The 72,089-nt window shown below is 44.4% G+C and overlaps 1 protein-coding gene and 1 long non-coding RNA gene across 3 annotated transcripts; one reads left to right on the plus strand and one right to left on the minus strand.

Annotated features, from left to right (window-relative positions):
- Positions 1-5,109: 5,109 nt before the first annotated feature.
- LOC139568791 (protein jagged-1b-like) lies at positions 5,110-38,953 on the minus strand. Of its 2 annotated transcripts, none has more exons than XM_071390877.1 (26): positions 38,631-38,953; positions 37,885-38,202; positions 32,116-32,173; positions 29,642-29,899; positions 28,779-28,839; positions 27,395-27,525; positions 26,957-27,076; positions 24,923-25,036; positions 22,851-22,964; positions 20,803-20,916; positions 20,085-20,131; positions 19,373-19,546; positions 18,521-18,671; positions 17,477-17,641; positions 16,280-16,393; positions 15,075-15,188; positions 14,741-14,854; positions 14,524-14,640; positions 12,662-12,689; positions 12,194-12,279; positions 9,935-10,048; positions 9,428-9,537; positions 9,038-9,271; positions 8,695-8,826; positions 8,355-8,505; positions 5,110-8,065 (listed from the first exon to the last, which is right to left on the minus strand). In XM_071390877.1, exons 1-26 carry the CDS (start codon positions 38,700-38,702, stop codon positions 7,521-7,523), a joined length of 3,756 nt encoding a protein of 1,251 aa, XP_071246978.1. In that variant the 5' UTR covers positions 38,703-38,953; the 3' UTR covers positions 5,110-7,520. The 2 variants fall into 2 exon arrangements, with proteins under 2 accessions (XP_071246978.1, XP_071246977.1); XM_071390876.1 differs by having other exon boundaries at positions 5,110-8,068.
- Positions 23,116-24,480, plus strand: LOC139568792 (uncharacterized). Its single transcript, XR_011673663.1, has 2 exons — positions 23,116-23,589; positions 24,073-24,480. It is a non-coding gene; the product is annotated as an uncharacterized lncRNA (long non-coding RNA).
- Positions 38,954-72,089: the final 33,136 nt, after the last annotated feature.

Raw genomic sequence — 72,089 nt, forward strand, 5'->3', positions numbered from 1 at the left:
AGTGTGGTGCCAGGACAACAACCTCTCCCTCAACGTCATCAAATGAGATGATCGTGGACTACGGAAAAATGAGGGACGAGCATGATGCCTCCATTCTCATCGACGGGGCTGTAGTTGTGCAGGTTGAGACCTTTAAGTTCCTTGGTGTCCACATCACCAACAAACTATCATGGTCCAAACACACCAAGACAGTCGTGAAGAGGGCATGACAACCCCTATTCCCCCTCAGGAGGCATGGGTCCTCAGATCCTCAAAAAGTTCTACAGCTGAACCATCGAGAGCATCCTAACTGGTTGCATCACTGCCTGTTATAGCAACTGCTTGGCCTCCGACGGCAAGGCGCTACAGAGGCTAGTGCGCATGGCTCAGCTTGGGGCCAAGCTTCCTGCCATCCAGGACCTCTATATCAGGCGGTGTCAGAGGAAGGCCCTAAACATTGTCAAAGACTGCAGCCACCATAGTCATAGACTGTTCTCTCTGCTACCGCACGGCAAACGGTACTGGAGCGCCAAATCTAGGTCCAAAATGCTTCTGAACAGCTTCTACCACCAAGCCATAAGACTGCTGAACAGCTAAGCGGACTATTTTCATTGACGCCCCTCCACCTTTTTTTACGCTGCTGCTACACGCTGTTTATCTATTATCTATGCATAATCACTTTACCCCAACCTACATGTACATATTACCTCGACTAATCTGTGCCCCCGCACATTGAATCAGTGGTACCCCCTGTATATACAACTACCTCTTTACCTACTGTATTTATTTATTTATTTTGCTCCTTTGCACCCCATTATTTCTATCTCTACTTTGCACATTCTTCCACTGCAAACCAACCATTCCAGTGTTTTTACTTGCTATATTGTATTTACTTCGCCACCATGGCCTTTTTTATATTTTTATTTATTTATATATATATTTTGTTTGCCTTCACCTCCCTTATCTCACCTCACTTGCTCACATTGTATATAGACTTATTTTTCACTGTATTATTGACTGTATGTTTGTTTTACTCCATGTGTAACTATGTGTTGTTGTATGTGTCGAACTGCTTTGCTTTATCTTGGCCAGGTCGCAATTGTAAATGAGAACGTGTTCTCAACTTGCCTACCTGGTTAAATAAAGGTGAAATAAATAAGTAAATAAATATAGCATCGTTATTGTTATTTTATTTTACTAATTGCCTCATACCACCCTCATGGAGTCTGTTTCTGACCGTTTGAGCAGACCCATGCACATTTGTGGCCTGCTGGAGGTCATTTTGCAGGGCTCTGGCAGTGCTCCTCCTTGCACAAAGGCGGAGGTAGCGGTCCTGCTGCTGGGTTGTTGCCCTCCTACGGCCTCCTCCACGTCTCCTGATGTACTGGGCTGTCTCCTGGTAGCGCCTCCATGCTCTGGACACTACGCTGACAGACACAGCAAACCTTCTTGCCACAGCTCGCATTGATGTGCCATCCTGGATGAGCTGCACTACCTGAGCCACTTGTGTGGGTTGTAGACTCCGTCTCATGCTACCACTAGAGTGAAAGCACCGCCAGCATTCAAAAGTGACCAAAACATCAGCCAGGAAGCATAGGAACTGAGAAGTGGTCTGTGGTCACCACCTGCAGAACCACTCCTTTATTGGGGGTGTCTTGCTAATTGCCTATAATTTCCACCTTTTGTCTATTCCATTTGCACAACAGCATGTGAAATGTACTGTCAATCAGTGTTGCTTCCTAAGTGGACAGTTTGATTTCACAGAAGTGTGATTGACTTGGAGTTACATTGTGTTGTTTAAGTGTTCCCTTTATTTTTTTGAGCAGTGTATATATACAGTGGGGAGAACAAGTATTTGATACACTGCCGATTTTGCAGGTTTTCCTACTTACAAAGCATGTAGAGGTCTGTCATTTTTATCATAGGTACACTTCAACTGTGAGAGACGGAATCTAAAACAAAAATCCAGAAAATCACATTGTATGATTTTTAAGTAATTAATTTGCATTTTATTGCATGACATAAGTATTTGATCACCTACCAACCAGTAAGAATTCCGGCTCTCACAGACCTGTTAGTTTTTCTTTAAGAAGCCCTCCTGTTCTCCACTCATTACCTGTATTAACTGCACCTGTTTGAACTCGTTACCTGTATAAAAGACACCTGTCCACACACTCAATCAAACAGACTCCAACCTCTCCACAATGGCCAAGACCAGAGAGCTGTGTAAGGACATCAGGGATAAATTGTAGACCTGTACAAGGCTGGGATGGGCTACAGGACAATAGGCAAGCAGCTTGGTGAGAAGGCAACAACTGTTGGCACAATTATTAGAAAATGGAAGAAGTTCAAGTTGACGGTCAATCACCCTCGGTCTGGGGCTCCATGCAAGATCTCACCTCGTGGGGCATCAATGATTATGAGGAATGTGAGGGATCAGCCCAGAACTACACGGCAGGACCTGGTCAATGACCTGAAGAGAGCTGGGACCACAGTCTCAAAGAAAACCATTAGTAACACACTACGCCGTCATGGATTAAAATCCTGCAGCGCACGCAAGGTCCCCCTGCTCAAGCCAGCGCATGTCCAGGCCCGTCTGAAGTTTGCCAATGACCATCTGGATGATCCAGAGGAGGAATGGGAGAAGGTCATGTGGTCTGATGAGACAAAAATAGAGCTTTTTGCTCTAAACTCCACTCGCCGTGTTTGGAGGAATAGAAGGATGAGTACAACCCCAAGAACACCATCCCAACCGTGAAGCATGGAGGTGGAAACATCATTCTTTGGGGATGCTTTTCTGCAAAGGGGACAGGACGACTGCACCGTATTGAGGGGAGGATGGATGGGGCCATGTATCGCGAGATCTTGACCAACAACCTCCTTCCCTCAGTAAGAGCATTGAAGATGGGTCGTGGTTGGGTCTTCCAGCATGACAACGACCCGAAACACACAGCCAGGGCAACTAAGGAGTGGCTCCGTAAGAAGCATCTCAAGGTCCTGGAGTGGCCTAGCCAGTCTCCAGACCTGAACCCAATAGAAAATCTTTGGAGGGAGCCGAAAGTCCGTATTGCCCAGCGACAGCCCCGAAACCTGAAGGATCTGGAGAAGGTCTGTATGGAGGAGTGGGCCAAAATCCCTGCTGCAGTGTGTGCAAACCTGGTCAAGAACTACAGGAAACGTATGATCTCTGTAATTGCAAACTAAGGTTTCTGTACCAAATATTCAGTTCTGCTTTTCTGATGTATCAAATACTTATGTCATGCAATAAAATGCAAATTAATTACTTAAAAATCATACAATGTGATTTTCTGGATTTTTGTTTTAGATTCCTTCTCTCACAGTTGAAGTGTACCTATGAAAAAAATTACAGACCTCTACATGCTTTGTAAGTAGGAAAACCTGCAAAATCGTCAGTGTATCAAATACTTGTTCTCCCCACTGTATATATAAAACACATTTGTCTGTGAAAGATCCATCATAGTAATCAGAGGAATGAAAATAGTTGTCAACTTATAAATAGGCTAATGGTGAATTTCTGATATAAAACCTACTTTACCTTGGTAAATGCAGGGTGTCTCATTTGGCCCCGGGGGACGCATTCAGTCTTCAGTGAGGTCCGGAGGGCTGCATTGAAAATTGGTTATATTTCCTTGTCGAAATCAATCCATATTTATTTTCGATTATACCTGACTGTCTAGCTTTCATTTGTGATTATTAGCGAGCTGGACATAGACAAAAAAAACTGTATGAATATAGGTCCATCATTTATACACAGTTTCGAATCGATTTTTTGAGTTCATTCAAAAGTATATTGAGTTCGCCCCCCGGGGTAACCTAATGTAGCAAGCATAAAAAGACACCTGAGCGGAGTCCCCACATAGATTGAAAATACTAGCTTTGAAATCCGGAAACATCCGCTTTCTTCCGACCTCGCGGAAAGTGCACAGAGTGCAATGTTACAGATCATAACTATGACGTTAATTTGATTCATGTTCATACATGCATAAAGACACACAAACATGCATATGCATAAACAAAGACACACATACACACCTAACCACCCACAAACCTCATCTCCCTTAAAGTGAGACTGGGGAAATAAAAGCATATTTTGCTGAGAAACCAGGAAGAGAGGAATTGGCATTCGTTGGCTAGGAGTCAGCTGAGACCACAGTGGTGGAGTGTGTGTCCAAAACGGTACCCTGTTCCCTATAAAGCGCACTACTTATTAAGTAGACCGAGGCAATAAAAACTTTAGTGCACTATATAAGGACTAGGGTGCCATTTGGGACATAGCTTGATAGTTGGGAACGATGAACTCTGAATTTTTGCATCCCAAAAAGACGACTAAACTCCAACACTCTGATTATACCCCAATAATCACTAGATCCTGAAGACTTTCACTACTTTCAGACTCCGTTTTACATGAGAAGTAGGCTCTCTCTCTCCTCCCAATGACAAAGTTTGTGTAATTTGTATAATTGCAATAAACTTGGTGGTTCGAGCCCTGAATGCCGATTGGCTGACAGCCGTGGTATATCAGACCGTATACCACGGGTACGACAAAACATTTTTATAATAGTAATAAGGCACCTCGGGTTTTTGGTATATGGCCAATGGCTGTATCCAGGCACTCCGCGTTGCTCATAAGAACAGCCCTCAGCCGTGGCATATTGGCAATATACCACAGCCCCTCGTGCATAAAACACACAAATGCTACTTTCCCATTTTTCAACCGCAGCGTAATAAGTAGGGACAAATCAAGTTGAATAAAAATGAAATCTCAGTCAGGGTCAAGTCAGACAGGAGGAACGCTTGCTTGTTTTTTTCCATTTGGAGTGATTCCTCTATAAATGCATTTGTAAGTGTCTCCTGTTTATTTAGGTGAAAGACAGGCTTGTTCCCACGCAGGTTAGGGCTGTGTACAGGCCTTTTAAACTCCCTCACGTTTCTGCTGAGACTGTTAGTGCATGTGTGAGAGGACAGGGATAGTCGAGGCTCAAAGGCTCGTCATTGTTCAACACTCAACAGCAAATGCGGCTCATCCGCCATGTGGTCTAGTCTACAACCGCCGACTTACGCCACCAGACCATTTGCCCCAGAAAGCAATAGAAAACAAAGACTAAGCTCTTTTAGTACAAAATATTTTAATAAATATGACTTTCCAAAACAAAACAAAGACTTGCCAGGAACAACCTCCCCCAAAAAATACTTTAATTCTCAAGTTCTTTACACACTAAAGTGAACTGTACACACTTTCTCTTAAATCATGATTTTCAGGGCAAACAAAAAATAAATAAAATGTTTACAGCCTTGTGGTCTCCGTCCAATCCAGAAAGGCTATGTGTCACATGACAGTTCTACAGTGTTCATATTGGATCTCCTCTCTTCAAGTATCTCAATGGTCGAGTTCGTTTTGCATGGCCCGGTGACCCGAGTTCACTCATTGAAGACCATCCCATTGGTCCTTAAGTGAAATCTCCACCCACCTGGGGCACCGGGCCACGTAAAACAAATTCCACCATTTATTAGAGTTCATTACCATATATGCAAAGTAATCACATACATCGAAACAGTTATTATTTTTTTTATACAAAGGATCTAATTACATTTTTTCCTGTTCTTGACACTTGTTATGCTGTACATTCAAACATCAGGCAACCAAAAAAAAAGAAAAGAAAAGTTCCCTTAAAAGTATTTAATTGGCAAGCAATGTGTCTGCCACATTGCGTTGTTTCAAATGACCCTCCATGTTATTTTGTCCTTTCCCCTGCCATCCCATTTACATTTAAGTACTTACAAAAGAGTCCTGGCAAATATACCATAGAAATGGTTTCAAACAGACATCGTACATTTTTTTTAATTTTTTTTTGGTGTGAACAAAAATGCCCATCTAATTGTTCAAAAATAAACTATTCTTTCAAGAACACTTTTGGCATTTATGAAACAAAGTGAGGTTCAAAAGTATTTGGACAGTGAAACATTTTGTTGTTTTGGTTCTGTACTCCAGCACTTTAGATTTGAAATGATACAATGACTGAAGTTAAATTGTTGACAGTCGGCTTTAATTTGAGGCTATTTTTCATTGATTCGTGTGGATGCCACCATGACAACAGAAAATCACGAATAATGATAAATTATGAGTGAGAAAGTTGAGGCACATCTCACACCCGCCACAAAATACGCTTTTCTCACGTTATTGAGAATGGTGAGAGGTTAGCATGTCTTGGGGTATGATCTTTGTGCCTCCAACTTTCTCACTCATCATTATTCACGATTTGTACGTAATCATGGTAGCATCCACATTAATGTAGAAGTGTTCAGAAACATCCTAACCATATTTACAATAAGTGACTCAAATGACATTGACGTTTAGTTAACCGAAACCACAACCCTGGCATTGCACGCGTCATACACATGGTACATTATTTACCATTCAATTCTATTGGGCAGCAAATCATCTGAAACAACAAACAGAATCGGCATCCAACAAGTGTGTAGAGTCACAACCTTGATGTAGTCATTGCGTGCTAGGAATATGGGATTAAATACTCAACTTAATAACACACATCAGTGAATTTGTCCAAATGCTTTTGGTTCCTTGAAATGGGTAGATCACGCAGAAAAAAGGTCATTTAAAAAAAAAAAAAGAGTTCATACGATATGTACGAAAATACTCTCAAAGTTGACCGTCTGCACTTTAACCTCAGTCATGGTATAATTTCAAATCCAAATTACTGTAGTACAGAGCCAAAACAACAACAAAAATGGTCAATGTCTGTATATATATATATATATATATATTGGACCTGACTGTATATATTGAAACAATATTTTCAAAAACAAGGAAGTTGTAAGCTTACAAAGCTGTCAAAACTTCTAATCTAAACAATGCATATAAATAAAAGGAATGATATTAAGGCTCTTGATTATTAAGTTAATAAATCAAATATACACAATGATTAATAAAAAAAAATTATTTACAGATCTATACATCATTCTACATTTGACACAAATTCTTCATATCGGCAGCAACTGCTGACAGACTCAACCTGCTTGAAACAAAAATAAATAACGTTTTGATTAGTTGCTGTGGTATGGTGATGCGGAAGCGCGTACAAATACAAAACCAGTTACGAGGCTAAACCCACATTAATATTAAATTGTACACTTCGTATGACTACCGGGTAAAAGGCTGTAAAAAGCCTTTGACAGCAGCTTACCGAACAACAGAGATATGTTCTTACACGTACATTTACACAAGTGCCGCCTTGAAGTTAACTGGTTTAAAAAATAAAAAAAATGCAAGCACCCGGAAATCCAGCCAAACCACAGTCAACCGTTATTGCCAGTGTGAGCCAGCTTGTCGAAACATAAATTAAACATATGGAAATTTGTCTTCTTTGTGAAGGGTAAATCACAACTTTTTGATTCAAAAATATGACAACAGTATCAACAACTTTGTGGAGCGCCCCTCAGTTGACCTTCCAACGATGAGAAACCAGTTGAAGTGGGTCAGGCCAAGGTCACCAAGCTGTGCGCTATACAATGAATTCCATTCGGTTTAAGCTCTGTGCCGACTCCAAGTCTCTGTTGTCCTGTTTGTTAATCCAGTTGGGGTGTTTGCCGGCCGTGCTGAGCGGCTGTGGGCTCCGCTCCTCCCGGTCCACTAGCGTATATGGCGTCTGCCTTGGGAACCTAGCCTTCTGAAACCTCTTCTCAGACTCCTCGTCATCCGAATGGTGGCTACCCACGTCGGAGTTGTTTGTTCTAATTTTGCCGTTGATAAGAGAGTTCTTGTCCTCGTAGTGATAGTGGTGGTGGCTGGGGTGTTCTTTAACTGGGGGTAGGCCATTGGTCAGGCCGTGTTTATCGATGGGGTTCTTGATCTGGTTGAGCTGCTCGCGCACGTTGTTGACGGCGTTGTTGGTGTCTTCGGCGGCCGTCGCCGGGGACGACGACTGGGTGTTGACACCCGTGTGGGTGCTGGGCTTTCGGCGCCGCTTGAGGCACCAGATAAACGCAGAGGCCACAGCCAGGAGCCAGATGACGATGACTACGGACACCAGCAGGGGGACCAGGTAGTCTGCTGGAAGGAGAAAGGGAGGGAAGGTGTTAGTTATCAAAAGACTAGAACAAAGGAGGGAGACTCAGATATCGAAAACTATAGTTTAAGCAGAAGTTGACAGCAGCAGAAATATGATCTTCTCCCTCTTCCAATTAACAATTTTGAACTGCAAAATACTTCAACCAGGGTTTCTGGAAAACATGGGAAATGTTCAGGAATTTTTCAAACCTAGGTACATAAAACCATCCCACTACTAGTGAAGGCCAATGTCCTTGCAGAAACAAAAAATGGCTGCCTGTGCCCTGACCATTGGGGTTGTGGCTCTGCCTCCTCTGGACGCGGACCTCGATGATGGCTGTGATGATAGTGCCGTTGCCGTTTCGCTTGCTGACCAGGTCTATGAACTTGTCCGTGATCTCCTTGATAGGGGCCTTGCCTCTTCTGGGGTCCTCCGTCGACTAAAAAATAAGAACTCATTGAGTTAAGTCTTCGTACAAGAAACAGGAAAAATTAATCCTTATGCTAATGTAGTTATTCTTAGGGTAAGACTGTCTGCTAAATGACTAATGTATGTTTCAAAATGGTCCTTTGCTTGTTCTTGACAATTATGGAATTGAGGGCAAAAAAAATTGCCAAGCGGTACTTACAATGGCTACATGGATCTCGTTGTTGGCTGTGGCCGATGGCTCGCATGTCATGGACACCGAGTACTCCGACGAGAGGTTCCTCACCACATACAGACTCCTCAGCTTGCTGCAGATGTTCTCAACAGTCAAGCCCTGCCACACACAGAGGTCAAAAGGTTCAATGTATAAGTTCACAAGTATTAAAGCATCACAGTTAATCAAAAACTGCATACTGCTCCTAGTCTTACAAAGGAATATGAAATGCTGCCAAACTGGATGTGACAATGGTTTTGCCATTGGTTAAATTGACTTCCTAGTTTAAGTTTGAATAAATGTTTTTATGATGTGGCTTGCGCCAACTCACCTGTGGCATGGTGTCCTTGTTGAAGGTGAAGGTGACGTTGGCACAGTTGCTCTCGGGGTGGCACTTTGCGTGGGGCTTGGGACTGCGGGAGGCCGACCAGCACTCGCCCTGGCTGGAGCATGGCTTGACAAAACAGCACTCGTCCCGGACGGGCACACACATCTGACCGACCGGGCACTCGCCACCGCTGTGGCTTTTACTGTGGACCCGGCAGGATTTGGGACCGCACCAGATCTGGAGGGGGACAGGAATGTGGTCAACTGTGGTCAGTGGCGGTGATCATTTGTGGTCATTCAATGCATAGCTAGCTCACATCACTATGGGGATTGAATGTGGTACAAACAAAACAAAACAAAAAAACAGCTTGTCGTAAAACCTGTGGTTTCGTACCATTGTACAGGTGACCTTCCCATTGTGGCACTGGCAGGTGTTGCAATCGTCGTCCCATTTGGTCCCGTCCACGGCCACCAGACCGTTGACAACACAGGGTCTCCCAGTAACTGCAACGCAGGAGGGGGCGAGTTTAGTCTCATCAAGATTGAACCTTAACATTTGCTATAGATGCCCAAAATCCTAGATGTACTGTATTTTATTCCGGTTGACTGTTTACACCTACATTGACTCTTGTTAAGACTTAGGTTCTTGTGATGTCAATAAAACTATTGTACCGTGCACTTATACATCGTTGATCTGATGTCCTGTTTATAGTTAGGTAAACACCACCTAAAGAGCTATAGCACACTCAACAAAAATTGAGACTACGTTTCCAACTAAAATACAGTCCATTGTCATGGCAAAATCCAACAGGGATAATTACACTGCTGATCATGATGGAAAATGTATTTATTGAAGCCAGTATGAGCCGCCAAAGGAACACATGGAGGGTATAGGTCTTACCTTCTTGGCATCTGGGGCCGGCCCTCCCTGGCGGACACAGGCAGCGGTAGCCGTTGATCTCGTCTACGCAGGTGGAGCCGAACGCGCAAGGCGACGACTGGCACTCGTTGATGTCTGAGGGGACCAGATTGGCAACTGTTAGGGTACTACTCTATTTCTGTCACTTCAATCTATATGCATCAGTCCATCTAGCCTACTGACTAACAGACAGTGATTACAAGTCAGACTTCCAAATGAAACACCATACAGTGGGGCAAAAAAGTATTTAGTCAGCCACCAATTGTGCAAGTTCTCCCACTTAAAAATATGAGAGAGGCCTGTAATTTTCATCATAGGTACACTTCAACTATGACAGACAAAATTAGGGAAAAAATCCAGAAAATCACATTGTAGGATTTTTAATGAATTTATTTGCAAATTATGGTGGAAAATAAGTATTTGGTCACCTACAAACAAGCAGGATTTCTGGCTCTCACAGACCTGTAACTTCTTCTTTAAGAGGCTCCTCTGTCCTCCACTCGTTACCTGTATTAATGGAACCTGTTTGAACTTGTTATCAGTATAAAAGACACCTGTCCACAACCTCAAACAGTCACACTCCAAACTCCACTATGGCCAAGACCAAAGAGCTGTCAAAGGACACCAGAAACAAAATTGTAGACCTGCACCAGGCTGGGAAGACTGAATCTGCAATAGGTAAGCAGCTTGGTTTGAAGAAATCAACTGTGGGAGCAATTATTAGGAAACGGAAGACATACAAGACCACTGATAATCTCCCTCGATCTGGGGCTCCACGCAAGATCTCACCCCGTGGGGTCAAAATGATCACAAGAACGGTGAGCAAAAATCCCAGAACCACACGGGGGGACCTAGTGAATGACCTGCAGAGAGCTGGGACCAAAGTAACAAAGTCTACCATCAGTAACACACTACGCCGCCAGGGACTCAAATCCTGCAGTGCCAGACGTGTCCCCCTGCTTAAGCCAGTACATGTCCACGCCCGTCTGAAGTTTGCTAGAGAGCATTTGGATGATCCAGAAGAAGATTGGGAGAATGTCATATGGTCAGATGAAACCAAAATAGAACTTTTTGGTAAAAACTCAACTCGTCGTGTTTGGAGGACAAAGAATGCTGAGTTGCATCCAAAGAACACCATACCTACTGTGAAGCATGGGGGTGGAAACATCATGCTTTGGGGCTGTTTTTCTGCAAAGGGACCAGGACGACTGATCCGTGTAAAGGAAAGAATGAATGGGGCCATGTATCGTGACATTTTGAGTGAAAACCTCCTTCCATCAGCAAGGGCATTGAAGATGAAACGTGGCTGGGTCTTTCAGCATGACAATGATCCCAAACACACCGCCCGGGCAATGAAGGAGTGGCTTCGTAAGAAGCATTTCAAGGTCCTGGAGTGGCCTAGCCAGTCTCCAGATCTCAACCCCATAGAAAATCTTTGGAGGGAGTTGAAAGTCCGTGTTGCCCAGCAACAGCCCCAAAACATCACTGCTCTAGAGGAGATCTGCATGGAGGAATGGGCCAAAATACCAGCAACAGTGTGTGAAAACCTTGTGAAGACTTACAGAAAACGTTTGACCTCTGTCATTGCCAACAAAGGGTATATAACAAAGTATTGAGATAAACTTTTGTTATTGACCAAATACTTATTTTCCACCATAATTTGCAAATCAATTATTTAAAAATCCTACAATGTGATTTTCTGGATTTTTTTTCTCGTTTTGTCTGTCATATTTGAAGTGTACCTATGATGAAAATTACAGGCCTCTCCCTTCTTTTTAAGTGGGAGAACTTGCACAATTGGTGGATGACTAAATACTTTTTTGCCCCACTGTACGTCTTGGGAACCATTTTCCTTAGACTGGTATTTTTCCCCAGAGCCACAGACCAAACTGTGCCAATTACAAAGTAGTATAACTTCATAACCAAAAAAAAACATTTGAAGATCAAATACTTTCAAACTCTACCCTAGTTTCATTCCTAGTTAACAGTTGGACTAACTCTGGGTGGTCAAGTTATCATTGGGAATGAGTGCAGGTGATCAACTTCTCCATCTGAGCTCTCTTTAACTGGATCAAAGGGCTAACCGCAGCGTGAACTGCCTCATCCTCCATTGTGTTGTCCTACAAGCACCACCAAATCCAAAAGACAAACCTGATTTAGCCCCGACTTAACTGACTTTTGTCACAGCTTAAGAATAGTAAGGGGGGTGGGGGGAGAGGAACGCAAAGGGTTAACACTCACTAATCCTGCAGTCTGGTCCTGCGAATCCTGCGGCACACTCACACCGGTACCAGTTATCGCCGTCCACACAGGTTCCACTGTTATAGCTGCAGAGATAAGGACAGAGACAGAGGTCAGGGGTCATAGCTCTTAACCAATAAGAATTGACTAAACAGGTAGGAAATATAATTCCATGTCTTAGATAGTATCTAAACAAGCATCACTCAGAATTCCCTCTGCATTAAATGATTTCACCACAAAAATAGTTTAACAGATACATTCATATTATTCTTAAAAATGGCGTTGGGTAGAAAAGGAAGTGGAACAAGGTCTGATTGTGAAGACTTGAGCAAACAGGGTTACGTGAGTTGTTTGTGGCTCTTTTGTTGACGCTGAGTGTATACGAGAGTGTGTGTGTGTTATCAGCAACAGGACATTCCTGAGGGCAGATATGTTTACTGGGTCTAACTTGGCTTGGGATTGACTTACCAAGGGTGGGGATTGCAGTCGTTGGAATCTGTAAAATGAGAATTATAAGAAAGTTGGGTTAGACAGAGTAGAGGTTGACTGATTTATATAAAAAAAATAAAAAAAAATCGGGATGATTAATTAGGGCCGATTTCAAGTTCATATAACAAATATCGGTAAATCGGCCTTTTTGGACGATTACGTTGCAATCCACGAGGAGACTGCGTGGCAGGCTGACCACCTGTTACGCGAGTGGAGCATCAGAAGGACCTTGTGGCTGCAAGGAGCCAAGGTAAGTTGCTCGCTAGCTTTAAACTTACCTTATAAAAAACAATCAATCTACACACGTTAACTACACACGGTTGACGATATTACTAGGTTAACTAACTTGTTTTGCGGTGCCTGTTTAATCATCGAATCACAGCCTACTTCAACTTCACCAAACGGGTGATGATGTAACAAAAGGGAAGTCGCGGAAAAAGCACAAACGTTGCACTAATGTACCTAACCATCAATGCCTTTCTTAAAATCAACACACAAGTATATATTGTTTTTACCTGTATATGGAGTTAAAATAAATGTGTGTTAGCAGGCAATATTAACTAGGGAAATTGTGTCGCTTCTCTTGCGTTCAGTGCAAGCAGTCAGGGTATATGCAGCAGTTTGGGCTTGCTGGCTCGATGCGAACTGTGTAACGACCGTAATTAATTTGCCAGAATTGTATATATAATTATGACATAACATTGAAGGTTGTGCAATGTAACAGCAATATTTAGACTTAGGGTTGCCACGCGTTTGACAAAATATGGAACAACTCTGTATTTCACTGAAAGAATAAACATTTGATTTTCGAAATGATAGTTTCCAGCTTTGACCATATTAATGACCAAAGGCTCGTATTTCTGTGTGTTTATTATATTATAATTAAGTCTATGATTTAATAGAGCAGTCTGAGCGGTGGTAGGCAGCAGCAGGCTCGTACGCATTCATTCAAACAGCACTTTACTGCGTTTGCCAGCAGCTCTTAGCAATGCTTGCGGCACAGAGCTGTTTATGACTTCAAGCCTATCAACTCCCGAGATTAGGCTGGCAATACTAAAGTGCCTATAAGAACATCCAATAGTCAAAGGTATATGAAATATAAATGGTAGCGAGAGAAATAGTCCTATAATTCCTACAACCTAAAACTTCTTAACTGGGCATATTGAAGATTCATGTTAAAAGGAACCACCAGCTTTCATGTGTTCTCATGTTCTGAGCAAGGAACTTAAACGTTAGCTTTCTTACATGGCACATATTGCACTTTTACTTTCTTCTCCAACACTGTTTTCGCATTATTTAAACCAAATTGAACATGTTTCATTATTTACTTGAGGCTAAATTGATTTTATTTATGCATTATATTAAGTTAAAATAAGTGTTCATTGTTCATTCAGTATTGTTGCAGTTGTAATTGTCATTATTACAAATATATATTATTTTAAAAAAAATATATAAGTTGGCCGATTAATCGATATAGTCTTTTTTTGGTCCTCCAATAATCGGTATCAAAAAATGATAATCGCTCGACCTCTAACACAGTGAATGTTTGAATACTAACTCAAGATGAGCGTGTGGCTAGCTGAGAGGCCACATATACCATTCATCTAAGAAATAAAGTATATAAAAAGTTTCCTATTGTTAAGATTTAGCTAGATACATCCTTTACATAATGGACGAAGGCCAAACTGCACTCATCTACTATGGCAGATTAAAATGTAGTGCAACTGAATATTACACTATCAAGTTGATATGAACAACTAATAGTGCAAAAAAAAACTACAATTCTCTACGAAAGATGTATTACCTACCCCAGTCACTGGGACAAGGGAGGACACACTCACTTTGGTTGCAGGTCAGGCCCTCCCAGCCATCTTTGCAGACACAGGTGAAAGAGTCTCCACTGACCACACAGGTGCCTCCGTTCTCACAAGGGCTAGGCAGACAGCTGCTGTTCTTAGCTGGAGAAGCAAACACAACCTTTAGCCAACATGCTAGCTAGCTGGAAAATGCTACAGAGCTAGCTGCAATAATTTAGCACTGGCTGGCTATGCTACATACCTATATTACAGGTGGCACCCTCCCATCCGGCGGCACACATGCATTTGAAGGTGTCCCCTTCATCGTAGCACGTTCCGCCATTGTTGCATGTAGCCTCGTCACACTGGCTCTCCCCTGGAAGCAAAAAAAGACTACATGTTAGCAACTGTTCATAGTCAATGTCAGGAAACCATTAGGCCCTAACACATACCTGCATATATAGGTTTAATTTATGCACATAAACACACCCTTTCGAACACGTACAAGCATGCACACATGCTTATATCACACTTCACATGGCCGCCCCAGGGCGAAAATAAAAAAAGTGAGAGATACTGTAGTAAAGGGGGCTTACTTGAGTGACATGTCTTGCCCTTCCATCCGTTCTTACACTCACAGAAGAAGTCGTTCACCAGGTCCCGGCACGTGCCGCGGTTGCGACAGGGGTTGGTGTTGCAGTCGTCAATGTCTGAGGAGACAAGACAGAGACAAACATGAAATGACAAAACTAAAAAAACTGCCTGTTTGGCATCTTCACGGAGACAGAAAAACACGCAGAGATTTTTCTGCCATTTTAATCCTTGTCGGGCTGCCTAAACGCTGTTTTTTTTTTTTTCAGGTCGCAAAAGTCAAATTTTCAGAATGGAAAAACACTAAGTGTAAAATTCAATGACTACATCTGGTTTTAAAGTATGTATAAAAGATAATGGACCTATATATTTTTTTCCATAACGTGATCTTTGTTAGTTCTCAAATCACCAAAATAAAAGCTAGACAGTCAGGGAGAATAGAACATTATTTGGGGAATTAACTTAGCGGTATTCATTTTCTTATTATGTTTGAGCAAAAGAACACCGTATTATCCATGGCAAAATGCATAGAATTGCCAGAAACTAGCTTTAAAACATTCTCTCAACTGTATGGCAAAAATGTTATAATTCCAAGAAATTAGCTTTAAAACAAAAAAAAATAAGAATCTCAGCTCCATGGAGAAATGTGTAAAATTGCAGCAAATTAGCTTAAAATTCTAAAATGCCTCTACAATTTTCTCTAAAATGTAGCCGCTCATTGCCATCCCCGAACACCTAAGCCTTTTTTCAATATGGGCCTAATGATTATCCATATCCCCTGTCACTTGAAGGCTTGAAACAAGCGGGATTATTTGGTAGCACTTTGTGTGTTGCCTATGCATTAGGAATGCAATATGGAAGTGTTATGTATAGCCTACCAGACGTTATAATGCTGATAACAAGTCTTCAATATTAAAAAGCCAGACAGATAAAGAAGTCAATGCACTGTTCCACCTGCATGTAATGCATAAGCACACGTATAGTATACTTGTGTACCACTGTATGAATACTTTTGTAATAATACAAACCAAAGAACCATGAGCTTTTATGAACACTTGTACTACGTTGTGGGGTGATTGTAGGCAACTTGTATATAACTTCAATAACAATGTATTATCCACCGGTGGGTCAAAGAAAGTGAAATCCATTATTCAAATAAACAAATATGACTACATAACAGTATTGTGTGGTGAGAAGAAAATTAACTTACTGTTGTCGCAGTTGGGTCCCTCCCAACCCTCGGCACAGATGCACTGGTACAGGCTGACTTTGTCAATACACGTTCCCCCGTTCTGACACGGGCTGCTTTCACAGTCATTTATATCTGAGAGTGTGTGAAAGAAAGAGGATAAATAAGCAAAAGACTGAGGAATATGCACAATATCAAGCCATGCAATCAAGGCGTGCACCATGAAATCCCTTCAAGGACTTATTTACCATTTCTCTAGAGTTTCTTAGAACAAGTGAACAACTCACATTGTTTCCACATTACACATCCAACGGAGCCCTTGCGGTTTCCCTAGTGCCCCATTTACTTTGACTGTCGTCTCCGGTCAAGTAACCTCCCACCAAAAGCCCTTCCCAAAACTCCCTCTTCTGTCACCCAAAACCACAACAGAGAGCTTGGTGTTGGGTGTGTGAGTGCGTGGGAGAGACAAGGCCAGGCAAGAACAGGCAGACTTCCTGGCTTAAGAAAACGAGAGTTAGGGGTGGGGAGGCATGGAACCCCCCTCATTTAACAACTTCCCCACCCCCTGACAGGCTAGCGAAGGCTGGACAGGGTCATTAATCACGGCCTGTGTCTGAGAGACAGCATAGGCCTCGCCTGGGGCCTCCAGTCCTCCATTAGAGCTGATAACCCAGTGACTGGCAGGGCCAGGTCTAGCCCGCCTGACCTCTCTGGGCTAGGGAGCTGGCAGCTAAAACGGCCATCCATCAAACAGGGAGCTAATAATTAATCGTCAAGGGGGGGTCAACACTCTCCCCTGAAAGAAGTGTTGGTGAGAACAAAGTCGCCAGGCTTGGAGGGAGCGAGAGCACGCTTCGAACCCAAGGATGCGTGTGTAGTGACAGAGAGAGATCTTGTCAAGCGCCAGGAACAATCGTTATAACGGGGAGGGAGATTCTTGTGGTGTACTTGTGGTCGGAACGAAGCAGGGTTTTTAAAGAAGATCCGCTTCTCAAGAAGGGCCCATCCTGTCCTCTACCACCCCTGCAATACCATTCTCACTCCATGCTCTGCCCTATCCACCTCATAATTCTGCCACATTTTCTCTTCTATCCATGCCTCCATCACACCCCCACATTGATCCCTTAATTCACACATTAGCCATCCACCATCTAGCCATCCTCCAGTCAGCCATTCATCCACCATTCTTCACCTCTTGGAACTGGGGGAGTCACTTACTCTCATGGCAGTATGTCCCAGTGAAGCCCTCCTGGCACTCGCAGCTGAACTGGCCCCCAGCCTGGCTCCGGCAGCGCCCGTGGGGCCCGCACACATTGGACGAAATCAGACGCGTGCCCCCAGGGGTGCTGTTGGATGCCACGGAAACCGTGCAGCTGTCAATCACTGAGGGAGAGAGGGCGAGGTCAGGACAGTGTGCATATATGGCCATCACAAATGTTGATATGTATTGCACAGAAGTGACATTACCACACATCGTATAAACCTTCACAAGCGCTTTGGGTGCTAAAGCGTCTAATAAATAAATATTCAACACATGCCAAAGTCCTCCTAATTTCTTCAATCTGTGGTGTGTGTTTAGATAAAAGCAGCCCAACTAAATACAAGCGTATAAACCCTTATCGGACTGTCGTAATTACTCTCAAAAATGCGCGCGAGCACACACACAGAGAGAGAAAATGAAGGGGGTCTATCGTGTTTTTAGCAGGAGGAACACAGAGCACTTCAGTTTGCCAGATTTTTCTGGGGCGTTCTGGAGAGACAAACACAGTCTAGAAGGGAGGAGAGGAAAAATGTAAGAAGCAGAGGCCATTTGTCAAAAGGAGGAGTGGGCGGGGGGGTTCTTAAAAGGGAGTGTCTTGTCAAAAAAAAGTAGCCTGGCAGCAGTAGCGGCTCGAAAACATGAAACCAAATCTCAACCCTTCCCATGGTAACGAGGCCCTGGGGGACCGGCGGAGAACGGGTTTGTGCCGCGCGGGCTTGCTAACCTTAGGTCTTTACACACTGGTGTGACACACACCCAGCACAATGGCCTCAAGTTAGCGGATTAGATTACAGGCTCTGCAGGTTAAAAAGCCCCCACTCTCAGATTTACAGTATAAAAAAAAAAAAGCAAAGGGAGATGAGTGACCTAAATTTGTTTGAGTTAGCCTTCATTAGCATTAGCCAAGCTAGCCGAAACTGGCTACGCTAACACTGAAAACCAACAGACTTTTACAGCAATGTAAAGACTGCACAAGGCTGAACCAAAAAGCAAATATGAACCTTTGCAGGGTGTGGTACGACAGTGGTCCTTCAAATGGGAACAGTTCTTGCCCTCGTAGTCTTCGGGACATTTGCAGAAGTAGTCGGTAGCCAGGTTGAAACACTGGGCCCCGTTTTGACATGGGTTCGGCATGCAGTAGTCGATATCCAGCTGAGAAGGCGAGAACAAAAACAGAGAACGGTTTAGACATAAGCCATGTAAAATAATACCTGCCATTTTACCTTTTCCATAATAACCCATTGTCGACTTCACCACGGAAACCTGCTAAAGACCCATAAACAAACGCTTAGCGCTGGGGAGTTGGAGGAGGCGGGAAAAGAGAAGACAGACTTAGCCCAGACGGAAGGTTCACAAGTGTTAACAAGCGCGACAAAGCTCCGGTTTTGAGTTGCAAAGAGAAACGATTGCAGAGAGAAACGCAGGTGCGACTACAGTGGGGTGGATGGATGGGTGGCACAAAAAAAACTATTGAAGAGGATATCAATGAAAACAGATCATGGTGAGAAGATTCACTCAGGAGAGAGGGAGGAAGTCAAGGAAAGTTGGCCCTAACCACCGATCTAGGGCCATCTCTAATCCTAACCTTAACCATTAAAGGTATGGGGAAATACAGTATCTGACTGTGGATCAGTGGTTTGAGGTGACTGCAACTTACTCTGGATTTATTCAAGATAAGTTGGCCCTAACCACAGATCTAGGATCAGCTTATGCTACCTCCAATCCTAACCATAAACCATTAGAAGGATGCAGCAATATCTGCTCCTGGATCAGTGTTATGTTTGAGGTGACTTGAACCAACTCTGGGTAGGCTCTGGGCACAGTGAGGGGGTGGGGTGCCAATCTCTGCTCACCTGACAGAAGTTGCCAGAGAAACCGGGCAGGCACAGGCACTGGAAGCCGTTAACGTCGTCCTTGCAACGGCCGCCGTTCAGGCACGGGCCACTGGCACACTCATCTACGTCCTTCTCGCAGTGCTCGCCGCCGAAGCCCGACGGACAAACGCAGCGGTACCCGTTCACCATGTCCTAGGGAGGGGAGGAAAACGAAAAAAAAAAAGTGTGAGGTACGGAACGGGGCGGTAAGGAAAACAAGCCATTGTGAAAGGGTTGGAAAATAATGAAGACATTTCTTTTTCCTGGCAGGGGACGAGAATGTTTATGGTAATCTGATCTATTGTAGTCATGAAGACCTTCCGCCTATTCCCTCCCTCCCATTCTCCACAAGCATTCATGTCTTCTGCCCCGCTCTTTGTTAGCATTGCCCGAGCAACTCTGTCATGTCTGTGTTCTGAAAGCATGTCTCAGCAGTTTGCCATTTTTAAACCTGCCATAAAGGGAAAAAGGGGGAGAAAGAGGGGAAGGGGGGAGAGAAAGCAGCCAAAAACAACTCCAATATGCCAGGAAGTATCCGAAATATGTAAATCGACCAGGACCGGTACATTCCAGAAAAATAAGAACACATGTGTCCCAAATGGCACCCTATTCCCCATGATAGGGTTCTGGTCAAAAGTAGTGCACTATATAGGGAATGGGATGCCATTTGGGAGAAACTCAATCAACCTACCTTGCAGGTTCCCCCATTTTGACACTGGTCCTGGCAGTCATTAATATCTGTGGAAACAATTTGTAACAATCAAATAAAAATAAACAAACGTATACAATTGTCAAGATTTCCCACAAGCTTTCCTCAACATAAGCCTTGTTCGAGAATGGGGGGAGTGGGTGCGATTCATGCGCGGCCTCGGTGCGCTGGGGCTTCACGTGATTGTTTGAGCGCCCATGCTATTTGGACGTTATCGTCTGCCCGGCTGTGCAAGCAGACAATGACTCGAGATAAAAACGTGCATTATTATTATTTTTTTGTATTTGTTTTTTCTGTCTTCCAATTTCAGACAGACCACTCCAGAACTATTAGTCCAGGACCATTAAAAAAATTAAAATAAACACTGAGCCAGCCTCAGTCCTAGCCGTCATTGTCATAAACTCACTTCCAAAACTGGCCCTAGAACAGTCGTTTAAAGTTGCTACTGGCACTTGACGTGCCATTGCTTCATTTTAGAACAGGGTTGTGCAACGTATGACTCTGGAGATTGAATGGCAGGGTGAGCAGGCTTTTGTTCTACCCTGGCACGAACACACTTTCAACTAATCATGCTTTCAATTGCCAACCATGATTAGTTGAATTACCTATGTTAGTGCAGGGCTGGAACAAAAGCCTGTTAGAACAAGCGACAGGCCTTTTCATTGAGAAAAAAATAACCACAAAAAAAAAATGTACTCACCGGTGTCGCAGTTCTGGCCCATCCAACCAGGGAGGCACTCGCAGAAGTACCCTCCAATCAGGTTGCGGCAGGAGTTAGCATTCAGACAGGGGTCACCTTCGCACTCATTGGCGTCTGAAACCCACAAAACATTTCATTCCTTCATTCCTCTTACAGGGCATTGGGCATGCAACTGCGAGGTGTCGGCAGCCATAGGAATAGAATTTAGAATCGTTTCCCCCGTCACCCACCCATTGACTTGGGGATGCCTATTCTAGGAATTCTATTTCTATGGTCTTTCCTGGTGGTCTGCATTCAAACCGCATCAGAGCCGGTCCCCATGGCAAAAGGCAATTGGGGACAAACACAAGATGTGCCAGGCGGGGTGAAGAGTAGTGGATCAAGGCAGCAGTGAAGAGTTAGTGGCACCCATCCTCTTGCTCCTCACACTAAGGAGTGAGAAGAAGTAGGGGGGGTAGTTGTTAGTGGAGGGTGAGAAGGAGTAGGGGGGGTAGTTGTTAGTGGAGGGTGAGAAGGAGTAGGGGGGGTAGTTGTTAGTGGAGGGTGAGAAGGAGTGGGGGGGGGGTAGTTGTTAGTGGAGGGTGAGAAGGAGTGGGGGGGGGGTAGTTGTTAGTGGAGGGTGAGAAGGAGTGGGGGGGGTAGTTGTTAGTGGAGGGTGAGAAGGAGTGGGGGGGGTAGTTGTTAGTGGAGGGTGAGAAGGAGTGGGGGGGGTAGTTGTTAGTGGAGGGTGAGAAGGAGTGGGGGGGGTAGTTGTTAGTGGAGGGTGAGAAGGAGTGGGGGGGGTAGTTGTTAGTGGAGGGTGAGAAGGAGTGGGGGGGGTAGTTGTTAGTGGAGGGTGAGAAGGAGTGGGGGGGGTAGTTGTTAGTGGAGGGTGAGAAGGAGTGGGGGGGGGTAGTTGTTAGTGGAGGGTGAGAAGGAGTGGGGGGGGTAGTTGTTAGTGGAGGGTGAGAAGGAGTGGGGGGGGGTAGTTGTTAGTGGAGGGTGAGAAGGAGTGGGGGGGGTAGTTGTTAGTGGAGGGTGAGAAGGAGTGGGGGGGGGGGGTAGTTAGTGGAGGGTGAGAAGGAGTGGGGGTGGGGGTAGTTAGTGGAGGGTGAGAAGGAGTGGGGGTGGGGGGGTAGTTAGTGGAGGGTGAGAAGGAGTGGGGGGTAGTTAGTGGAGGGTGAGAAGGAGTGGGGGTGGGGGGGTAGTAGTTAGTGGAGGGTGAGAAGGAGTGGGGGTGTAGTTGTTAGTGGAGGGTGAGAAGGGGTGGGGGGGTAGTTGTTAGTGGAGGGTGAGAAGGAGTGGGGGGGTAGTTAGTGGAGGGTGAGAAGGAGTGGGGGTGGGGGGGTAGTTGTTAGTGGAGGGTGAGAAGGAGTGGGGGGGTAGTTAGTGGAGGGTGAGAAGGAGTGGGTGTGGGGGGGGGTAGTTGTTAGTGGAGGGTGAGAAGGAGTGGGGTGGGGGGGTAGTAGTTAGTGGAGGGTGAGAAGGAGTGGGGGTGTAGTTGTTAGTGGAGGGTGAGAAGGGGTGGGGGGGTAGTTGTTAGTGGAGGGTGAGAAGGAGTGGGGGGGTAGTTAGTGGAGGGTGAGAAGGAGTGGGGGTGGGGGGGTAGTTGTTAGTGGAGGGTGAGAAGGAGTGGGGGGGTAGTTAGTGGAGGGTGAGAAGGAGTGGGTGTGGGGGGGGGTAGTTGTTAGTGGAGGGTGAGAAGGAGTGGGGTGGGGGGGTAGTTGTTAGTGGATTAAGACAGAAGTGAAGAGTTAGTGGCACCCATCCTCTCACTCCTCATTCTAAGCACTTTAAAACACACTGCCATTCCTCAAGGGATGATCCCCCGGCTTAGGAAACCCCACATTATCCCTGTCCCCAGAGGATTCCCAAAAGCAGTGTGCCGAAGGAACTTTGCCCCATCCTGGCATGCCCGTTTTCGAGGATGAATGAGAGCTCAGTGGTTGTATGATAGGGCTCAAACTAGATGGCCAATATGCAAAGTCAGACTTTGCAACTTGGCCAAATAGTGACGACCGTATGATAAGAGGAGGTGCAGGGTGTTATGGGATAGAGGACTGACTGACCGATGAGGCAGGTCTTGCCGCTCCACTGGAAGGGACAGGTGCACTTGAAGCCGTTGACCTGGTCCTGGCAGGTGCCCCCGTGGCCACAGGGGTTGGGGAGACACTCGTCCACATCTGGGGGGGGGGGGGGGGGGGGACAAGTGTGTTACGACTACCTGTGGAATGTCAAATCAAAAGTCCAGGTCTGGCTAGGTCTCTAGCGCTTGGAAGGCTGATGGCGTCATAATGACACAAAACACATTTACGTTTTTAAAGTCATGTCCCTGCCGTCCTCGCCTATTCCTAAATAAGTCTATTTAAACACACTGCGGTTGTTCAAATCTTAACCCCTATCGATATCACAAACATAACTGGAGTTAGAACCAGTTTTAGGAGGGCATGTCATTCACCTATTCAATTTATAATCTCAAAAACGGTAGCGGAGAAATGTCAACACGGACAATTTCTTCCCGTCAGTCATTGGCGAACAAGTTGCTTGCAAAGAAAACAAGCCTGGTTGGCACCACGAACAAAGCGAGAATGGAGCTCCCCTCCCTCTGTGCAAAATAAGGCACGCTGCACATCAGCAGTACTCTACAACGGTGCTGAAGAATGAGTGTTGTCACACTTTACCAATGCAAGGCAAGAAATAACGTTTGTGTCATGAGCACCGTCGACAGGGACACAACGAGAAAACTATTATGAACTAATAGCGAACAAAGCTATTTCAACATAATACGCATCCAGTGGTGTAAAATAAGTAAGTAAAACTACTTTGAAGTACTACTTAAATATTTTGAGGTTACCACCCTAAAGAAAATATGTACTTTTTACTCACATACATTTTGAATGCTTAGTGGGACAGCAACATTGTCTAATTCACACATTTATCAAGAGAACATGTGGTCTTCCCTACTGCCTCGGATCTGGCGGTTTCACTAAACACAAATGCTTAGTTTGTGAATGATGTCTGAGTGTTGGATTGTTTCCTGGGCTTCCTCCCCAAAAAAAGAATATCATGCCGTCTCGTTTGCTTTATATAAGGAATTTGAAAGGATTTATAGCATTTACTTTTGATACTTAAGTATATTAAATATACTTTGAAACCTTAATAGAAAATGACTCAAGTATGACAAGTGGTATTTTTTCCACCACTGTACATGTCGTCATATATAGATCATCTTATACAATGGGTTTTTCCCTATGAGAAAATAACCCTAATGTTGTCTACTTTATTCTATAGGTTGTGGATTTTTTGGGATCAGATGGCACAGCTGTAAAGTGAAAGGAGGAACTCGCCGCTGGCCTGTCACTGTGTCCTACAACATGCTTGACTTGGCTGCCATCAACACGCACATGTTGTTTAAGCAGTGCATGAACCCCATGAGCAGGAGAGACTTCATCATGAGTCTAGCACACGGGCTAAGTGAGAGACATACGAGGACCAAGGCAGCAGCAAAGATTCCACACAAGCAATTGCGCAAGCCGAGTAGAAACTGCCAGGTGGGCAGATGCACTCGCAACAAAACACACAAAACCTGTTTCAGCTGTAAGCGACTTGTTTGTGCGAAGTGTTGCAAGCGCCCAAAATGTGTGATGACTGTTAGAACAAGGGATGTGAACACCTAAATAAAGATCCAACTGATGTTTATGCAACTGAGATTTCCTTCAATTGACCGCGCGTCTTGCTGAGAGATCATGTGTCTTGTTGGTTTGGGTACTTGTAAATTGTTTTGTCGTTATAAAAAGAAGCGGTTACCGTGTTCGAACGCACATGCTTTTTGTTTCATAGTTTTCACAAAGGCACTCCACAAATAAAATAGATTTTACACTTGAAATTCTATGTTTAGTGATTTTTATATACAGTACCATACACTAATGAAAATATTGTTCTTTCCCCCCCCTCAAAATACGTTATTTTAATGTTGCCTAAGACCTTCATAAACACAACCAGATAATTATTTTTACGATCGCATATATGAAATATATTTGACTGTTAGAATGGTTCGTCATTGGCACGAACAAGGCCAGTATAATATTGAATTTAAAAGTACCTAAACCTCAGGTATTACATACTATAACGTATTACTTACTGATGCTGCAGGAGGGGCCACTCCAGCCAGGGGCACACTGGCACTCGAAGCCCTGACTGGTCTCCACACAGCTCCCTCCGTTAAAACAGGGCTCCGACAGACAGGCATGCTCCGCTATGGAACCGAGAGACAGAGCAAGAGGTAGATCGAGTGGGTAAAAGGGAGAGGGATGGGAGTGAGAAGGGAGAGAAAGAAAGGGGAGAGAGGTGGAGAACAGATAGAGAGTTAAACTCCTAAACTCTCACACTGCAGGAGGGTGGGGTGGGTTTTCCCCCTCGCTGCTGTCGGTTCCCAGCAGCTTTCTCTGGCCCAGCTAGGCTACAACCAGTGGAGTGGAAAGCCCTTTTGACCTCTCACTAACCAGCTCTGGACCAGACCGCAAGACGAGGAGCGAGAGGGGGAAGGAGAGAGATAGGAAAAGATAAAGAAGAGTGCTGAGTGCAAGAGAAATAAACAGAACAAGAGAAAGAACAACATTTCTCACTGAGAAAAAGACACCAGAAAGAAAGCGAGAGACAGAAAGAGGGAGAGAAAGACAGAGGGTCCGTTCCCCCACTAGGCCGACGTCGTTAGAAAAAACATCCCCTCTCCCATTTCACTCTCACTAGCCCCCCCAGGGCCATAGCCCTATAGCCTTAGCGTTTACTCTAGCCAGCTAGCAGGAAATCGTCTGTCACGGCATGCTGACCCGCCGAGCGAAGCGCCGTGACTTCCACCCAAGCGTAAATCATTGTCCATCCCTTCGCGGGAGGACGAGAGAAGACAGGAGGAAAGAGAATAGCAAACTCAAGTCACGACGGATTCCTCCGCTCAAATCAATTAATGCTCTGCATTCTTTGGCTGGCAGATCGAGGGTAGCGTCCCAAATGGCACCCTATTCTCTATATAATGCACTATGTCCCTGGTCAAAAGTAGTGCACTGAATAGGGTGCCATTTGGGACTCCCACCGAGGGGGGAGGCGAGAGGGAGATGACTGTTGATTGGTGTCAGCGGGCTAGGGGCAGGGGAGGAAGAGAGGGGGATATAGGGAGGGAGAGAAGGAGCACAGGAGGGGGGTTTAATGTTGTTGGTCTGGCTGGGAGAGAAAAAGAAAATGAGAATTCAGGCTTGGCTGGAAGCTGGAATCCCCCTCTTATTTCCCTCGTTCTCTCCCTCCTTCCTCCTCTCTCTCCCTCGCTCTCAAGATGACCGGTGATAGTTTTCAAACCCTCGCTACAAACAGAGTGGCAACTGTCCCAGACAAACAGAGAGCGGGCGTGTTTGACTGCCAACGCCTACAGGGAGCTTTCCCCTCAATTAGCTGAGTCATGCCTCCATTGACCCCCATACAAAACAAGGGCCATCTACTTATCCTAATGATCAAATTCGACCCAAATTCATTGAAACGTCAACTCAAAAAAACAAAGAAAAGAAGACATGTAAAACTCTATGACATCCCTATGATCAAAACTCTAACTTAAACAATTGACACATTTCAACAACTTGAAGATGTGAGGTAACTGTTAGATTTGTTGATGAAGCTGGAATTACAATCCACCCTCACAGAAAGGTTAGCTCCGTTACTGCGTCTCCTTCCGTTCCCGTTTCCCTTGACGATACCTTAATGAGGTCGTCACCTCCTGGCCGGAGTGACGCGGGAGACCGCCCCACGAACGGAACCTCCCTGGATGGGGTTAAGCACGGGGCTGACCCCCCCTAACCCCTGAACCATGACCCCTCGACTTCCCACCCCATGACTCAGATCTCACCGACCATTCTTGAGAAAACAAATACCTTTTCCTCTCTCAATCGTCACCAGAAAATGAAAAAAGTTGAGTGGGAGACAGGAGAGATTCTCCAACGTAGTAGATTAGCTGCGCTTGAGTGTCCAAGACTAATTTCCCTCTGGGACAATAAAGTTAATCTTATCCTATCTTGTTATCTACTCCAATTTCACTCTCATAAGGAATAAACATTGAGTGTAACCAGACCCTAGACACTACAAGCGACGTACATATTTACACACACACGTATGTGTCTGTCAGGTGACTCACCTTTCTCGCAGTTGACACCAGAGTAGCCGTCAGGACAGGCACAGTGGTACTTGTCAGGTCCAGTGTTGCTGCAGGTCCCCATGTTCAGACAGGGTTGGAACGTACCACATGTGTTCAGGTCTGGAAGACAGGGAGGGAAAGTACGAGTGCGTTTATGAGGGCACCAGTTATCAGCTGTATATCTACAGAGCAGAGGGGTATACAACAAAGCAGGATCAATGAGTTAGCAAGCTAACATAGATATATATATATATTTAGGCATCTCTCACACACACACTGTAATTGACTCAACAACCAAAAACATCTAAGTTTAGCTTGAACCAGAAAATCAGTAGGCCTATTTATGGTTGTTATCAAAGTTAGCTGGCCAACTCAATGACCATGCTTTGTAGTATACCTCTCGGGTGTGTATTTGCATGCGTGCATGTGTATGCTTACCTTTGTCGCAGAGCTGGCCGCCAAAGTTTGTGTCACAGAGGCACTGCCACGGTTCCACGCAGCTTCCGTGCACACAGCCCGGGTGAGGGATGCACTTATCACAGTACTCGCCCTGCCAGCCGTACAGACACCTGCAGGGCACACACGCACTCGATAAGTATTCAATGCACGGGACAACCGATCTTAACAAAAATATACATTCGGTGCTCGACACTATCCCGCTTAAACACACACACACACATTGGAACACACACGCGAATGGGTTGGGCCGGGCCAAGGCTGCTCCTTGAGTAAGTAAAAGTGCTTGTCTGGACAGGGCACTAGCAGAGGTAAACTTTTCACTGAGTCATTAGGATAAGAGCGAATCGTATACACCCCCCCCCCCCACACACACACACACAGCTTATCATTCATTCCTGGTATCCATGCCCAGCCCACCTTTGCTTCATGCAATGGATAACTATTCCAGATACGCAATATATACACCTCCTACAGAATACATAATTTGCTACTGAAAGGCTTGAATGAGAGCTGCAAAATCTATCAAAATGGAGGAAATATGAAACCATCAAAAAGTGCCCATTTCACTGCAGCCTCTCGTAAGAATCAGATGTGTGTTTGAGTTCAGAAGAAGCCATAGAAGCGTCTCCAGAATTGCCACAACATGCTAACTTCTCCTACCGCCACTTCCGATTGTTTCTTGGCTGCGAGACTAAAAGGGCTAAATCAAAGCATTGCGCTGAAGGGAGGTGAAAGAGGGCGGGGAAACAGACAGGTGAAAGAAAGAAAATAAATTATTCGAATTTGACAGCGGTCTTCGAGACCAGATTCCACCACCGCCGCCATTAAGCTCTCACCACTCTGGGGGCCCCTGGCAAACGTGTGCAAAGGGGGGGGGGGGGGGGGGGTCGCGATAATCTCCAACCACCCCACAAACTCCCTTCCCAAAACATGCAAAGGTTCAGGCCCTTCACAGCTCTGGATGATGGGAGGGGGATTCATTGGGTTGTGCTTAGTAGGGCATGCAATGTAAAACTTTAAAACAGTCACTGCCTGCTTCAGTCTGTTTCCTTCTGTTTGGTGCCTAACGAACACATCACGATCAAGGGTTGCGAGTTTGATTGCCACGTATATAACGTATACCGTGTTATCTAAGACACTGCCAAAAAATGACTAGGTCTCCATCGAGTCTGATGCCAATCCAAAGTGGGCAGAACGCATGGTATTGGGAATTCCCCCTGCCAACGGTGTTATTTCCATGTGGAACAAGGGTGTTGCTGAGTGACAAGCCGCAGTGAGATTTTGAGTCTGGCTCTTTTCAGGGAGCTTTTTTTACTAACTTAGGTCAGCTGAAAATGGTTGTGTTGGGAAAGGGTGTGCTTACTTGCAATCTCCGGGCAATGTACAGGAACCATGTTCAGTGCTGCAGCCTTGCCTGCAAATAGCTGAGAGAGATAGAAAGAGAATGAGGGAGGAAGTAAAGGAGAAAGCGAGAGAAAGAATGTCAAGTGTTGTGATGGTGAGAGTCAGCAAGAAATTCACAGGGGGGGGGGGGGGAAAGTAAGAGTGACAAGAGAGAAAAAAACAGGAAGAGTCAGCATGATGATGTCAGACAGCTCCCCCTCCCCCATCTCATCTCCAAACTCGTGGGAATGTCCTAAGCTCCAACCGGGGCAGTAATCCTACGAAATCCAAGACTTATCCCGGAGCCCTGCCATCGCTCCCCGCTAGGATACTAAGGCCTAGGGGGTGCGCTGGTGTGTAGCAAACAGCCCAAATTCCAAACGGCAACGCTAACTATTTGTAAAAGCCTGCCGGGCCAGCCGTGGCCAAAATCTGCTGCGTTAAGACAATATGCCCTCGTGTCAATGGGTGAAGAAGCCAGCTTGACCCCACCCCTAAATTATATAATTTAGCCTAGTGTTCATTCGCTCTCTCTGGTCGGTTTCACCTCAACGCAATTGCTGTCAATTGCGGGCCATTGTTACTTTCAATAGTTTTGGACTTGCCATAAATGACAGCTTGCTAACAAAAGTCGCTAAAGCACAAGTTGCCCTTAAAGGCCCACTGTTATTTATATCATTTGATTTATATATTCCAATTGATTGTTGATGAATGTCACTTGATGAACGCCTTTTGAGCTTTGTTCAAATGTCTAGCCTCATGGGAAAAAATAACTTCTTTAGCTCGACTTCACGTTGCTGTAAAATTACAGACAACTACTTTGGTTAAATCCCTCCCTCTTACCAGTGTTGCATTCTGGTCCAGACCACCCTTCGAGGCAGGTCTTGTTGCCGTTGTGGTCGCAGTTGTAGTGGCCAAAAAAGTCGTTGCGCGGACGGCAGAACTTGTTGCAGCCGAAACCATAGTAGTGCTCGTCGCAGCTGACCCGGATCTGGTACTCGAACTGGCCCACCGGCCCGTTGTGCTTCAGGCTCTGCCACTGGCGGCTGGGGTTGATCATGCCCGACTGAACAGCCTTCTCGATCGTCTCGCCTCCCACGCCTGATGGGGGGAAATGGATTGCCGAGAGAGAGAGAGAGGAGTCAGAGGGACTGGTAGGAAACACATGGGCATAAGGTGGAGGCAAAGACAAATGCAGTCATACAATACATACACAGAAGTCAACACATGATGTGAATGCCCATTCAGTGAGACCAAGCGTCTTGCTTTGGGTCATTTTAATGCCACTTCTCGGTCTTTACTAGTACAGGGTCTCCAAATATCAGTGGGTAAATGCCCAAATATGAATTGCCATCCAAGTCTACGGCTACCAACAGACATAAGAGGTGATGCCCCCTTCTGTCCCTGCCCACCCGTGCACCCAAACAAACTCGACTTCGCAGGGGTCAGCCCTCGAGGGAAAGAGGACGGCATCCCTACCATGCCAGCGCTGCCATGTCACTATGTTAGGGCAGTCACGGCCTCCTAATCCCATTTTCCATGAAGAAGTCCTCTGGTAGTCAAGAAATACAGAAAGGCAGTAATGCAAACGACGCATTTTTTAATTTTTTTTATTACTGTCCAAAACAGTCTGCCCACGTAAATTCTGTTCAGCCTCTGCGAGCTTTGACAAGGGGGCGCGAAAATGAACAAAAACTTAGTCGAGTTTGTTTACTCTTTTCTTGGAGGGAAAGCTGCTTTGTTACGGCAGTGCTAGTTGTAGTGGTGGTAGTAGTAATATTCCATGCCGTTCTAGAACCCTGAGCGCCAATGTGGTATTTCGCCAGTGGAGTGCAAAGTGTGGTCGGGGTGAGGTGACGCCCTCTCACTACCTGAGGCCCGGAATAGTTTGACGGCGAGGGGGTTGTGGTTTGGCAAAATGAACAAAATTAACCCAGGGTCCTCGAACCATTTTTTTTTTTTTTAAAGACCTGGAAGCAAACTGTGACCCACCATATCAAACAGGAAAGTCCTGGGACGGTTGACGGTGGGAGAAATAGCCAACCTCAAGAAATTGTACTGTCCTGGTGATTTGACCAAACATTTAAACCTCTCAGTTCTGTGGTGAATACCGCTCGGGGCAACGAGTCGGCACCGACATGATAGTTACCTCGGTAACTTGTAATTTAAGCTTATGTAAGCACAATTTAGAGATGCTAACTCTAGACTAAGGTTAGCCGTAGCAGTGTATCTGGATAGCATTAGCAGCACAACTGTGATAGGCTTTAAATGAGTCTGCTTATTGGAGGCTAACTGGCCACGTGCCCAGAGCACTTAGCATGTTGACGCTAAGTGAGACGGTCAATATTTGGCCTGTCCTCGTTTGGCCCTCTTCCTTGGCAGACGTTTTCATTGATCTAGCTGGCTTGTTGTGTGTGCTTGTCGGCGGGAGGGCAATCGAAAAAATAAAGTCTTCAACCTCACACTAACCTTTTTGCATTTGGGCTTTATTGGCCCGAATGCGATGATTAGTTTCATGCTCGGTGTAGACTTGGCTGTGGTGGAACTACTGCCCTGCCCTCCTTCTGGGCCAAAGCACACCTGGACAGGGGTCAGCGTACCCTGGGGCCGATTTAACACTGGAACTATAATGGTTCCCTGAGGATTGCCAAATGCAACACACAGCCTTAACTCCCACTGACTGCCTAACGGTCGGGCTGAAAACAAACAACGCTCAAATCTGTAGTGTGATCTCTCTCCATCTCCTCCTCACTAGTCTATACTACCGTCACTGTTTTCTGAATGAGAGTATTGTGTAAAATGACAGTTGAGCGCTATATCGATGGTAGGGGAGTACGAGAGCCAGAGGGAACGACTCAAGGTTCTTTATGCTTGATAGTTTTCTACCCAATGTTGGTCAGTAATGCCAACCAATGGCTTTTCAAATGGGGGAGGGGGGGGTGAATGTGAGTATCATAAAGGCCAGTGTGTGAGTGTGTACCCCACACACACAGAATGGTGGCATGACCATGGCCTGCACCTGCCATCAGCCTTTAAATACATTTTTATAAGCACAAGTAAAATTTCCCTGCCCCCCACCCCCCAAATGTCCCTTACCAAGAAATTAAGCCCCCCACCCAACACACACACACACACCTCTGTCCCTTTACACAAGTGACTGCTTTACAGGTTCCTTATTTTTGTCCTGGGATCACCACTTCCAGGTCACGGGTTTATGTTGCTTTTGTAATGTGAAACCGAATGGAATTAATATATATATATATATATATATATATATATATATGAGTAGTAACATAATGGTGGGGGATAATACTCACTGCCCGTAGAAGAGTCGTTGTTGAAGTCCAAGGCCTCCACGATCAACGTATAGGACCTCTGGAGAGAGAGAGAACATTGATAAGACAGAGAGAGGTGCCAGGTAAAATAAGTCACAGCTGCGTTAGTCCTTTCACCCCTGGCTGATAAAGGTTTCCTTTTAGGTTCCTTTCTGCATAGTTCCTGCTAACAGACTTGTCTAGAGGCTACTTCTTATTTAGCCTACTGTTTGAATGGACATAACATATTGGCAGAAATCTAAAGAATTGGGGAAGAGAAAGTCCCATCTGAGGAAATAACAGTTCTTAGATCTGGTATAACATTAATGCAGCGTGTACCTTGATCAATAAAACAAAACATTTATTTATAGGCACACATTCACAGGGAATAGCGTAAATACAGCCAAACGCCTTCCCATTCGCGAGCGCACACACACACACACACACCAGAGAGCCGCAAGCGAGTGGGTATGGTGGCGTTTAACGCCGTGTCTGTCCATTGGCCGTTCTCCATGTGTTGCAGATTAGAGAGAGCGCGGCTACCCCCCCCGAGGCGCCAGCAGCCCTCTGATCTAGGCGGGCTAAGCCACTCTCCCTTCCAGAAACCCACCCCAAAGCTAACCCACTGCTTTCTCCTCCCCGGATAGAGAGAGATCAAGGGTGGCGATAGAGCAAACCGCTGGCATTGTTTAAAAACCATCCTGGGTTCCTTTGCTATATTTTCCCCTTCCAGTGCTCTGTGAGTAGTTGTGTGCGGAGCGACTTGAGGGCGCTGTAATAGGTAGAATAGAATGGTTTTGAGGTAGTGGGTTTGCATCTCTGCTGTGTGTGTGTGTGTGTGTGTGTAAAAAGCCATTTCAGTGTGTGTATACTTGTGTGTGCGTCATGGGGACGGGGGTCCATTATTTCGGCACCTCTTTGAAACTCTGTCTCTCTTAAGGCCCCCATCGCTCTCACCGGTATCGGATAACAGACAGCGGAGAGCCGTGGAGGGCTGGGCTGAGGGGGAAGTGTGTGTGCCAAGAGTGTGTGTATGCGGGCCTTCATTCATTTGAGACTGTTGTGTACAGGATCATGAGTTACCATCTGGGTGCATCATATATCGGTTTGTGTGCACGCTAATAAGTGTACGTGCGTGCCTGAATGCAAGTGTGTGTGGGTCCATACTTGGCTCCAGTCAGAGGGCCTCTCTCCACTCGCGACACTCACTTGCCAACATTCACATGAGCACTCCTTGTAGCACTTGTCAATGAAGCACCAAAAATATGAGAGGGGAGGCAAAGAGTGTGTGGTGGTGGAAACGGGGGGTGATGAGGGGGTTGGGGTGGTCGGGGCAGACAGCACTCGCTCGTTCTTTCCCTTGGAGGCATGCCCGGCCTCTTGTGTGGGGCTTACGGCCTTGCCACTTTGTCCCATTTAAACAAACACGACGCTCGTTCGCTGGCACACATAGCCCTGCACAGCCTAGCAGCTAGCTACATTGTTCCATTGAATCACCGATCGTTATCTTATATGGATGTCAGTCTAATTACTGGTTATTACTCCCAGGGAATCCAGATGATGTCAAGATTTGGGGGAAACCACACGGCAGCTCCAACTGTGTGCGCAGCCATTTTGCATATCACGATTCGTGATGATAACCATTGAAAATGGAGAGACAAGCTAAACAGTGAAGCCAACTCAACTTTCTTGTACTACCCAAAGCTTGGGAATTTCACTTGGCTAGCTTCACAATTTAAAAAAAATCACTGTCCTTAAATAAACTCCAGTCAAAACGGTTCTTTCCTCACAAATATCAAAGAAAAATAATTTCAAAACATTTCCCCCTCCCAAACCCATTCGGTTAGTACATGCCACCGTTCGACTGTGCCAAAGTAATGTTTACCAAAACGGTAAATAGCAGCCAGGTAAGAAAGCAAAGCACACCATCCCTTCTTTCCCCCAGACTAGTGGTGCCTCTCCCACTTTCTCCCCTACGTCACTCCCTCCTTCCTGCAATACGATTGAGTATTTTTGGATCGGTGCCCAACTACATGTTTCGTACCCAGTTTTGGTTGAGGACAGAGGCACGGCCGGGCGCTTTCGTTAGGCTGAGATAAGTGTGGGAAAAAGCAAGTGAAATGAGCAGACAAGCCTGGGCATGTCCAGGAAGGGAGTAGGCAGGGTGAGTAAGTGCCTGTGTTGTGCAGAGCAGTAGGAGCAAGGCTCACGCTATGGTGGCCTGATTGGCCTCTACCTATAAAGGGAAACTGATAAGGCTATTATTTTGGGGGGGAAGAAAGGATAAAATCATCGTTGCCCACATTGAACGAAACCACAATTGTGGATTTTTTTAAATCATGCTTTTTCCACCACCGGAAGCCCTTTATCAAAAGGTCAACTGATATGGGGCCAGTTTCACAGACACAGATTAAGCCTAGTCCTGGACTATAAACACATTTAATGGAAATCCTGCAGTGCAATCTTTTTGTTGGTCCAGGACTAGTCTTAAGTCGATGTCTAGGAAACCAGCCAATAGTGTTTTGACATTTACAAGCTTTCAATGCTTCTCGAACATAAAATGTCCAGTATGTGTGTCGGGTCAAAATGTCCAGTTTGACATAAACACCAAAATTAAACGTCTACCTGGACGTGTTGTGCTGAAGATACAAGCAGGCCGTTCGGATTACCCCTCACCTCATAAGTCACTGTGTGCTTTTCAGCTTTGTACTGTCGGACCTCTCCCTCTTTATTAGGCATTCCCCCTGCCTCTCCTGAACACACACACACTAGGCCAGATGCAAGGTAGATGAGGCTTTTATGACAGTAAGGGAGACGGAGAGAGGGATGGAGAGAAACAGAAAAAGAGATGGGGAAACAGAGGCAGACAGATGGATTGGAGAGAGAAAAGAGAACGAGAGATGAGCGAGACTAATAGAATAATCCTTGCTGAGAAGTGAGAGTGAAGAAAAAAATACAAATGAACAGAGAAAAAAAATCCTAGCATCAATGTTGTCACTCTGGCTGAACTCCAGCCCGCTGTTTGACCGTGGGTGGTGGCGGGGGTCTATCCCCACTGGCCTCTATCCTTCTCTAGGCTTTGGCTCTGGGGGCTGCTGGCTGGTGGAATAATAGGCCTACCGGCATTACGCGAGTAAGGCAACCGATGGGCCATAGGGGCCGAACTTCAAAAATAATGGCAACTTCAGCACAACGGTTTAGTCAGGGAGCCGCCGAACGAACCGCGGCACTGCTGAGTCTACTGCTGCATCCTGTTGCTTACCCCCAGCCACATTATTCCCATCCTGGCCTCCCATTATCTCCCATAATCCTCGCTGCCAGCCCGAGGCTATTGTTCAGCCCCCCCCTCCTGTTAATATAAGCTGTCACTGCTTCTGTCTGGCTAGGGCCGTCAAGCCAGGGGCCGAGAGAGAGGAGAGTAGAGAGCTCCTCTCTCCAAGCTCTAAAAAGAATGAGAGGAGAACAGTGGCCTGTGTCACATGTGAGAGTTCAAAAAGGAGAGGGGGAAAATAGGGGGAATGAAAGTTCAACAACCGCAAGTAAGATGTTGTTGGCGATACTTTTGGCCATGGCAAGAGGCTGCCATTTGAGGGCCCAATAAACAGACTGACGCACAGAGTGAGGTTGTCTTGGTTCGCCCGTGCCAATTTGGGGTCGGGGTTGTGGACGTATAAAACAGACCCAGGGCCACTCTAGCCTAGCCCAAAACGTCTAGCCAAGCCTGGGGTGTATTTTTCACTAGGAACTAACAGAAGCAAACGGACCAAAGTGGGGAGGGACGTACCTAAAGTCATTCAACGAGAAACTAATTTTTGTTGCAAAATGTTTTCCGTGGTTAAATGTTTTTCTATGGTGTGCACTAATGAATACGCCCCTGCTTCTTCGAAGTAAGGGGACGGTGACTGCTTCATTTAACACACCAGTTACTATAGGGTGGCGGGGTTAAAAAGATGGAATGTCTTGGGACCAGTCAAGCGCAACCGCCCAGGTTGACAAAGGGCGGTGGGGGAACAAGAGGCCTTTATACTGCCTGTGTTATAAGGTCAGGGGCGAGGGTACACGCCCAGACCTTTGTGACTTAGGCAATGTCGACTGCCCCTATACAGTAGTGGCATCGTGTCCTAAACGCTGGCTGACGGTTCAGTTGATGAAATATTTGGGAATATTCCATACTCAGGAATCTCAAGTGTCCACACCTGTGCTAAACAGAACAAAATGTTGGCATAGTTCCAAAAGCCCCCTATTTCTAGGAATATCCTCTTGACAATCGACCTAGAATTAAAACATGTTTTTATCCAGATCATGATTCTATATGAAAATCAATATAAATCCAACATAGCCCTTCCACAATGGAGAACACTAAGTAAAGGGTTTGGAGAGGGAAAAAAAAGCTGTCTCCATCAACCATGCCCCCCTTGCAGATGCTCTCCTCCCTCTCTTGCTCCCAGTTCCATTTCTCCCAGTGGGAGGCCTCGTTACCTAGCAACTCCCTCAAACATCCAATCACTTCATCCCATTGATGACCTGGCACCTCTTCATTGAATGCTGATGAGGCACAAATTTACAATTCATACAAAACAGGGGTTATTGTATGACCACAAATTTAAGTGCGAAGAAAGAAAAAAAAGAGCCAATTCCCCCATTCAATATTTCATTAAGTTTTCCCCTGAGCTTGTCTTTGTTGTATTTCTGGGCGAACAATCTTGAGCAATTAACCACGTTTCCAAATTGCTAGGTAGAAATTGGATGGAAAAGAAAATATGCAATAGGACAATGGCTTTTTAGCTAGGTCTTTTCATAGTGATATTGGAGCATGTCTAGAAAACCATTTGGGGGCCACATCATTGTGTCCAAAACATATTTTGATGCTGCCAGGGCAACTTATCTGCATTGAAATATCATCCGTCCACTTTGGTTGTCATGTTCTTAGGTCAACTACAGCCTAATCCTTGAAAATAATTGCTGTGTACAACTAGCCTACCTCATTCAAGAGTTTTCCTCTCAATTCTCAAAAACGACAGTATAACCTCACAGAGCCACAGGAAAAAAATGAGCTCAAAACATGGATGGCTTCATGTCATGAAAATTGTGGCATGGTAAAAAAGAAAACGTACACGAGAACAGTCAACCTGAGGAATGTGTATAGTTAAGTGAGTGTATAGTTAAGTGAGTGAAGTCTCTGCTTCCTGGGAGCGCATTGTGTGTAAAGGCTGTGGCTAGATAACCCAGCGGTTTTATTGCCTATTCTTGCACAAGCCATTGTTTGAGGCTCGGCTAATGGTCGCGCTCTTTAGGAAAAGACAGTGGGGGAATGAATCCCGTTTAGGCAGCGCGTCACCGGTAGAATGATGCGACGCTACAGCTCTTCGTAAACGATTAAACCTCTTTGGAATTGCCCATTTTGGTTTAACATTTCAGCCTATTCCCAATAACTATCGCATGAACACTAGTGATGAGTATTCAGACAGCGCAACGCTTATGGATGAACTCACTTTATTCTCTGCCAATAATATACTGTTTTTGTAAGAATAAGGTTACCCCCTAAAAAAACGTTACCGTGTCTTGTGGCCCATTAACTCGCCTGCCTCACATGACATGTTGACATTGACATATCCAAAAGTTACTTAATTTGCCCATCGTTTTTGTATTCATGTCTATTAATCTAAATTGCACTTTGCTGAGACAAAATATTTGAGGGTGCAAGTTCTCAGCAAACTCGCGCGCCCGAGAGGGAGAACGTGTTACATAAACATAACGACACAATCAACTCACCGGCCAAGCGAAGCTGAAAGGTAACACAATCCTCGACTTGTCACTCCTCGACTTGTCACTCCTCACGTTCCGCAAAGAAAAAGTATTCCCTCCGACCACGCGTGTTGAAGCCGTCCCGAAACTGCATGGGCCCGCCGACGAGACCTTCAACTGGTACTCCTTTAGACACACTTTAAAATAGGTATCACACTCGTCCCTCGTGCATTTGCGATCTGCGGCATTCCGAGATCCATCGCAGCACACGCCAGTCTGCAGTTCGCCATTCACGTTCTGCATCGACACAATTTGCAATTCGAAGTGTCCTGAAGCCACAGCCACCTGTTTTGGGGAAAAAAAATGTGCAACATTACTTGATTTGAATGCGTCTTGCCTTTTGATACCTTAATTTCAAACTGTCAATCAACATGCATGGAAGCTTGAATATTTCCAACTGTAGAAGTAACGTTAGCTAACAGCTAAATAGGACGTAGATAGCTGCAACAAATCTTACCCAAGCTAAAGTAGGTAGATAAAATGTTTGTTAACAAACTAATATCGACATTAGCTAAGTGTGTGATTTGTAGTTACTAACTTGCAACAAACTATTGCAAAGAAACCCTCACTGTTATTTTACAGAGGCACGCTCACGTTTAGTGCATCCTCCTCTACCCACAACCAGTTTTTGAAAATGTGCATGTTGAAAACTGTCAAATTAGAGCAATACTGTATGGACAAAAGGTTAGAAATAGGCTTGAATGTTCACGTACCTTCATCCACATGCATTGCAAGAAGACATGAATAGAAAAAGCAGCACAGCTTGAACTCGGTCTCAAAATCATGCCTTCTGTTTGATAGTGCCGTTTGCTGCGAAACTAAAAGTCCGGCCGACCTACGGCTCTATATACTTCTCCGATTTGAACATGCACGAGTGGAGAACAACACCTTTTGAAAAGAGCATAGGTTTCCAATGCAAAATGACCTGCCCCCTTGTCTCACTCTTTTGTCCTTCCGACTATTGTTCTTTTTCTTCATATATTTCTGATCGCCTCTGATACAACAATACCCACGAGCTAAGAAAGCGCCGTCTGTGTCCGAATGACTGTGCCAGACTTTACAGCAAGTTCAGGGGAAGAGGGGGCGGGGGCAAACCAAGTCGCTGTTTAATATTCATAAGTAGGAGAGGCCCTGAGATCGAAGCCACACCCAATGTTGAATATGCGTCTGTCCTGCATCGTGTGTTTACTCCACAATCAACTGTGCAAGTGCCATCATACATCATACTTTCAAATAAGTCCATAGAGCACACAGAAAAGTACTTAGTATTTGGTTCATAATTATACATTGAGATTAAGCCTTGTGCAGTGGGCTTATTGATCTTGTGTTGTGTAAACCGATCTGGTGGTAATGAGCAAGATAGTTATTTATTCTGCTTTTATTGGTCAACATTTACATATTCTAATGGGGCTACTAAACCTGACCAAGATGATACAATGATGTGAAAACCCCTTGATATCTCTGACAAGTACATGGGATATGTCCAACAAAATTCATGCAAATTGGCAGGAAAGCCATTTGATGATGTAACCATCATCATCATGTGTCTTATTGTCTTGTTTGACAAGGAACATGCCTGCATCCTCATACATCTACTGCCTATTTTCAGTGAGCTGAGATCCATATGATCCACATTAATATCGTATTATGTTGCGGATACCCCTATAGTTGACCCCACTGACACGGCCATTGTGGAGCCCAGTGACAAAGAAAGCCGAGCTATATCTCCAAATCCCAAACGGACAGCTGTGTGGTATAAGGAGATTTGCTGTTTTTCTCTGGTTGTCCCACAAATTATGATTGACAAACCAGGAGGACACCCGTGAGGGTAAGGGGAGACTTACCGCCGGGTCCACCTATTGCGGTGACTGTGAGAGCCCTTTTTCCAAACGAAGTCGCTCCCTATTCAAAATTACAGCATGAGAATAATCCCATAATGGGGAGTGCACTGGAGAGCGATGGGAGGGTGAAGGGGTGTAGTAAGGGGGGTCATTGATTCCCGTATGAAATAGAGACAAAGGTGGGACAGTCTTTATTCTCAAATTAGAGCAGCTGGGCTCTTCCCCCTTAAAGAGCCCCCATGAATAGATTATGGCCCCTTAACTCAATAGAGACAACCCCCCGCTTTGCATTGGGGAAAGTGTCGCCTGGATAACTGCGTGACATTTACCCGACGACAACAACAGAGAAGGAGGGTTTAATGAGGCAAAGATAGGCCCCCCAAAGGTTTTCAATGGATTAAGTTGACGGTTGTGGTCGAACGACAAACCTCTCTCCTCGTGCCTCGGTGATTCGGCTAAATCTGAAAAGGCAAGTGGGTTGCTACTGCCTGCCTGCTGCCCGCAGGAATCAAATCTCTGCGACGGTTGTCGTTTCGTCCATTCACTCTGTTCTCAATCTACTTAGGGAAAGGAGACAGCATGCGCTCTATGATCCTGATGAAAGCTTTGCTTCGCTCCTGGCAAAGAAGAAAGAGAAGCCATTGGAGCAAAAGCCAGTGGTTGGGGGTTAAGCTGATATGGCGCCCACTTGCATCTGGTGTTTTGGGCCTTGCAGTGCCCCTTCGGTCTAGTCAATGTGCGAACAAAAGCATGATGAGAAAATTGTATCCAACGCAAGCATGTGCTACAACCAGAAGTCTGAATATACTGTATGACATGTCCATTGAGTATTTTGTCTCCAGGATTTTTTTTACAAACCAGATCATTTTGACGAGTCCCTCAGCATTTTGGGGTGCATGACGCCTGGGGACCTCAAATCCTCAACCTGATGTGCTGTAAGGTTGAGGATTTGAGGTCCCCGGGCGTCATACATCCCTAAAATCTGAGAGGCCACAAAGTATGGATGGTTGTGGGGTGGTACGGAGGTTTGAGAATTTAGCATTTTTCAAACACCTGAAACACCTTTTTCCCTGCAATCTAGAGCCATAGTCATTATGCTTAATTCTATGTAAAAAATATGTTTAATTTTCTGAATATCTCAACATACCTTTTGAGTTGTCTGTATCCTCCTGACTGGAACCTAAATATGCTTCACTGCATCTCTGCTAAAATCTAGGTAAAAGATTGAAGGAATGTGAGTCTTATACATTTAGTAATTGCTTGCTTTTCTAAAGTCTACCAACATTGACAGCAGGCATGCCAGCTAAGATTGTTTGACAAGCTAGCTACTCTAACTTCATTGGTAGCTAGTTATGAGGTTGGGAGATTGGGAACCTATCTGGGCTATCTAAAGCCAACTTCATAATATTGCCAGGTGGCTAATAGTATTACAGAGAAAAAAATACATGTGCTGAGCACTTGTTGGCTGCTTTTCCTTCACTCTGCAGTCCAACTCATCCCAACCATCAAGTCAAATGGTGGCTACTTTGAAGAATCTCATATATTTTGATTTGTTTAACAATGTTTTGGTAACTACATGATTCCATATGTGTTATTTCATAGTTTTGATGTCTTCACTATTATTCTACAATGTAGAACATAGTAAAAATAAAGAAAAACCCTTGAATGAGTAGGTGTTTCCAAACTTTTGACTGGTACTGTATATGTATACAGAAGTATGTGGACACCCCTTCAAATTAGTGGATTCGGCTATTTCAGTCACACCCATTGCTGACAGGTCTATAAAATCAAGCACACAGCCATGCACTCTCCATAGATAAACATTGGCAGTAGAATGGCCCGTACTGAAGAACTCAGTGACTTTCAACGTGGCACCATCATAAGATGCCACATTTCCAACAAGTCAGTTATTACATTTTCTGCCCTGCTAGAGCTGCCCCGGTCAACTGTAAGTGCTGTTATTGTGAAGTGGAATCATCTAGGAGCAACAACGGCTCAGCCATGAAGTGGTAGGCCACACAAGCTCAGAGAACGGGACCTATGAGTGCTGAAGCGCGTAGCGCGTAAAAATCGTCTGTCCTAGGATGCGACACTCATTACCGAGTTCCAAACTACCTCTGGAAGCAACGTCAGCACAAGAACTGTTCCGTCGGCTGCTTCATGAAATGGGTTTCTATGGCCGTGCAGCCGCACACAAGCCTAAAATCACCATGCGCAATGCCAAGTGTCGGCTGGAGTGGTGTAAAGCTCGCCACCATTGGACTCTGGAGCAGTGGAAATGCATTTTCTGGAGTGATTAATCACGCTTCACCATCTTTCTGGCAGTCCAACGGACAAATCTTGGTTTGGCGGATACCAGGAGAACGCTACCTGCTCCAATGCTTAGTACTAACTGTAAAGTTTGGTGGAGAAAGAGTAATGGTCTGCGGCTGTTTTTCATGGTTCAGGATAGGCCCCTTAGTTCCAGTGAAGGGAAATCTTAACGCTGCAACATACAATTACATTTTAGACGATTCTGTGCTTCCAACTTTGTGGCAACAGTTTGGGGAAAGCCCTTTCCTGTTTCAGCATGACAATGTCCCAGTGCACAAAGCGAGGTCCATACAGAAATGGTGTGGAAGAACTTGACTGGCCTGCACAGTGCCCTGACCTTAACTCCATCGAACAACTTTGGGATGAATTGGAACGCTGACTGATACATATATATATACAGTGGGGAGAACAAGTATTTGATACACTGCCGATTTTGCAGGTTTTCCTACTTACAAAGCATGTAGAGGTCTGTAATTTTTATTATAGGTACACTTCAACTGTGAGAGACGGAATCTAAAACAAAAATCCAGAAAATCACATTGTATGATTTTTAAATAATTAATTTGCATTTTATTGCATGACATAAGTATTTGATCACCTACCAACCAGTAAGAATTCCGGCTCTCACAGACCTGTTAGTTTTTCTTTAAGAAGCCCTCCTGTTCTCCACTCATTACCTGTATTAACTGCACCTGTTTGAACTCGTTACCTGTATAAAAGACACCTGTCCACACACTCAATCAAACAGATTCCAACCTCTCCACAATGGCCAAGACCAGAGAGCTGTGTAAGGACATCAGGGATAAAATTGTAGACCTGCACAAGGCTGGGATGGGCTACAGGACAATAGGCAAGCAGCTTGGTGAGAAGGAAACAACTGTTGGCGCAATTATTAGAAAATGGAAGAAGTTCAAGATGACGGTCAATCACCCTCGGTCTGGGGCTCCATGCAAGATTTCACCTCGTGGGGCATCAATGATCATGAGGAAGGTGAGGGATCAGCCCAGAACTACACGGCAGGACCTGGTCAATGACCTGAAGAGAGCTGGGACCACAGTCTCAAAGAAAACCATTAGTAACACACTACGCCGTCATGGATTAAAATCCTGCAGCGCACGCAAGGTCCCCCTGCTTAAGCCAGTGCATGTCCAGGCCTGTCTGAAGTTTGCCAATGACCATCTGGATGATCCAGAGGAGGAATGGGAGAAGGTCATGTGGTCTGATGAGACAAAAATAGAGCTTTTTGGTCTAACTCCACTCGCCGTGTTTGGAGGAAGAAGAAGTATGAGTACAACCCCAAGAACACCATCCCAACCGTGAAGCATGGAGGTGGAAACATCATTCTTTGGGGATGCTTTTCTGCAAAGGGGACAGGACGACTGCACCGTATTGAGGGGAGGATGGATGGGGCCATGTATCGCGAGATCTTGGCCAACAACCTCCTTCCCTCAGTAAGAGCATTGAAGATGGGTCGTGGCTGGGTCTTCCAGCATGACAACGACACGAAGCACACAGCCATGGCAACTAAGGAGTGGCTCCGTAAGAAGCATCTCAAGGTCCTGGAGTGGCCTAGCCAGTCTCCAGACCTGAACCCAATAGAAAATCTTTGGAGGGAGCTGAAAGTCCGTATTGCCCAGCGACAGCCCCAAAACCTGAAGGATCTGGAGATAGATCTGTAGGGAGGAGTGGGCCAAAATCCCTGCTGCAGTGTGTGCAAACCTAGTCAAGAACTACAGGAAACGTATGATCTCTGTAATTGCAAACAAAGGTTTCTGTACCAAATATTAAGTTCTGCTTTTCTGATGTATCAAATACTTATGTCATGCAATAAAATGCAAATTAATTACTTAAAAATCATACAATGTGATTTTCTGGATTTTTGTTTTAGATTCCGTCTCTCATAGTTGAAGTGTACCTATGATAAAAATTACAGACCTCTACATGCTTTGTAAGTAGGAAAACCTGCAAAATCGGCAGTGTATCAAATACTTGTTCTCCCCACTGTATATATATATATATGTGTGTGTATATACACTACATGACCAAAAGTATGTGGACACCTGCTCGTTAAACATCTCATTCCAAAATCATGGGCATTAATATAGAGTTGGTCCCCCTTTTGCTACTATAACACCCTCCCTCCACTCTTCTGGGAAGGCTTTCCACTAGATGTTGGAACATTGCTACAGGGACTTGCTTCCAATCAGCCACAAGAGCATTAGTGAGGTCGGGCACTGATGTGGGTGATTAGACCTGTCTCGCCTAGAATGCCATTGTATGCTGTAGCATTAAGATTTCCCTTCACTGGAACTAAGGAGCCTAGCCCGAACCATGAAAAACAGCCTCAGACCATTATTTCTCCTCCACCAAACTTTACAATTGGCACTATACATTTGGGCAGGTAGCATTCTCCTGGCATCTGTCAAACACAGATACGTCCGTCAGACTGCCAGATGGTGAATCGTGATTCATCGTTTCAACTGCTCCAGAGTCCAAGGGCGGCGAGCTTTACACCACTCCAGCCGACGCTTGGCATTGCGCATGGTGATCTTAGGCTTGTGTCCGTGCGGCTGCCCGGCCATGGAAACACATTTCATGAAGCTCACAACTAACAGTTTCTGTGCTGACGTTGCTTCCAGAGACAGTTTGGAACTCGGTAGTGAGTGTTGCATCCGAGGACAGACAATTTTTTACGTGCTACGCACTTCAGCACTCAGAGGTCCCGTTCTCTGAGCTTGTGTGGCTATATATAAAACAATGGATGCATCTCAATAGTGTAAAGTTTCTTGCTGTCCTCATCTCTTCTCCTTAATCTGCACTTCATCCACAATACGCAGGGTGACTCTCACGTAGTTCCTTTCATTCACCCTCCAGTCATTTCCTCTTGGTGATGATGAAAGAAAGGAGACGAGGAGAGGATGCCACTTCAGGCTATTGAGATGCATGCAGCCAGTGTGTAGCACAGGGGGGAGCGGAAGGTAGTTGTGGTTGCTTTTATATGGCTCCATCACGTGTGTGTGGCTTTACGAGCTGAGAGAGAGACTGAGGCAGGGTGGTGTAGGAGAGATTGTCTTCTGAGCAGTTGTTAAACAAGTTGTGTAACCCTTTGTTACCGTACTTATGCTTCCCAGGTCAAGGGTTTCTCATCATAACATTGTACAGGATTGTGCAAAAAGGTTTGCCAATTCCAAGTATATCAACCAATAAGCTTCAGAAATGGTTTGGGCTACTTCCCACATGACGTTTATGTAATTTAGCTGACACTCTTATCCAGAGCGACTTACAGGAGCAATTAGGGTTAAGTGACTTGCTCAAGGGCACATAGACAGATTTTTCACCTAGTCGGCTCAAAGATTCTCTGGCCCAACACTCTTAACTGCTAGGCTACCTGCCACCCACAGCACACTGATAATCCCAGACCTAGGAAACGTTTGGGTATCACTATTCTAATTTCATGTGCTGTCTGTCCAGTATAGAGCTCACCAGTTTGCAGTTGTAAAAAAACGGAAATTAGTTACCTCTGGTTTGTTCAGCCATTTCTATGGGGAAAATGAATGGGGAAAGAATAGGGTTTGGTATAAATGCCGAAAATAAGGGCTGAGGTTAACACCGGCTTAGGAGATCTTATACGTTTTTTTCTATGAGATAATATCAGTCAGTTAACATGACCTTTATGAATTATGAAGCCTTTATGTGCTTTATGGCCTTTTTTTGATGACATAAATGCATCAAAATTCACAAAAAAGTGAAGTTAGCTGATTCAGATGATCTCATAGGACCACATGTATAGGATCTCTTAGGACTGTGTTTACCATTGACCTTATTTTCGGCGTTTATCCAAAACCCCTCCAAAAACTCTATTCATTTCCACATAGGTTTTGTCCAACTAACCATGGTGGAGTTAGTGCATACAACAATTTGCCATTACTATTGCTCTCTGTTCACCTTCCTTACCCCACGGTTCAAATAACAAGGGGGCTAGGCACCCCCATAGCAAATCAGCCCCCCCATAACAATTTAAATATCATTGTTGGCCACCTCCCAAATTGTCAAAGATATCTACATCCCCCAAGAGAAGTACTCTCAAGAGAGGGAGCCCACCCTCAAGTCTATTTTTAACTATTCTCCTTACTTACGCCACCCCCTGGTGGTGGTGTGTAAAGATACCTTATTGTCATACATTGCTAGATGGACAATATCATTGATGGGCTTTCTTCTTTTGCAAACGACTAAAGCCTTGTTCACACTGCTGGCTTTAATGCTCAAATCAGTTTTGTCTTCAAATCTGTTTGGGACTACTGACTGTCCAAACAGCAAGTTACAAGTGGCTAAATCGAATTTGTGTGTGTTCAGACAGCAGTCATTCGCTGACACGGATACGCTAGTTGTCATAGTAATGACAGGTGTGTGTGCAGTGGTGTAGGCTGATTGGTGGTGGTGCTTCCTATCACTCAGAAGTTATGCGGCAAGCTAAGGTGACAAAAATGCCTGCCATGGACGTTTCCTAGTTGCTTTGATTGTTCAAAGTCATAGGGTAAGAACACTTTGAAAGCCTTAAAGGATAAGATGATCCAACTTTCAAAGCTAGTCCTTTTCAGCTAGCCACAGCAGTCAACTGGCTAGCTAGGTAGCTGTTTGGCTTTCCAGTATATTTACTAATTTGTTTGTAAGCAATTAACAAGCTCGTTAGCTACAATGTCATGTTCTTGTCAAACTGTCAACAGAGGAGCTAGCAAGCAACAAGATATGCCGCATAACAGCATAAAAACCTCTTGAGGGTAAATAAATCCGATTTGACCGTCACATGGCCAGGAATCAGATTTCTATCTGACTTCAAACCACCTTCATATGTGGCTTGAAATATCAGATTCCATGTGCTTTTTGGCTGCTCAGACTGCAGGAAAAATAACAGATTTGAATCAGATATACAAATAGGATTTGAGTCACTTCAAACTGCCTAATGTGAACACGGTTTAAGAGTCTCACTCCCATAACTCAAGTCTCCTACTGATGACTCACTCTCTTTGCAGCCACTGTCTGTCCTTTTGGTCACCTTCCTCTTTGTTTAGTCATCCCTCTCTCCCACCCTTCCTTACAAACTTTAGGGTGGATTAACAAGTGCTGTTTTACTGTATTTGAAAGGTCACGAATTCGCCATTGTTGACTCTTAATATGCCCGTGTGTGTCTGGTCTCGTTTTTATGAACAGTCAATAAGAATGCTGTCTCTTTTGTCTCTTCCACTAGGCATTAGGCCTGCCAATTTCATGATTTAGTTTGTTTTCATTGCAGTTGCCCCTGTAGCAACAGAGTGGACATTTTCTGTAAATCTGCAGTGAGGTGGGCCGCCACAAATTTTTGAAGTTTGGACATCAGGTCTATTACTTTCTAATTCTCTGCTGCCCAGTGCTTTCTGTATTCTGGCCCAGTTTTCCACACTCTTGTCTTTTTTCTCTCTCTCTCTGTCTCTATCTCTATCTCCTCCCTCCGTCCCCACCCCCAGATGAGACAGCGCTACGTTCCAAGAACTGAGCAGCGCGGCCGGCTCTGTCCATAGATAAATGACTGATTCTCTCTACACTAAGGTCAAACACTTTGGCTGTGTGAAAAGTTCCCACGCTTTCCCACCTCACTGCTCTGCCTACAACCTCAGTGTCGTTCCCTCCCGTAGGGAGGTGGCTGTCGGTTGCGAAACGGCGGCTCTACAGGTGGGTTAATCAGCTACCAATGTAATGTTCCAGCCTGCACCGCATCAATGATTCATTCGGTTACTGGTTCACGAAGCCAACACACTTTCTCAGGATAGCCAGACAGATTGTCCAATAGAAAGCCAAGGGTGATGGCTGAATGGCTGACCTCATTGGGAAATCATTGTGTAGTCTTAATGTGGTCTGTCGTCGGTACTGTAGTATGTAGGTTATGCATCACATGCAAGTCAAACAAGTGCATTCCTCAAGTAGTCATTCAAGTAGTCATGTATTGACCAGAGGGTGTATGGTAGTCAAACAACTTTTGATACACTTTACTGACCATAGTAGCGTATCTTTAGATGATTGAAATGTTATCAATGCTTGCAGAGGGTTATGTTAGTTTAGCTAGCATTGGCTTTCAGAGTATCCCCCATCTGCTTTCAATTGCATGTTGTGAGTCGTGTGTTTACTGACAGGGACACTGGCTGCTCATCTGGATTGACCAGTAGGTACTTTGTTGGAACTGCACAGGTTAACCTCTGCCTGTTGCGGGATAAAAGGTGTCTGTTTGTGCACAGGACTTTGGGTCATTGGCTTTTTCAGATGTTCCCTGAACATAATTCTGCCGTTTCTCAGACAGGCCTACTATCAATCTAACAGGAATTTAGGCAACCCAGGCTTACTTTCCCGTATAAAAACAGTATACTGTGTATTTGCAATGCTAAAATGAGACCCCAAAATGTTTCAGTTCAGATAGTGTGTTCACTAAGTTAATCTAGCCAGTCCTCCTTTAGAAAAAAACTTCATGCTCTGTCTTTTTTGGCAGGGTTAACCAATATGCCAGTGTTTACTGACAAATGCAGAGAGAGCCCTCGAGTCTGTTTGAAAGGAATGCAATTAAACTAAGCTCCTTCTTTGTTTTGTCAAATTAAATTGCTTGGCAGGAGCACCCATCGGTAAATAGCATTCTTATGACAAAGGGTTTCCCTTTTTGGTTCACTCTAGATTTATCGTATTCATTTGAGGAATCATAGTGTGTAGCTAAAGAATGGTGCCAGGGCATCCCAGGACTTCAATAATAATGAGGTGTCAACTACCTGGCTCAACGTAACACAGAGAATTTATATAAAATTGTCTGTTTAATGACAAAACGTTGTATAACATAGTACTCTGGTTTCGCGGTTGTATTGGTGCAGTATAAATAGAGGCAAGAAGTATGTTGAATGACAACACTCCATGTAAAAGAACACTATGCGTCTCAAATGGCACTCTATTCCATATATAGTGCACTACTTTTGACCAGGGCCCAAAGGGCTTTAGTCAAAAGTAGTGCACTATATAGGGAATAGGGTGCCATTTGGGACGTAGTCTCTCCTTTTCTGGTTGTATTGGTACAGTATAAAGAGGCAAGGGAGGGGGTTTCTTGGTATGCATTCTTATGAATTGACTAATTATTTAAACAAATGAATTATAAACATGAAGGAGCTCCTCGTTTGGATCTCTACCTCAATAGGCTCCAATATGTAACTAATGAGGGTGTGTATGGGGGGGAGGCCCCATCTGGCATTCCGAGCACTGTTGTCTTACTCTGCTTTGGTCCAGATAGACCATTTACCAACAAGCAAGGGGCCTCAGAACATCTTTTGAATTGAAATCCAGTGTTAGTTGCTCTATCCATCCCCCAAAAATGTCAGATAAAACCGAATCCACCCCAAAGGACATTTGGTGGGGACCCACCCCACCCCCAATCTAGATTTGCATATAACCAGATACGTCAAATCTCAGGTATTAGGCATTGGAGTCCAATCTCCCACTGCCCTGCTCAACTCAGTTTATAATTCCATACATTTTTGACAAACCTGCCATTGCATAATGTTGAGCTAAGCATCAACCATTTTGCATTGTGGCAAAGTGATCAGGTGATTCAATCGGTTGGTTTGAAGAGTAGTTCATTGAAGGTGTTCTTTAGCTTTTCTGTTCTCATTGTAATGAACATGAAGGGAGACAGAGAGCTGATTTCAAGTGTGGGGGCGCAGCAGGTGTTTATTGCAAAGGACCACAGGAGGAGGCAGGCGGCTGGGTCCAGGGGCAGGCAGAAGGTCATACACAGGGGGTCCAAAAGGGCAACAGTACAGGCAGGGAAAAGGCTAGTAACGTAGTCCGGGAGATCAGGCAATAGGTAGATAACAGGAAAACCGATAGGCTAAAGTACAGGCAGGGAATAGGCGTCATTAGTGAGGCAGGCAAACACTATCATACACGGGAGGAGTAAATCACAGGAAACCCAGCGCCCTGAAAGACGTGTGTCACAAAACGAACAATACCTCACAGTGACGGGGTGCAAAGAACTGAACTAAATAGTGTGTGATAATGACATACAGGTGTGTGAACAGGTGATTAGAATTCAGGTGACTGGGATCTGGAGAGTGAGCTGTGTTCAAGGGATCTAGGTGTTTGAGAGTGTGAGCTGGAAAGTGGGCTGGAAAGTGAGCTGCGTTCAGGGGATCTACGTGTTTGAGGGTGTGAGTTGGAAGCAGACGTTACACTCATTGTGCAAAGAAGTTTACTTTACATTTTGTTATTTTCTCTCATCTGACAAAAGGAGATCCAAATGAGATGATGAATATTAATTAGTCATATGCAAATTTCACAACACCGAAATCCCTACTAAGCTGCTGTATGACTGTTTGCCACATACGTTAGCCTTATTTGTGCATGGAGCATAATTCATGACACACCGAGTAATACATCTCCGAATATTGAGGAGTAATTATGTGAATGTTTATGCTGTCAAAAGGGTTTATTCGCTGGAAGTTATTCTGTCAAGCATGTATGTTTCTTAGTGTGTGACATCAGTCCCTCTTGGATTAGCTTGCTCATTAACTTCTTAGCGCTAGGGGTTATTTTTTAAATAACGTGCCCAACGTAAACGGACATTTTCTCTGGCCCAGATCGTAGAATATGCATATAATTTACAGATTAGGATAGAAAACACTCCAAAGTTTCCAAAACTGTCAAAATATTGTCTGTGAGTATAACAATACTTATTCTGCAAGCGAAAACCTGAGAAAATGTAACCCGGAAGTGATATATATATATTTTTTTTTTAACTGTGTTTCCTGGCCTGTCTAACCTCCATTTAAAGGGGTATCAACCAGATTCCTTTTCCAATGGCTTCCTCAGGCTGTGACCAGGCTTTAGACATAGTTTCAGGCTTTTATTTTGAAAAATGAACGCGTTTTTTCAAAACTAGTCAAGTGTCCTCCGAATAGTTCCTGCACATGCGAGAGGAGCTCCCCATTTTCCGTTTGTTTCTTATTGAATAGGTAATGGTCCGGTTGAAATATTATCGATTATGTTTGTTAAAAACAACCTGAGGATTGATTATAAAAAACATTTGACATGTTTCTACGACGATTACGGATACTTTTTGGAATTTGTCGAACTGAACACGGCTTTGATTTTCTGAGCATAATGCGCAACCCAAATGGCGTTTTTTTGTGATAAAAGTAATATTTATCGAACAAAAAGAACATTTGTTGTGTAACTGGGAGTCTCGTGAGTGGAAACATCTGAAGATTATCAAAGGTAAGCGATTAATTTCATTGCTTTTCTGACTTTCGTGGCCAAGCTAACCAAGCTAATATAAGGCTAGCTTGTTGTAGCATTGAAAGCTACACTCACAAAAGCTTGGATTTCTTTCGCTGTAAAGTATATTTTCAAAATCTGACACAATAGGTGGATTAACAACAAGCTAAGCTGTGTTTTGGTATATTTCACTTGTGATTGAATAATTATAAATATTTGTAGTAATATTTTTGCATTTGGCGCCCTGCAATTCTAGCGGTTGTTTAGGAAAGTGATCCCGTTAAAGGGATCCTTAGCTGAGAGAAGTTAACAGAGGGAGATTGTTTGAATGTCTGGTGACAAATGTGCCTGGGGCCACTTGAATTAGCTAAAATGTCTTCAGAAAGTATTCATACCCCATAACTTATTCCACATTTTGTTTTGTTACAGCCTGAATTCAAAATAGATTAAGTTGATTATTTTTCTCACCCATCTACACACAATACCACATAAAAAAATAAATGAAAACATGTTTTTAGAAATGTTTGCACATTTATTGAAAATGAAATACAGAAATATCTATTTTACATAAGTATTCACTCCCCTGAGTCAATTCTTTGTAGAAGCACCAATGGCAGTGATTACAGCTGTGTCTTTCTGGGTAAGTCACTAAGAGCTTTCCACACCTGGATTGTTCAACATTTGACCACTGTTCTTAAAAAAATTCTTCAAGATCTGTCAAATCGGTTGTTGATCATTGCTAGACAACCATTTTCAGGTCTTGCCATAGATTTTCAAGTAGATTTAAGACAAAACTGTAACTCGGCCACTCAGAAACATTCACTGTCTTCTTGGTAAGAAACTCACGTTTAGATTTGTCTTTGTGTTTTAGATTATTATCCTGCTGAAATGTGAATTAATCTCCCATTGTCTGGTGGAAAGCAGACTGAACTAGATTTTCCTCTAGGATTTTGCCTGTGCTTAGCTCCATTCTGTTGATTTTTTATCCTGAAAAACTCCCCAGGCCTTAATGATTACAAGCATACCCATAACATTGTGCAACCACCACTATGCTTGAAAATATGTAGAGTGGTACTCAGTAATCTGTTGTATTGGATTTGCCCCAAGCATAAAACTTTGCATTCAGGACAATTTTTTTTTATTGCTTTGCCAATTGTTTTAAAGTATTTCTTGAGTGCCTTGCTGCAAACAGGATACATGTTTTGGAATATTTGTATTCTTTGTAGGGTTTCTTCTTTTCGTAAAAATCCCAAAAAACTTCGTAAAAATCCAAATAACTTCACAGATCTTCATTGTAAAGGGTTTAAACACGGTTTCCCATGCTTGTTCAATGAACCATAAACTATTAATGAACATGCACCTGTGGAACGGTCATTAAGACACTAACAGCTTACAGACGGTAGGCAATTAAGTTCACAGTTATGAAAACTTAGGACACTAAAGAGGCCTTTCTACTGACTCTGAAAAACACCAAAAGAAAGATGCCCAGGGTCCCTGCTCATCTGCGTGAACGTGCCTTAGGCATGCTGCAAGGAGGCATGAGGACTGCAGATGTGGCCAAGGCAATAAATTGCAATGTCTGTACTGTGAGACGCCTAAGACAGCGCAACAGGGAGACAGGGCGGACAGCTGATCTCCCTCACAGTGGCAGACCACGTGTAACAACACCTGCACAGGATCAGTACATCTGAACATCACACCTGCGGGACAGATACAGGATGGCAAAAACTACCGCCCGAGTTACACCAGGAACGCACAATCCCTCCATCAGTGCTCAGACTGTCCGCAATAGGCTGAGAGAGGCTGGACTGAGGGCTTGTAGGCCTGTTGTAAGGCAGGTCCTCACCAGACATCACCGGCAACTACGTCGCCTAGGGGCACAAAACCACCGTCGTAGGACCAGACAGGACTGCCAAAAAGTGCTCTTCACTGACGAGTCGCGGTTTTGTCTCACCAGGGGTGATGGTCGGATTCGCCTTTATCGTCAAAGGAATGAGCGTTACACCGAGGCCTGTACTCTGGAGCGGGATCGATTTGGAGGTGGAGGGTCCGTCATGGTCTGGGGCAGTGTGTCACAGCATCATCGGACTGAGCTTGTTGTCATTGCAGGCAATCTCAACGCTGTGCGTTACAGGGAAGACATTCTCCTCCCTCATTTAGTACCCTTCCTGCAGGCTCATCCTGACATGACCCTCCACCATGACAATGCCACCAGCCATACTGCTCATTCTGTGCGTGATTTCCTGCAAGACAAGAATGTCAGTGTTCTGCCATGGCCAGCGAAGAGCCCGGATCTCAATCCCATTGAGCACGTCTGGGACCTGTTGGATCGGAAGGTGAGGGCATGGGCCATTCCCCCAGAAATGTCCGGGAACTTGCAGGTGCCTTGGTGGAAGAATGGGGTTATATCTCACAGCAAGAACTGGCAAATCTAGTGCAGTCCATGAGTAGGAGATGCACTGCAGTCCTTAATGCAGCTGGTTGCCACACCCGATACTGACTGCTACTTTTGATTTTGATCCCCCCCCCCCTTTGTTCAGGGACACGTTATTCCATTTCTGTCACAAGTTTGTGGAACTTGTTGTTGAATCTTGTAATATTCATACAAATATTTACACATGTTTTCTGAGTTTATATCTATCCTACTCTGCCTTTCTAAAATGTTTGAATGCCAAGTTAACAAACAGATCACCGGCCATTTCGAATCCCACCGTACCTTCTCCGCTATGCAATCTGGTTCCCGAGCTGGTCATGGGTGCACCTCAGCCACGCTAAACGATATCATAACCGCAATCGATAAAAGACAGCACTGTGGAGCCGTCTTCATCGACCTGGCCAAGGCTTTCGACTCTGGCAATCACCGCATTCTTATCGGCAGACTCAACAGCCTTGGTTTCTCAAATGACTGCCTCGCCTGGTTCACCAACTACTTCTCAGATAGAGTTCAGTGTGTCAAATCGCACGGCCTGTTGTCTGGACCTCTGGCAGTCTCTATGGGAGTGCCACAGGGTTCAATTCTTGGGCCGACTCTTTTCTATGTATACATTTACATTTACATTTAAGTCATTTAGCAGACGCTCTTATCCAGAGCGACTTACAAATTGGATACATCAATGATGTCGCTCTTGCTGCTTGTGATTCTCTGATCCACCTCTACGCAGACGACACCATTCTGTATACTTCTGGCTCTTATTTGGACACTGTGTTAACAAACCTCCAAACGAGCTTTAATGCCATACAACACTCCTTCCGTGGCCTCCAACTGCTCTTAAATGCAAGTAAAACTAAATGTATGCTCTTCAACCGATCGCTGCCCGCACCCGCCCGCCCGTCTAACATCACTACTCTGGACGGTTCTGACTTAGAATATGTGGACAACTACAAATACCTAGGTGTCTGGTTAGACTGTAAACTCTCCTACCAGATTCACATTAAGCATCTCCAATCCAAAATGAAATCTAGAATCAGCGTCCTATTTCGCAACAAAGCATCCTTCACTCATGCTGCCAAACATACCCTCGTTAAACTGACTATCCTAGCGATCCTTGACTTTGGCGATGTCATTTACAAAATAGCCTCCAACACTCTACTTAGCAAATTGGATGTAGTCTATCACAGTGCCATCCGTTTTGTCACCAAAGCCCCATATACTACCCACCACTGCAACCTGTATGCTCTCGTTGGCTGGTCCTCGCTTCATATTCGTTGCCAAACCCACTGGCTACAGGTCATCTATGTCTTTGCTAGGTAAAGCCCCGCCTTATCTCAGCTCACTGGTCACCATAGCAGCACCCACCCGTTGCACGCGCTCCAGCAGGTATATTTCACTGGTCATCCCCAAAGCCAACTCATGCTTTGGCCGCCTTTCCTTCCAGTTCTCTGCCTCCAATGACTGGAATGAATTGCAAAAATCACTAAAGCTGGAGTCTTATTTGTCCCTCACTAACTTTAAGCATCAGCTGTCAGAGCAGCTTACCGATCATTGCACCTGTACCTAGCCCATCTGTAAATAGCCCTCCCAACTTCCTCATCCCCATATTTATTTTTTGCTCCTTTGCACCCCAGTATTTCTACTTGCACATTCATCTTCTGCACATCTATCACTCCAGTGTTTAATTGCTAAATTGTAATTATTTCACCACTATGGCTATTTATTACCTCACCTCTCTAATCTTATTACATTTGCACACACTGTATATAGACTTTTCAATTGTGTAATTGACTGTATGTTTGTTTATCCCATGTGTAACTCTGTGTTGTTTGTGTCGCACTGCTTTGCTTTATCTTGGCCAGTTCACAGTTGTAAATGAGTACTTGTTCTCAACTGGCCTACCTGGTTAAATACATGTGAAATAAAACATATAATAAAAGATCCAACATCTGTAATACTTGAATGAAATGGAGCTTAATCCAGTTTGTTGAGGTTCTCTTTCTCTCGTGGCGGTCTCTCTTAAATCGGCCTTGTCAATGTATTTCAATCAACAATCTCATGTGGATGACTGAGTCTTCCCATAATATACGCCCTGGATGTGGTGGCATTACCTAATAGAGTTGCAATCAACCGTAAATGTCCTAAGGGTCTTTAAGGTGTGCCAATGTGAGATAGAGAGATAAAGGTAGAGAGCAATATCCTTAGCCAACATGTGGCTTCTCATTTCAAGAGATAAGGAGGCAATCAAGGAGTGTCGTTCTCTGATATTTGGAAACGTGTGTCTTTCCCCTACCCGACCTCTCTTCTCGCCTCATGCCACCATTACGGGTTTTCCTACTCCATGGTCGATACGGAGAGGCAGTCGGCGGGGGAACGGGGGGGGGGGGGGTCATGAAACAACATGCCCCTTCTCTGCTTCCCCTCGGTGCACCGTGAAGAATCACATGATCAACCATCCACTTGTGTAGGAACCTGGTACGGCTACACATTACCGCGGCTTGGTCATTCCAGCGAAGGTGGAGAAAGGAAGAGAGTTGAGTGGAGAGTCGATGAAAAAAATTGCAGGGTTTTAATGTGACGTCGTATTATTGGAACCGATTCAAAGTGCAGGAGTTGTTCATTGTCTTGAGCCAATAAAATAACAAGATCAGGGAATCTCTTGAGTTTGACTCCCCGGAAATACTTGATCAAATTCCCATATGAGTGGTGGAGCATTACTAGTTCAGACTTGAGTAGGGATGGTCGACCTTGTTCCATTCGTACAAACTGGAGAGCTGCATGGATAGAGGGAAAACCACCAGCGGTGTCGTGCTCTGTTTTTAGGTGAAGGAGGGCATTTAAAAAAAAATGTTTATCTTATAATTTCTCAATCAACGTTTGTACTTATGGATGTAGCCTATTGAATATCATTGTAGGATAGGCCCATGTATAAAATTCCAAGAAAATGTTATATTTTTAATACCCTTAAACAACAAATTAGGCATACCTAATTTCTAAATAGGCCATCTTCACTGTCAATCGGGAATGATAATTCTTCATGTTTTACCGGTGAAATGTCCAAACTGCATCTGCCTGCCAATCAATTGATCTCAATCAGTTTTATGGGAATATGCCTTTAGATCTTCTTGAAATACTGTTTGGTGAGCAGATGGTCTTAACAAACTATTAGCCTTTCTTATAGGCCTCTTTTGTTTCATTCGAAGCATATATCCTGCCTATTGGCATGCGGTGTTGAGTTTTGGCGCAGGATTTTTGTTGTTGTTGACGATTAAGCGTATAGATAAGAAATGACTGAGGAGGTGTTTTTGGTGTAACATATTATAGGCCTACTATGCTACCGTATATGCTGTTATAGTCGGTTCTGTTAGGCTATGTAAAATACTACTGAATCATTATGTGATCTTGCGAGATATTGATTCAGTTTTGATCTAACATTAGGCCTACTAAATGAGCACCATTGTGAGAAGTGATAATATTGTATTTGTAATATAATCATAATAAGTGGTGAATATGACTATTAGGCGTAGGCAACAGATCTTGATGAGGGTTATTTTAAGCAAATTGAGCGCCCTTCGCATAGTGGTGCTGAATGGACAGCACCGTAACCACGCGGTCACATTATCGTTCTGGGTTCCACTGCGCAAGAGGGGGCCCGTGGAGTTTTATGAACTTCAAGGCAGACACGCAGTGAATTTGGATCCTAGATCTCGTTGGTGTGATGATAAGGTTCATGCGGTGGATCAGTTTGTCTGCATACACGATAGAGGTGGTGCATTTCTGTAAGCTAAGCACTCAGACAGTAGGGCGAGTCGTACGTGAGCCCTAAGTTCATAACAAACTGTTTTGAGGACAGCCACTTTTGCAACTCTTGGTAGAGTTTTCTGTCTGTGGCTGTCCTTGTTGCATCAGATTTGGCCTGCTCAAAGTGGTCAAGACTCCAACCGATGGGCCTCTGCAGTCTGCACACATGCCTACAGCTATTTATCATTTGCGCCACCGCCAGAGAGAGCGAAGACAAGGAAGAAACCACCATTTACCTACCTATAGGTTGCTATAGCCTACATATTTCACTTGTTTGTAATTCTATCGTTTTCATGGAATTTTTGTGGTAATTAAATATAATTTATTCATAATTTATCTGAATTAATTTCCCAGAAATATTTTTACCAGCTCTGTGTATTCTCAAATTGAAAGAGGTGCCACGCTATGGCAGCACTACATCTCTGAAAACCACATTGACCGTTTGATTGCATGACAAACCTAAGAGGCAGGGATGTGTGTATAGTTGAGAAACATCTGGGTCCTCAAGTAAACGTCCGTCAGAATGATTTGACATGTGAAAAAGTCATGTTTCAATCATCTTGGGGTGATCGGGTTTTGCTATCACCAGGTGTTTTGAGGTTGATTTTCCCATAACTTTTGCTAAATATTCTCACATGTGAAGCACCGTGTCTATAAAGTGTGCTTCTGGTTGTTGGAGATATTGCATATAAGCCAACCTTGTTAGACACAGAGTCTGCCAGTTATTAAACTTAACTTCTCTATAAAGAAATACATTCCACAGACAAGTTAGAGACTGTTTAATTCAGAGCTGGCTTTTTTTCAGTTGTAAAGAATTACACAAAAAACATACACCGACACACACAAACACAAACACACACACACACACACACACACACAAACGCTTTTGTACGACTTCTATAATTAAAGACTCACAAATCATACATCCATTTGGTGTTGGTCTAAGGGAAAAGCCTCGTGTGGCAAAAAGTTAGATCTGGGTGCAAAATTAGAACAATTGTACTTTTCTCGTGGGACTGGCGTATGTGAGTTTTCCCGAAACAAAAGTTCCTCAGGGGTCAAAGTGGAAAACAACTCTTTGCGAACACATCGCTCCCCCTTCATTATTCACCCTCCAAGAAGTAAACAAAGCGTTTTTGCAACGTCGTTGTTTGTTGTGTCTGCTGGCAAAATTTAGTCTGGTCCTTAAGTCCACCCTCCAGTCCATCGATAATATTCGAAGGAAGAAATGTAGTTCTCTGTATATTTTTGGTACAGAATTAAGTAATGCAACTGGGGAGTGGGTGGAGCAGTGGAGTAATCCATGTGCATTCATGTCGGGCCATCTGGACTGGACACACACACACACAAACACACAGAACCACATTTGGGGGTGGGCTAACCCTCATTAGAACTAGTTCTACAGGCCCAGACCCACCTCACACCAGATCACTCCAGTCCAGACGGCTGTGGGAAAGAAGGGGGAGGGGAACGTGTAAGAAAACATATGTAAGAAAACAAAATAGTAAGTTATACCTTTGAAACACAAGAAGGAGGAAAATGAATGTTTCATCTTGTAATGCGTGTTTGATCAGAACCTGCTGACTGCTATAAATCCATGTCACACCAAGCATGTCAACTCTAAGAGATGAATGTGTATGTCAATCGTCCGAGTCCCAAATAGCACTCTATTCCGTATTTAGTGCATGACTTTTGACAAGGGCCCATAGGCCTCTGGTGAAAGTGCACTATATAGGGAATATGGTGCCATTTGAGACATACCCTCTGTGTCTGTGCAGGTGGCCTACATTAATGAGAGGAGGGCACACCCGAAATGCAACCTGACGACACACATATTTTATTATGTCTTTAACCTTTATTTAACTAGGCAAGTCAGTTAAGAACAAATTCTTATTTACAATGACGGCCTACCCAGCCAAATCCGGATGACGCTGGGCCAATTGTGCACTACCTTATGGGACTCCCAATCATGGCCGGATGTGATGTATTCATTAATGTGTTTGTATGTTATTACAAATACTTTAACTGTACGTGCTTATGTATGATCATGCACAGTAGGTATGATTCAACTTTTTTGCCAACGGGGCAAACTCAACAAACTGGCCTGCTCTCCTTAAACGCTCAACCCTGTAAGTAGTAAGAAACACCACTTTCCATTTGTTTTGTCCAAGGGTGGAGTCATAGACGTGTAATTTAAACTTCCACAGAGACAATTCATTGATGTCAATGAGAAATTCACGGTAAAGTTTGAGTGACCCTCACATGTATCTTAAACAAGGACTTGTCCCTATTCCAGGGTGGGGTGTGGGTAACTCCTGTCCTGGGGGGGCCACACTGTGCGCAGGTTTAGTATAGCTTAGCTCAGCACAGTTCAGCTTGACTAAGCACAGCATAGTTTGGCTCGGCACAGCTCGGCTCAGCACAGGTTAGCTCGGCTTAACACAGTTCGGCTCAACCCAACACTTGTTCAACCCAGCACAGTTCAGCTTTGCCCCGGTTTAGCACATTTTGTCACAGTTCAGCTCGGCACAAAAGCAGCCTGTTGTGGCCATGCGGCAGCCATCTGATTTATGCAAGACTGCTGACAAAGAGAGAGAGGATGAGAAGAAAAGCAGCTAATGCCCGCTAACCCCCAACAGCTGCCTTCCCTGTCCGCTTTCCTGTCGGCAAATGGAGGGCTGAGTTGAGGAGCTCACCTCAGAAGGTACACATATTCGCTCTCATGTGTTCTTTGTACACATACAAGTCCACGTGTGTACATACGCACACACAGGCAAAAGCTGGCCTCCGGTGACATTTCAGACGTGCTAAGTGACAACCGTGGGGCTTTACATTTCCCCGCCACTCGCACGTTCCCAAAGAAAGAGTAAGTGAATTTCGAGCGGCATGGCAGCACTCTGCTTCTCAGAGATACACGACATGCCGCCGTAATGAAGACTCATCCATTTGCACTTGAAAGGCTGCCATTCCTTTGCTTGATAGGTTCACCTATTCACACCACCCAGCCAGACACAGAGGCAGACAGACAGACAGGCTTGAATTATGTTGCACTTGAGGCAGAGAAAGGAAACATGGCATCCCACACGCACGCCCAAATTCAGAGAGAGGACAAGGTTGAAAGCGAGAGAAAAAGACAAAGATGTTTGATATGACAATCTGTTCCTATATTTATGCTTTGGCAATGTAAGATAAGGTACTTTCATGCCAGTAAAGCTAATTGAATTGAGAGAGAGAGATAGTGAGGGTGAAAGGAAGAGACAGAGACCGAGGGAGAGAGAGATATCGAGAAAGAGCATCATTGGAGCTTATCTAAATGTTGACTTTGAGTGGCGTTTAGGAACCAGATTCACGGGGAGAGTCCAACTTTACCAGCCAATGACCCTTGGCTTGGTTGACCTCTCAGAGCCTTTCACATGAGGTCAGACACACAGACTCTCTCTCCCTCTCCCTCTCTCTCTCTCTTGCACATTTCTGTTTTATTTTATTTTTACATTGGAGTCATTCCACATCCCTTTTGATTAGCTCAGGTGATTTGGTCAGGTGTGAAACGCTCAATAGAAACAATTGATCCTTGATTGCGATACGGGTTTGGAAACATTAGACAGAGAGTCGGAACAGTTACACGTTGGCCCCGCTGTGGTCAATTGTTCAAATGAGAACCCTATGGCTGAATGGCCTCGGGTTCTCGAGAGCTATGGTTAGGTTAGATTTAACTGAGCCAATCTCAGTGACTTGGATTTAAAAGGAATAGCATTGAGACGGGGTGCAAAAGAGATGGTGGAAGGAAACTCTCTCTCGCCCATGTTGACACCAATCCAATGCTTTTTAAGTTTAGTAGTACATGTAAGAGGAATCAAGTTGATCTACCTAGATGTTTTTTTCTCTGTTAGCTAGTGATAGCTAGTAATAGTGATGCACAAGCTAGGCCTTTTTTAAACATCGCCATCTCCTGGCCGCATTTAACAGACAGGGCTGCAGTGGAGCAGGTTGAGAGCTTCAAGTTCCTTGGTGTCCACATCACCAACAAACTAGAATGGTCCAAACACACCAAGACAGTCGTGAAGAGGGCACGACAGAGCCTATTCCCCCTCAGGAAACGAAAAATATTTGTCACGGGTCCTCAGATCCTCAAAAGGTTCTACAGCTTCAACATCGAGAGCATCCTGACTGGTTGCATCACTGCCTGGTACGGCAATTGCTCGGCCTCCGACCGCAATGCACTACAGAGGGTAGTGCGTACGGCCCAGTACATCACTGGGGCTAATCTGCCTGCCATCCAGGACCTCTACACCAGGCGGTGTCAGAGGAAGGCCTTTAAAATTGTCAAAGACCCCAGCCACCCCAGTCATAGACTGTTCACTCTACTACCGCATGGCAAGTGGTACCGGAGTGCCAAGTCTAGGAAAAAAGGCTTCTCAACAGTTTTTACCCCCAAGCCATAAGATTCCTGAACAGGTAATCAAATGGCTACACAGACTTTTTGCATTGTGTGCCCCCGCACATTGGCTAACCAGGCTATCTGCATTGTGTCCCGCCACCCACCACCTGCCAACCCCTCTTTTACGCTACTGCTACTCTCTGTTTATCATGTATGCATAGTCACTTTAACCATATCTACATGTACATACTACCTCAATCAGCCTGACTAACCGGTGTCTGTATGTAGCCTCGCTACTGTTATAGCCTCGCTACTGTATATAGCCTGTCTATTGTTATAGCTTCGCTACTGTATATAGCCTGTCTATTGTTATAGCCTCGCTACTGTATATAGCCTGTCTATTGTGATAGCTTCGCTACTGTATATAGCCTGTCTATTGTTATAGCCTCACTACTGTATATAGCCTGTCTATTGTGATAGCCTCGCTACTGTATATAGCCTGTCTATTGTGATAGCCTCGCTACTGTATATAGCCTGTCTATTGTGATAGCCTCGCTACTGTATATAGCCTGTCTATTGTTATAGCCTCGCTACTGTATATAGCCTGTCTATTGTGATAGCCTCGCTACTGTATATAGCCTGGCTGCTGTTATTTTTCACTGTCTTTTACTGTGGTTTTTATTTCTTTACTTACCTATTGTTCACCTAATACCTATTTTGCACTGTTGATTAGAGCCTGTAAGTAAGCATTTCACTGTAAGGTCTATTGTCTGTTGTGTTCGGCGCACGTGACAAATAAACTTTGATTTGATTTTAACAGATTCAGTAGCATGAAAACCCCCCAAAAGCAAGGTTTTTGACCAAAGTAAAAAAATAAATAACAAAAACTTAACATAATTCGTGATGGTTTTCATTTTATTGTAGTTAGTTTTGGAAACCACTGTATGTTGCAACAAAAAATGATAAGGTATTGAATTCATAAGCCTAAAGATTATAATGTTGCAACTTTCAGAACAAATTATGATACAATGGCATGGATGGAAGTTTACCAAGGAAACTGCAAGCAAAGAAAATGTTTTCAACATTGTAATTCACACACACCCAGTGGAATATGGACGTTTTCCAACGGAGGAGGCATCCTACAGTATGTTTGGGCCCAGTTTAGTGTGTGTGTGTGTGTGTGTGTGTGTGTGTGTGTGTGTGTGTGTGTGTGTGTGTGTGTGTGTGTGTGTGTGTGTGTGTGTGTGTGTGTGTGTGTGTGTGTGTGTGTGTGTGTGTGTGTGTGTGTGGCCTGAGGTCTGGCTCTCTGTTCAAATGGCACGGTGCTTTGCTGGGAATGTGTAATTACGCAACAAAATGCTTTGATCCAGGTTTTTCCATCAGGCCCAAATTGTCCTCACATTGTGCAGTCCTGTGGATCCTTGGGACTCTCAGAGGGATGGAGGCTCCTTTCATGTGCACCCCTCTGGAACTCAAAGTATCCCGCCCCTGAAAACTGAGCTCCCTCTCTTTCTCTTTCTCCACCGCTCTCTCTTTCTCTCCTGCGCACTGGCACGGACGAAGGAATGTGTGTGTGAGAAAAAGAGAGGAGAAAGTAAGTGTGTCTGAGAAAAATAGTGAGTGAGTTGGTGTGTGTGTGTGTGTGTGTGTGTGTGTGTGTGTGTGTGTGTGTGTGTGTGTGTGTGTGTGTGTGTGTGTGTGTGTGTGTGTGTGTGTGTGTGTGTGTGTGTGTGTGTGTGTGTGTGTGTGTGTGTGTGTGTGTGTGAGAGAGAGAGATGTACATAGACTAAAACAGACAGAGAGGTAAAATACAGTGGAGAGGACATCGCCTAACATGCCTGTATAAACAATGAAGTCAGCCAGCGTGTTTCATCATTATCACCCCACAGAACAGGACAACACCCCTTGGATCGCCATGTCCTTAATTACATAACAGCCTTCTTCTGAGAACATTTCTCCCCCTTTCTATCTGTTCAAACTTCACACAGTCTCTGGACTGAAGGAAGAAATTGTGTGCCCTCTCGGTGTAATCTCCAAATGAGCAACAGATGCTCGGATTATAAAATCATAAGACTCACTTTAGATGTGCACTCTAAACTGTAGAGTCCACAGCAAATCTACAGTGTGTCATGGACATTCACTTCTATTCTCAGAGACTTTGTACACGTTTACGAAAGTGCAGTAGAAAACGTAGATGTAGACTGTATAGATAGGCATCTACACAACATATGCTTCTGGCTTATAAAATCACAGAGGTTCTCTGTGGGCACTGCACAGCAAGTCCATGTCATGAACATGGACTTCTAATAAAGACGTCCATTAACTTCTATTCTCTGAGACTGAGAAATGTTCAATGTGGATGCCTACAGATATGCATCTGTAGTAGGCATCTGATGATCAAATACCTTTTACTGCAAAATGGCAAAGATTGTGTTTCCTTTCGAGTGGCCCCTGCCAGGGCTTGAAAACCAATCAAGGGTGTGACATGCTTTATGGGAAAGATGTTATTTTTGGCCTATTCTATGTGATCTGAGGCCAAAGGGGGAAAGAGCCCCAAGATTGTAATTGTATTGGTATTGTTGAGTTGGAGCTAGTTCACATAGGATTGGACACTATGTTAAAAAAAGTGTTCAATATCTATTTAGCGTTATTTACTTTGTTGAGGTGGTGTTTAGAAACCTATTAGCATCGGTTGCAGTAATAAAGCTAGTTACTCCGAGATGCCACAAAATGGACGATGGTCCTCTGTTTTCCCAGGATGCGCCCTAATACAATGTCGTTTGTGCGTTTCTCGAAAGCGGTTGGAGTTACTAGACACATGCTATGCTCTATCTCCACCCCATTCATGCTTGCAAGGCTAGCCATCCCCCACTCCACACCCTCCCCAACAACACCTCACCCAGCTCAGTCCAGACATATAGGAAACCTCAGGAGACCGCAGTGTGCAGAGAGGTTTTTACCCCCCCCTGCCCACAGACCACACCGCACCACTGTAGTCACCACTCTGGGGTTGACATGCGTCCAATGCTCTGGTAGAACTGGTTCCCATTTAGATTTCAGGTTGAGTGAGAAGAAAGCCCTCCCTCGACCCCTCCCTGCTAATGGAATCTGAAGGGTTGCCTGTTGCGTGCCTGGAGTGGCAGCTGTGGTCCTGTATTGAATCAGCAGTGTGGTTTCTAGCCGCAAATCTGGCAACCCTGTGATTGTTATGAGTCTATTACCCTCTCGACAGGGTTTTGTTGCCATGTTTGTGACGGACTCAATCGAATCGAATCTGTATTGCCGCATTTGGGCAATAACTATTTTTCCATGGTGGAATAAAATCGCAGAGTGGTTGTGGGTACTGTGAAATTGTAATAGAAGGACCTCCCCACACAGGTACATGCTTCTAGCTATCATAATAGAACATGTAGGCATGTGCAACAGTTTGTAAATGAAGTCACTGAGTACACAAACAATAAATGATTATCTTTATTGATCCATTAAACAGAGCCAACAGTCGGGTGTAAGGTCAGGTGACAATGTCTGAAAGCTGAGTTAGAAGTCTACCTTTTGACTGGTGCTCACTTTATAAATCATGATATTTTGATCAACTGTGAACGAAATTGAAATCATCTTTGCACAAATATCTTCCTCAATATGGTGTGAATAATGTGTGTAAATGTCAATGTTAAACCATTCGTGAGCATGTCTGTGAAAAAGGGGAGCTCCCTCAATCAGTATGGCCAGAGCGGTTTATTGCTTCTGACAACCACATTTCAAGCTCTCCTGAAAATACTACTTTTCACATTCATCCATTTCGGCAGATTTTGATTTCGTCCAATTTTTTTTTTTTTTTACCTTTATTTAACCAGGTAGGCTAGTTGAGAACAAGTTCTCATTTGCAACTGCGACCTGGCCAAGATAAAGCATAGCAGTGTGAACAGACAACACAGAGTTACACATGGAGTAAACAATAAACAAGTCAATAACATGGTAGAAAAAAAAAGAGAATCTATATACAATGTGTGCAAAAGGCATGAGGTAGGTAATAAATCGTAATAAATCAATCATAAACAAGTTGAGTGCCGACTCAAAGTGTACAAGTTGACTGATGCCTGGAAGGGGTTTTGTGGAGATAGCTAAAAACTTGCCGGAGGGAGAAGGTCAGCAAGCTTTCATCTACACTGTTTGACCATATACATTAAGAAACTCTAAAAATCGTATGTAACTACACAGATCAGATTCTTCGTGAACATTTAGAGAGGCTGCTGTCAACATTTCAGGCTGAATTGTTGAAGCAATCCTACATTTACCCGAGTAGGTGGCTAACAAGCTGTTTAGCTAGCTAGCCACCGTTCGCTAACGGGAGAGAGTGGGGCGTTCTGCTTGGCTACAGAGGAGATGTTCTCTCTCTCGCTCTCTCGATTTGGTGAAACTAAAATAAACTTTAATGCATTTAAACCTCAGGATCTTAGGAATAATTTGATATGCAGCCATTGGGACTGCATTTAGAATTGCTGATGCGACCGAAGATTAACCACGGAGGTGACAAGCTGTCTGCTAGCTAGCTAGGTAGGTAGCTGAGGGGAGAGAGAAACATTGCTTGGAGCCTGTCTCTCTTGCTCACACACACAGGAGAGAGAGAAAGGAAGGAAAGGGGGAGAGTAGGGTGAGGAAGAGAGAGTAGTAGACAGGGAGGGAGGAGGAGAGATAGAAAGATGGGGAGAAAAGATGGGAGGGAAGGAGAGGACCACTGGCTGACAAATGCCCTCAGCAAGCAATGGCAATCTTCTTACCATCTTTAACAAATATCTTGCTCGTCTGAATGGCCTCTTCTACCCCTCTGACCAATTAGTCTGTATAATGTTAGTACGCACGCACGCACGCACGCACGTTCGCACGCACGCACGCACGCACGCACGCACCTTGACAGTAGTCTATGTGGGGAGGTGTAAAAGGTGGGACAGATGTCCAGTTAATAATGTGTTAGCCCATGATCATTATGCTCAGAGCATAAACTCTCAACACAGTCTACATTTGAACCATCAAAAGTCATCTCTCTCTCTCCCTCTCACACACACTCACACACCCTCTCTGGCTTCTAGGTCACCAGGCTGCTCATTATGGCGCACACCTGTCACCATCGTTACGCGCACCTGCGCGTCATCAGACTCACCTGGACTCCATCACCTCCTTGATTACCTGCCCTATATATGTCACTCCCTTTGGTTCCTTCCCCAGGCGTCATTGTTTCTGTTTCAGTTTCCTGTCTGTGCGTTGTTCATGTTTCTTGCTCTGTTTATCAAATTATGCACTCCCTGAACTTGCTTCCCGACTCCCAGCACACGTTACAAGATGGGGGGAAAAAACGAATTTGTCAATGATTTATTGCGTACAACATGAAAGTTGTGCATAAATGTACGGCTAATTTGCATATGCAATGTACCAGTCAGAAGTTTGGGCACACCTACTCATTCAAGGGTTTTTCTTCATTTTTACTATTTACTACATTGTAGTATAATAGTGAAGACATCAAAACTATGAAATAACACATATGGAATCATATAGTAACCTTTAAAAAAAAAAAAAAATCTTCTTCAAAGTAGCCACCCATTGCCTTGACAGCTTTGCCCATCTTCATCAACCAGCTTCATGAGGTAGTCACCTGGAATGCATTTCAATTAACAGGTGTGCCTTGCTAAAAGTTAATTTGTGGAATTCCTTCCTTCTTATTGTGTTTGAGCCAATCAGCTGTGTTGTGACAAGGTAGGGGTGGTATACAGAAGGTTGCCCTATTTGGTAAAAGACCAAGTCCATATTTTGGCAAGACCAGCTCAAATAAGCAAAGAGAAACGACAGTCTATCATTACTTTAAGACATGATCGATGTCAGTCAATGCGGAGCATTTCTATAACTTTGAACGTTTCTTCAAGTGCAGTCGCAAAAACCATAAAGCACTATGATGAAACTGGCTCTCATGATGACTGCCACAGGAAAGACCCAGAGTTACCTCTGTTGCAGAGGATAAGTTCATTAGAGTTAACTGCACCTCAGATTGCAGTCCAAATAAATGCTTCACAGAGTTCAAGTAACAAACACATCTCACCATCAACTGTTCAGAGGAGACTGCGTGAATCAGGCCTTCATGGTCAATTGCTGCAAAGAAACCACTAGTAAAGGACACCAATAAGAAGAAGAGACTTGCTTGGACCAAGAAACATGAGCAATGAACATTAGACCGGATGAACGGATGATCTCCACCGTGAAGCATGGAGGAGATGGGATGGTGTGGAGGGTGCATTGCTGGTTACACTATCTGTGATTTATTTAGAATTCTAGGCACACTTAAGCAGCATGGCTACCTCAGCCATCTGCAGCGATACGCCATCCCATCTGGTTTGTGCTTAGTGGGACTATAATTTGTTTTTCAACAGGACAATGACCCACCACACTTCCAGGCTGTGTAAGGGCTAGTTGACCTGGCCTCCACAATCACTCGACCTCAACCCATGTGAGATGGTTTGGGATGAGTTGGACCGCAGAGTGAAGGAAAAGCAGCCAACAAGTGCTTAGCATATGTGGGAATTCCTTCAAGACTGTTGGAAAAGCATTCCAGGTGAAACTGGAGAGAGTGCCAAGTGTGTGCAAAGCTGTCATCAAGGCAAAGGTTGGCTACTTTGAAGAATCTAAAATATAAAATGTATTTTGATTTGGTTACTACATGATTCCATATGTGTTATTTAATAGTTGTGATGTCTTCACTATTATTCTACAATGTAGAAAATAGTAAAAAATTAAGAAAAAACCATTGAATGAGTAGGTGTGACCAAACTTTTGACTGGTACTGTGTATGTATTTAATTATATTTAATTTTAACATGCTAATATTATTGTATAACCTCTGAATATTTGATATTGATAAGACATTCCTATCTTGAAATATTTGTTAATCTGATTCGACCTGTGTCATTTAGGTGCCATTTTTGGAAAAGGCTTTGCCATTTATCTGTGCTTTACTGTATCTCCGTGAACGTTTGACCCAGAATTCGGACACACAAATTGTAATATCTCACCAATGGGAAGTCCTACAGACATGAAACAAAGTACACTGTGCTAATGGGAGTGTGTTGTATCATCAGTTCAGCTCTAAAAGCAATGTTTATTTTACCCCCCAACACCCCAACAACAGTAATTTTTGCTGTCACAGTACATACTGTACAAACATAGTGGCTGGTTCGATGTCAGTACTTTTACCCTTTAGTTTGTGTCATGCCTCATCTCTATTTTCTAGAAGTGCAGCAGCATTCTGTGTAGGCTACTGAAAGTAAAAGTTGAAAAACATGGACATAACTTTTTCTTGGCTCCTGTATGCTTTTTCTCTCTTTGTTTCTCTCTTTCCCCCTTTTGAGACAGCAGCAGTCACAACTGCTTTTCATTGACATCATCAATTCTCGTCGCCCTGTGCTAAAACTCCCATCTTTTGTAATCCACCCAGGAAGTGTGTTTGTTCTTTAAGTTTGTGTGTGTGTCTGTGTCTGTGTGCACATGCATGTCTGTGTGCGTGTGTCGGTGCTTGTGTGCATGTACAGTATGTGTGTGTGTTCTGTATACACTGGCAGGGACCCGAGGCAGAGACATTTCCATTGTTTTTGAAACAGGCCAGTATGGAGCATTTGCTTTCATTAACTATCAAAGGGCCCTCTGCGCCTGCAGTGGGACTCCCTGCCTTTTGTCTTTTTCTTGGTGGACGCTCTGTGCCCTTCTATCTCAACGGTATGCAACATGGCTCCCTGTCCAACATCCAAGCCCTGTGTGTGTGTGTGTGTGTGTGTGTGTGTGTGTGTGTGTGTGTGTGTGTGTGTGTGTGTGTGTGTGTGTGTGTGTGTGTGTGTGTGTGTGTGTGTGTGTGTGTGTGTGTGTGTGTGTGTGTGTGTGTGTGTGCGCAACATGGCTCTCCATCCAACATCCAAGCCCTGTGTGTGGTAGAGTGTGTGCATGCGCGGCAGTTTATGTGTGTGGCTCCCCATCGAAGCCGTGTGTGTGTGTGAGTCTAAGTACTGATGTCATAGGCTGGGATAGAACAGGGACTAATAAAAGCTCTGTTTTTCCTTTCTGTCGTTGTCTCTTTTCAAGGCTGAAGCCACATCCAACATCCAAAACATTTCAAAGAACACAGTTTTAGTGGGTGTCATATTTCCTGTTTTGTTTTAACCCAGAAACGATGGAATTCAAATAGACTGAGTGAGGCGTGTAAGTTATGATGGAGTTTCATTATGTTTTGGCTAATTGTGATGTTCTATAATATACCATTGATATTGGTATCTATCTATAGAATCTATAGTTAAATGCCAAAATAAAGGAAATACCAACATAAAGTGTCTCATTAATAGTGCGTTGGGCCACCTCGAGCAGCCAGAACAGCTTCAATGCACCTTGGCATGGATTCTACATGTGTCTGGAACTCTATTGGAGTGATTCTTCCACCAGAACTTCCACCATTGGAGTTTTGTTGATGGTGGTGGAAAACATTGTCTCAGGCGTCGCTCCAGAATCTCCCATCAGTGTTCAATTGGTTTGAGATCTGGTGACTCAGACACACGCACTTACGCACACACACACACAATGTTTTGTATTGCTATCCTGGTGGGGACCAAATAATTAATTCCCATCCAAAATCCTATTTTCCATAACCCAAAACCCTAAATCTAACCCTAACCTAACCATAACCCTAACCCTAACCTTAACGCTAAGCCTAACCTTAACCCCTAACCCTAAAACTATACCTAACCCTAACTCCTAAACCTAACCGTAACCCCTAACCCTAACCATTAATTCTAAACATAATTCTAAACCTAACCCCTAAGCCTAAAATAACATTTGTCCTCGTGGGGACTGGCAAAATGTGAGGACTTCTGGTACCCACAAGGATAGTTTAACACACACACGTGAGGACTTCTGGTACCCACAAGGATAGTTTAACACACACACACACACACACACACACACACACACACACACACACACACACACACACACACACACACACACACACACACACACACACACACACACACACACACACACACACACACACACACACACACACGCACACCCTTTAAACACCCTATGCTCGTTTGAGACCTATATTTCAAAGTCAGTGAAATCTCTTCTTCTTGCAATGGTAGCCAAAATAATGGATAAGTAGACATTATTTCCACATTTTAATTGCTTTATTAACTCGGGGACTTACACCTGTGTGGAATCACCTGCTTTCAACTTTGTATCCCTCATTTACTCAAGTGTTTCCTTTATTTTGGCACTTACCTGTATATCACAATGGTGATAGTCTCCATGCATTTACGCTGTGTAGGAAAGTGTTGTTACACCATATGACAAAAATGTCACACAATGACAGAGCTTGAACACTGAGCTGTGGCTCAATGACATACTGTACCACCCAGTCTTAAAACTTCAACCAAAAACCCCTCAATAGACTTGGTCTTGGAAAGCTAGTCCATTTTGAAGGGAGTTCCACACCCCTGAAAACCTTCAAAAAAAAAAAGCCTGGCCATATTAGAACTCCCAAAACATGATCCACAGCACAGTATTCTGCATGGGACACAACGGCATGATCTATGCATTATGTCATGTATATGAAGTCTTTACGTACCGTTTGGTCAATAGATTAAAGGTTTCGCCTAGTTATACTTCATCCAACCATCCAACTCCTTGTGTGGCATGACACGGTTTAATTCTAGCCCGCTTACTGATTAGTTCGCTGAGAGGTGATTTTACGACTCCACATCTTGATTAAATTAGCTGTTTGCGACACCGCAGAGAAGACAAGAGGGGATGGACATCCTCTGACATTCCCTTTTCCAGCCTATTTCAAACGCTAATCGAAGGAGATTGCTTTGTACCAAACATTCCTCCCTCAGGAAAAAAACAACGTATTACAAGTTAAAGACGAGGCTGGGAGAGTAGCCAGGAGGGAGAAGGGGGTCTGGCGGGACGCCCGATAAAACCATACAGTCTTTCTCCCATTCTTCAACCCCCACAGACCCCCTAAGACTCCCTCAGACAGCACCGAAAATAACCCCCCCCCTCCCTCTTGTGCTCTGAATTTATATAGTCCCTTAAGAGGGACAATA

The sequence above is a fragment of the Salvelinus alpinus genome, chromosome 2 (genome assembly GCF_045679555.1).
Source record: "Salvelinus alpinus chromosome 2, SLU_Salpinus.1, whole genome shotgun sequence".
Lineage (NCBI taxonomy): Eukaryota > Metazoa > Chordata > Actinopteri > Salmoniformes > Salmonidae > Salvelinus > Salvelinus alpinus.

Excerpts from the sequence above, each read along its gene's own strand:
- LOC139568791 (XM_071390876.1), bottom strand. The coding sequence starts at position 38,702 with ATGATTTTGAGACCGAGTTCAAGCTGTGCTGCTTTTTCTATTCATGTC. Across the intron at positions 18,672-19,372 it reads TCTCTGGCAACTTCTGTCAG|CTGGATATCGACTACTGCAT; the intron begins GTGAGCAGAGAT and ends TCGCCTTCTCAG. Across the intron at positions 17,642-18,520 it reads TCGTACCACACCCTGCAAAG|TGATTGACAGCTGCACGGTT; the intron begins GTTCATATTTGC and ends TCTCTCCCTCAG.